This window comes from Benincasa hispida, chromosome 8, assembly GCF_009727055.1.
Source record: "Benincasa hispida cultivar B227 chromosome 8, ASM972705v1, whole genome shotgun sequence".
Lineage (NCBI taxonomy): Eukaryota > Viridiplantae > Streptophyta > Magnoliopsida > Cucurbitales > Cucurbitaceae > Benincasa > Benincasa hispida.
In genome coordinates, this window is record NC_052356.1 from 18936892 (window position 1) to 19008980 (window position 72089).

The 72089-nt window shown below is 37.2% G+C and overlaps 2 protein-coding genes across 2 annotated transcripts; both read right to left on the reverse strand.

The window, feature by feature from the left end:
• Nucleotides 1-21012: 21012 nt before the first annotated feature.
• LOC120083805 (pentatricopeptide repeat-containing protein At3g46790, chloroplastic) lies at nucleotides 21013-23403 on the reverse strand. The gene has a single exon (XM_039039685.1). The coding sequence runs from the start codon at nucleotides 23208-23210 to the stop codon at nucleotides 21249-21251; it is 1962 nt and encodes a 653-aa protein (XP_038895613.1). The 5' UTR covers nucleotides 23211-23403; the 3' UTR covers nucleotides 21013-21248.
• Nucleotides 23404-36468: 13065 nt separating this feature from the next.
• On the reverse strand, nucleotides 36469-40323 carry LOC120082619 (tropinone reductase homolog At5g06060-like). Its single transcript, XM_039037871.1, has 5 exons — nucleotides 39887-40323; nucleotides 39571-39778; nucleotides 37296-37512; nucleotides 37092-37198; nucleotides 36469-36998 (listed from the first exon to the last, which is right to left on the reverse strand). The coding sequence occupies exons 1-5, from the start codon at nucleotides 40177-40179 to the stop codon at nucleotides 36816-36818; spliced, it is 1008 nt and encodes a 335-aa protein (XP_038893799.1). The 5' UTR covers nucleotides 40180-40323; the 3' UTR covers nucleotides 36469-36815.
• Between the last annotated feature and the right edge of the window lie 31766 nt (nucleotides 40324-72089).

The following is a 72089-nucleotide window of genomic DNA, read 5'->3' on the forward strand; positions in this document are numbered from 1 at the left end:
TTCGGACCAACGAGACTTTAGCTTTCCCGGGAAGAGTCGCAGACGTGAATTGAAAAGCAAGACTTTTTGCCCAACTTGGAGGTTCTTACTGCATATGCGTTGATCATGCCAGCGTTGGTGCACTATTTATAAATTTTTGCATTTTCATATGCGTTATTCCTCCATTCTTCTAGCTCGACCAGTTGCACTTTCCACGCTTCCCCTTCTTTCTTCAAATTGAAATTCAGTTCCTTGACCGCCCACAATGCTTTATATTCTAACTCCAAAGGCAAGGGGACATACCTATAGGTGTTTTAAATGCGGTCCGGTATGCCCATAACGCATCATCAAGCTTCATTGCCCAATCCTTCCGTGAAGGTTTGACTACCTTCTCAAGTATCAATTTAATTTCCTGATTGGACACTTCAGCTTGGCCATTTGTTTGCGGGTGGTATGCAGTGACCACTTTGTGGAGGATATTGTACTTGCGCAGCAGCTCCTTTATATTGTGGTTGACAAAGTGTGATCCTTCATCACTTATGATGGCAGGGGGAGTGCCAAAACGCATGAAAATATTTTTCTTCAGGAACTGGGAGACTACTACTGCATCACTTGCGGCGCATGCAATTGCCTCTACCCACTTGGAGACATAGTCAATGGCTAATAGAATATAGTGCTTACCGTTTGAAGGAGGGAATGACCCCATGAAATCAATCCCCCATACGTTAAATTGTTCCAGCTCCAAGATAGTATTCATTGGCATTATGTTCTTCCATGAAATGTTGCTGGTGCGATGACACCGATCACATTTCATTGTGTAGTCAGCAGCATCCTTAAATAATGAAGGCCAGAAGAATCCACTTTGTAAAACTTTGGCTGCAGTACATTGTCCTCCAAAGTGTCCTCCATACGGCGAATCTGGCACTGTGATAATATGCGTTGTTGAGCAGCATCTAGGACGCATAATCGAATGATTTGGTCTACTCCTCTTTTATACAGATTCGGCTCATCCCAATAATAGTGTCTGCATTCATTATTGAGCTTTTTCTATTGATGGTAGGTTTAATCTTTAGGAAATTGTTCACAAACCAAATAATTAACGATGTGCATACCAAGGCAGTTCTTCTATGTGAAACAGCTGCTCGTCCGGGAACACGAAACTCACTTCAGATTCATTGCGGTCAACCTTAGGATTTTCTAGTCTGAACAAATGATACACAACTTGATTCTCTGTCCTCTTCCGATCAATTATCTTGATATCAAATTCTTGAAGGAGGAAAACCTATCTGATCAACCACGGCTTTGCATCCTTCTTTGTCATCAAATATTTGATTGCCGAGTGATCAGTGTGAATGAGTACCTTGGTTCCCAATAGATATGCCCGAAATTTTTCCAACGCAAAAATCACAGCCAGAAGCTCATTTTCAGTGGTGGTATAATTAAGTTGGGTAGGGTTCAGAGTTTTACTCGCATATGCGATGGGGTGCAAAATAGTTTTCTTCTTTTACGCTAATGCAACTCCCATCGCATGCCCGCTTGCATCGCACATGAGTTCGAATGGGAGTGTCCAATCCGGCGTAATCAAGACGGGTGCGGTAATCAACGCATCTTTTAAAATTTTGAATGCATTGAGGCAATTGTTGTCAAATTCAAACTTCCCGTCTACCTCTAACAACACACTCAGTAGTCTTGCTATTTTAGAAAAGTCCTTGACGAATCGTCTATAGAATCCGGCATGCCCCGAGAAGCTTCCCACAACTTTCACGTTAGTTGGAGGTGGAAGCTTTTCATTTGCGTCAATCTTTACTTTGTCCACCTCCAACTCTTCTCGGGAGACTTTGTGTCCCAACACTATTCCCTCTTTCATCATGAAGTGACATTTTTTCCAATTGAGCACCAGGTTCGTCTCTTCACATCTTTTCAGAATTTTTTTCCAAATTGGCCAAGCAGACTTCATAAGTGTTCCCATAAACGGAGAAGTCATCCATAAATATTTCTACTGAGTCCTTGAGATAATCTGAAAAGATCGCCATCATGCACCTCTAGAACGTGTTTGGCACATTGTAGAGGCCAAACGGCACGTGGCGAAAAGCAAATGTCCCATATGGGCAGGTGAATGTGGTCTTGTCTTGGTCTTCAAGAGCTATCATGATCTGATTATACCTGGCATATCCATCCAAGAAGCAATAAAAATCGTTCCCTGCTAATCTGTCCAGCATTTGATCGATGAATGACAAAGGGAAGTGATCTTCCTTTGTGGCAGCATTCAATTTGCGGTAGTCCATGCAGATGCACCATCCAGTGATGGTCCTTTGCAGTATTAATTCATTGTTCTTATTTGGGACTACTGTCATTCCTCCCTTCTTCGGCACACATTGCACGGGGCTGATCCACGTGCTATCGGCAATGGGATAGATAATGCCCGCATCCAACCACTTGATAATCTCCTTTTTGACGACCTTCTTCATCGTAGGGTTAAATCTTATACAAATTCTTTATATAGGATACCCCACTCGCATGTCTCCACATGAATAGTTAGGATCAGACCATTTGTAGCACTTTACAGCACTTGTAGCATCTACAAAGTGGGCTATATTTGTAATGTCATTAGGATAAGGTATCCCTTCTTTATCCACTACAAACCATTTAGGTCATTACTTAAGGCATGATCCACTTGTATGTCTCCACATACATGCTTAAGTTACATAAACTAACCACGGATCTTAGTTTATTGGATTGAATAAATGCTTATAAAATAACATTTATTTTAACAGTCTTCCTCAAGACGAATGTGGTGCATGCAGTACGCGGGGCGAATTCCTCTAATATCAGTGAGCATCCAGCCGATTGCTCGCACATGCTTCTTAAGAATACTCATCAACGCATTCTCTTGATCTGCGTTAAGTGTGGAGGAAATTATCACTGGCACTTTTCATTCTGCCCCAAGAATGCATACTTCAAATGTTTTGGCAGGGTTTTCAATTCAAGCATTGGTGGTTCCACGAGTGAAGGTTGCGTTATTTTCTTTCTTCTTTCGGCTCTTCTTCTTGCATTACGATCAATCCTTCTTCTTTGTTTGTTTTTGCTACGATCGCATTGTAGGCAGCTACAGATGTGTTGGCATCCTCTTCTTCACACTCTTTATCAGACTTTTCTTCTTCAATCAAATTCAGGTCATCTTCAGAATCTGGAAAGTCTTCCTCATCAGGAAAGTTCATGGCACGAATTATGTTAAATTTGAGCTTCTGTTCGTTTATGCTCAAAGTGATTTCTCTCTTTTGCACATCAATTTGAGCACGACCCGTTGATAGGAAAGGTCACCCTAAAATGATGGGCACATCTTTGCCATCTTCATAATCTAGGATGATGAAGTCAACTGGTAAAATAAATTTATCAATCGTGATCAGCACGTCCTTCACCTTACCCTCTGGATGAACCAGAGATCTGTCGGCCAGTTGGAGAGTCATGGATGTGGGCACAAGTTGCCCTACATTTAATTGTCGAAAGATTGACAACGACATCAAATTTATGTTGGCCCCCAAGTCACACAGGGCTTGCTCAATATAGAGTCCTCTTATGGAGCAAGGAATAGTGAAGCTCCCAGGATCGCTCATCTTCGGTGGGATAATAGATTTGAAAATTTGCGTTAGTGCCATCGTGACAAATTTTCCACCGCCTCTCTTCTTAGTTACCATGTCCTTTTGAAACTTGGCATAGGCAGGCATTTCATCAATCGCTTCACTAAAAGGAATATTAACATGTAATTGTTTTAGCATAGACAGGAAGTGTTGGTACCGTACCTCTTCGTTTTTCTTCTTCCTTAGCCTCTGAGGGAAGGATGGTAATTGAACTTTCACGATTCCCGTTTCATTTGACTTTGAGGTTGACGCAACCTCAGGTTCTACTGCTTCATTTTCCTTTTCTTCTTCTTGCGTTGTCGCAATCTCAGGCTCAGCTGCGATGGAAGTTGTTCTACTCTGGTCCTTTCTTCCTCCCTCCACGGTCTTTCCACTGCACAATGTCACAACCTGACATTGCTCCTTACTTGATCCCCCTGGGTTGCGTGGAAGCTCGGTTGAACTTGGCAATGCCCCTTGCGGTCTACTTTTGAGCTCATTCGCAATCTGGCCCATTTGCATTTCAAGGTTGCGGATGGACGTAGCCTAACTTTGAAGCACTGTCTCGTTTTTCTCTATGTATTGCTTTAATAGGCTTTCTAGAGAAGAAGGTTGTGGTGGTTGTTGTGAGCTACTTGCTTGGTTGCTCTGTTGACCATTACTGCATTGAAAGAATCCTTTTGGTCTTTCTTTTTGCACCACAGATTGAAAATTTTGTTTTTAATTATTCCAAGCAAAATTGGGGTGGTTTTTCCACCCGGGGTTGTAGGTGTTTGAAAAGGGTTGTTTTTTACAAAATATACAGACTGTGGATTTTGCGGGCAATCTTCCATTGCATGCCCATCACCGCAAGTCACACACCTTGCGATGTTTTGACTTATTGCGTTAATCTGCCCACCTTGCGGTGTTGGGCTGCTGATCGTCATTCCTTGAATCAAATTCATCATTGCGGTCATTTGGTTTTGCAATGAGACAATAGCACCGTTATTTGCATCAGAATCCTTGTCATTCTCCCTCCAGTCTTCATGATTCTTAGAGATGCGGTCCAAGATATTCTTCACCTCATCATAAATCTTGTCAAGCAGACTACCAGCTGTTGCTGCATTGGCAGCAGTCTGCGAAGCAGGATTCAAACTGTGGTAGAAAATTTCCATTGGCAGGCAATCTGGTAGCCCATTATGCGGACAATCTCGGACCAATCTTTTAAACCTTGCCCAAGCATCGCTGAGCGATTCGTCCATATCTTGTTCAAAATTAGTAATAAGCTTTCTTCGTCTTGCGTTCTCGGTAGGTGGAAAACATTTCTTCATAAACTTCTTCACCACTTGCTCCCAAGAAGTGATCTCTCCTAGTTCGAGCGAATAAGTCCATTTCCTAGCCTAATCACATAGAGAAAATGAGAACAAAGTTAGTCGAACTTCTTCAGCTGAGATGTTTGGAAACACAAAAGTATTACAGATTTCAATAAAACTTCGGAGATGGGCGTGCGGGTCCTCGCCACGCCTTCCTCCGAATTGACCTGCAGCCTGGATCATCTACAGCATCATCAGTTTCATTTCAAATCTACTTCCGTCTAAGGCAGACCTCATGATTCCCGGAGAGATCATAGAGGTTTGGCAATGCATAGTCTCTAATGGGCCTATTGCGATCATTTGCCAACAGAATCGGATTTTCCATGACATTGTTGTTGTTTGGTGCTTCATTCCTAGGCTGCTCCGCCATCTCTTCTTTATCGGATTGTGGTTGTTGTTGGCGGTCTCTTAGTCTTCTTCGAAATGTTCTCACAATCTCCAAGTCGTAGTTCGTCAGAGATTGAGAGTTCTGCAAAGAAATCACAAAAATTACCATTAACAACTATTTTGCCGAAGTCCCCGACAACAGCGCCAAAAACTTGATGTTTGAATTTTATGAAGTGGAAATTATGGATGATATGTGTGGTGGATTGTGTTATACAGTCAAGTTTCCCTAGAGGAATCCAAATGTAAATTCCTTTGAGTTTCTTGGTAAGTCCAGGGTCGAACACAGGGACTTGTGAAAATACTTGCGTTGGAGATTTTTATGAAAACTTACGGTAATCAGTTGAATAAATAAGTGTTGGGTTGTTGTTGCGTTAATGAAAATAATAACGAATGCGGCAGAGTTCGAAAAGAGTTGGAAAATGGGAAATACGATGAATATGCGATGAACGGGTTGAGAAGGGTTTCGGCTAACACTCCCTAGGATGTGTTTATGCCATGCGATCATGCAACATGCATACAATAGTAAACTAACTCTCGGCGTGAATGCCACGGCTTCTAAGGCTAGAACGCATGTGATAAATATGCGATAAGTCTACAGGGTTTACACATAAACCTCTATCTCTATTTATGTGATGACAACATGACATTCACACAAATATGTGACCACATAATATCATTCCTATTCCTAGGATGCATACGATGCAAGTTGACAAACAGAGCTTATCTCTAAGTCCCTATCTCTTGTTTATGCAAGCCTAATCTTGCTCTTTTGAGTCCAGATTCTAACCTAGCTCTCTCGAGACATTAGATTCTTTCTTTAGATTCTCTCTCGAGTAACTCTAAAGGGGTATTTTGTACAACATAAAATTAGACAATCGCAAGCAATGAACTTCTTAGATCATGTTAACTTAGTTCCTCTCAACCCATTCAACTAGTTTAGCTACTCATGCGTATTAAGAGAGTGAGCAGATGTAGAAATAAAACTTCCATTGAATAGATATAAGATGAAATACAGAATAATAATGCAAGTATAGTAAAGAGCCTAGAGCAATTTCTTGCTGCCAGGCGTTACACTGTTTCTACTTGTGCTCTAAAGATATTCTCGCTTTCGCAAGATTCAATCCGCTCTCTGCTCTTACGCCCCAAGGTTCTCTCTCGAGCTGCCTTGGACAATCTCTAGCGTCACCACTCTTCTCTTGCTCCGCCGTAAAATGGAAAAGAAAACTATGAACAGAGGTATGAACTTGTAATGGTGATGAGGTAATCGATTGCTTAACCCCTTCTCTGAAGAATGCACTTGGTATTTATAGGGCATCAAAGGTGAAAGGCAGCTTCTCTCTCTTGGTTGTGCAGATGGGATAGCTTTAATTTCTGACTGATGTGCTGGATAATTGTCACCGATAAAGCTGGATGTACTTTGTGACCGTTATCGGCTGTCAACTTAATTTGGATCTGACTGCCGTTAGCTTTCTGTCCCATCGATCTTAATTGTCCTTTCGTCCGGATGCGTCCACCATGTTGCAGTGATTCTTCTTGGGTGAATGTTTGCGAGCACGATCAACGCAATGTCTTGCGGTGAAGTTGCGTTTGACTAATGTATTCCTACGATCGCATTCTTTGCATTGCATTAACGCATTATTCTACACAAAAATATAAAGATCAACTTCTTTAATGCATTGGACGCATGCGACCGCAATATTATAGAATTTATGCTTAATGGACGCAATTTAACATATTTCATCAACGCAATCCAACATTGTTTAAGGATTTAGCACTATGATAACGTGCATTTCTGCCCGTTATCAAATGTAAGCAAGAATTCACTAGAGATAGGAATAATCTTACGTCAGCCAGGTTTATGCGATTACCTTGTCTTATGAGCGCATCATTCATCATTTAGGCATACTTGGGAGAGTATAAAAACCAAATCTAAGTGGAGAGCGGATTGGATCGCATAAGTAAGAATGGGGAACTTAGGAATAAGCTTTGTTTGCTATTACATAGCGTATGCACCCTACGGATAGGATATTGCATGCGTCCAGAAGTAGAATACGGTTGTATGCAGTCATCTTGTTTATGTGTGGGAGCACATGAGCAGGAATAATGACTTAGGAATAAAGCCTCTCGACATTATCGCATATACATCGCATGCGTCCTAGAGCTCAAGTGTGTGTAGCATGATCGCATAGCTTGTGTTGGCTGAGGTTGCCCTTGTGGTCAAGCTTTGGGTTGTGATGAAGATATCCTCACATTTTATCTATTTTCCATGCATTTTACTACGCGTCAACAGTTGTCATGTCTCTACCTCTCATTCATACTTCCAATGCTTTGTCTGTTTGTTAGGAGTAAGAGTAGTTATTAGATTGTACCCTCCATCATTCTTTTATTCATCTTCCGAAAACACATCACCGCATAGCATTTAGTTACAGGTCCCTGATTTGATCTTGGATCATCTGAGAAACTTGCGTTCGCGTTATACTTAGCGTGAGCACAAGAAAACTTGTGACAAGAACGCATGGTCATCGCATATAATAGTAACGCATATTTTCATTCCAACGCATGACCACTGACGCATGATAATAAACGTATAACTTAAGACATGTATCGCATATTGCGTTCACCATAATTTAGTCATCAAGTCTTTGACGGCTAATTTCATGTCATCAGCAACCATAAACACCCGATCTACACGACCGTAACACCACACGAACACTTCGTACTCGTCCTCAACGATCGCCTCGGTCGAACTTCTCCGCAACAGCGAATGGCCTCCACAGCACAACGAACGGTCTCCAGAAAACCACGACGGTGTCGAGTTGAGTCTGACACCACCAACAAGGCGACCTTGGTATTCTCGGTGTGAGAATCTAGAGGGTGGGCTCTGTTCGGACTTGGTAATGAGCAACAGAACTAGGAGGAAAAATGATCGCGTACACGACTGAGCATTGGAAATGGCTGAGACTTATTGTATAGGTCGATGCCCAAATTATTTAGATAAAGCTATGTGATCGTCTAGCAAAAGCTATGCGATCTTTTAGCTTGGTCTTCCCTAAACAGACACTTCACGATCGTGTACCTTGAGCAGTGATCATCTAGCAAAGCTATGCGATCGTTTAGTAAATAACTGCACTAAAGTATCTCAATACAACATATCGATCATATCAAATATAATCGAATTACTCTTGTCAATTTGAACATTTCAAATCAATACCAAGAACTGATCCTCAACAGAACCAAGCTACCAAGGGACCTCATGGACCTGTAGCTCCAAGCTTCAAAGTACGTGAATAACTGAATAAACTCTTTAAGTCATGGGATCCACCATCCATTAACTGCTAGGCACTCCACTAAAGACCGACAGCTGAACTCTCCTTACTACAGATATATTATGTGCCCATCTTAACCAATCAGCAGTGCGACAACCCTTCACAGATCGCTTGTAAGTACAGCTGAGCCAATAACCGTTATGCCCCTGTAGTTACATCTATCTTCTTAAGTACCATTGATCCCTCTAATAAACATAAGTCATAGTCATATTATGATTGAGTCTTCTCTTCCAAAGAGAAGCTGTGGCCACTATGTTCAAGCCCCAGAATCAACCCTTAAGGGAGCAATCTCTCTACTTATCCCTGCTTCGAAAAGAAGTTGAATTCCATCTTGTGGATGAGTTCCTAGCTCCCAGATCAGACAAGTCCCCAAAAAGTTAGGCACGTTGAGTTGGCAATCTAGCCACTCTCCACCATACTAATCAAAGGACCACCCTCAAAAGCAGGAGTTCCCAAAAACACTCAGTATTGAGGTCGTGTCACCTATGGTCGTTTAGGTGAGATGCAAGTCCTAAAAGTATCAACGGCGTTATATACAGAGTCTAGTCATATCGTGGTCTAGGTCTTATACAAACTCTTTGTATAGGACACCCCCGCTCCATGTCTCCACATGAATGGTCAGGATCTACCATCTATAGTAATTTACAACACTTACAAACCTCTACAAAGCAGGCCGTATCCGTAATATCACCAGGATCAAGTATCTCACCTTAATCCTTGTACTACAGACCGATTTAGGTTATCACTTAAGGCATGATTCACTTGTATATCACATATACATGCTTAAGTTCACATAAGATAACCAAGGAGCTTTGTTTATTGGATATGAGTGAATACCAGAATTAAATAACACTTATTTTATTCATTGAACAATGTGTATCTTTACAAAACAATGAGACACCGGGAGAATTAGGACACCAATCCCAACATGCTAAACGATCAAGAGATACGTGAAGAAAGAGTTCTTCAAAGGTATTGTTTACTCGATCCCTTATTTGTTCATTTAGAAGCATGCTATAATTTATCTATAATGTATAACTGTTTCTGTTTGATTGTAAATGTTTATGTTCTTTCACAATGGGGTTTGGAATGATCTGCTTCCGCTCACTGGTTCTCTAGATTTAAAGTTCCTTCAGACACGAAGTGCCGCATGAACCTTTCAGTGTGAACATCTTGAGAACGTGAAAATTTTAAAATCAAAACATCATATTTGATTTTAAGGTGAACAACTTCCCCCATTCACCAAAATCTCGATTCATGTAAACACTTTCCGAATGGAGGTCACTCTCAAGGTGACACGAAGTGAAACATGAATTTCGATCGTGAACTCTTAGGGACGTGAGAGTTAAAAATAATCATATCATATATGTTTATTAATCTTCGACTGAAGCGTTCTAACATATCATATACGTCATTTGATTTTTACCAAAGTGTTCCAATAGCATATCATATATGTTATTAAACTCCCACTGAAGATTCTAACGTTAAACAGGGTATACATTTCCTTAAGATTGTTCCAGAATAAAATAACCTAAGTCTAGGTGTTTATCAATTATAACGTTTATATTTAGATTTCCTACGATGTGTAGGTGATAAACCAATTTTAAAACCTCACTTCGCTCATGTATTTCTCATAAAATCGATTAATAACGTTCAATTATTCGGCCATAATCCCTAGGTTGGAGGTATTCTATAGACCGTTAACTTAAATACCCCCAGCCTTCGATAGGATTATATACCGGTTGAGTTTGTAACCCAAGTTTTATAAGTTTAACGACCTATTTTAACTATTAGAACGAATGGCTAACCTACATGGGTATACAACTATTCTTTGTTATGGATTTTAAATGTCTAACCCAATTTTATAACAACTTACAAAATTTTAGACATGCTAAACATCCACAACATACATCAAAGACATTCAATATTTAATATAACATTTATATTAAATAAAAGAAACCCTAAACATGCATACTATATATTATAACACTTTATAACATACTTTCAATGTATATAACATACTTCCTGTGGTGGAATTTTAAATCTACATAGTATACTATATACACATACAAGATTTATTTAATTATAACATACATCACATATGTAAATAATTAAACACATACTGATATGGTTTTAGTTTTGGCATTTTTAAGCAAACAAAGCCTAATTATTACAAAAAAAACCAGCAAGAAACAGCTCCAAAACTTTTTTGGACCGCTCGAATCGCTCCAAATCGGACCCAAACAGCTTGAACCAGACGTGAACTACCTAAACCAGACTAGCCAAAACATTTTTTGAAGCTGAACCAAACTGAAAAAGAAGAGAATCAGTCGAACCGGCTTAAAACTCGCTCAATCAAACGTCAAATCGAACAAGAACTCGTTTCCTCACTCGGTCAATGCTCGTCAAGCCGGTCAAACTCGTCTGGTTCAATTGAAACTCGATCCTCGACGGCTGATTGAAATAAAAACTCGCTCCTCGCTCCTCGATGATCCTCGATACTCGCTCGACTATGAGCAGCATCGTGACGCTCAAGGGTAGCGTTGCAACGCTGCCTGGACAGAAGCTCACGATCCAGATTTTTGCAACTCGACCTTCTTCACTTTTTTTTTCAATTACAACTTAATTTCAACTCTCATGACTCCATATAAATTATAGACTCTTGAGCGCACATATAAGCTCATTAATCAAGAGCCAATTACAAATTTAACTAAGGAATCAAGGAGAATTTAAATGCCAAATCTAAAAAAAAAAACATATCAGTGCACCATTTTTATATATCTCATGAAAAAAGACCCACCACACCAAAACTTAACAAAATTGAATGCTTAAATAATGCTCTGATACCAATTGTTAGATTATATCAACATGCAATAGAAGCAACAAGAATCAATAAGCATTCTAATTCATTAATTTTGGCAATAAATAAAGCATGCTCATATAATAATAAGAGGGTTTCAAGACATACCTTTGTACCTCTTGAAACTCGAATTCACTTCTTCAAATCTTCTTGTGAACTACCTCAAGATCTTCCCTACTATTCTCTTGGAGCCTTAGATTAAGTTGTGGGACTCAAAATAAACTTGAATGAAGGAAATTTGGAGAAGAAGCTCACTGATGCAACTTGATGAGCACCTTCTTCAACCTCTCAAGTTTTCAGCAAAACTCAATAAGTACATACAGTTTGCATGCTCGATTCTCAGTCCAATCTTCCCTATTTATTGCAAGACCATCATGCAAAGAAGATAGCTGCATGAAAAACGCCTCATGCTTGGAAGATTGAATCGAGAATTTGGTGGGAATTGAGTGAGCTAATTGGTTGGATAGTGGAGAAATCCAATTTTCCCATTTTCATGTTTTCAATCATTTTTCAATTTTTGTTTTATAAATTGATTTCCAAAATCAATTTTGATTTCAGAATTGAAAAAAAACTTTATTAATTTTAAAAAATTAATTTCATAAATTAATTTTCTAATAAAATTAACAAGAAGTAATTAATTAAACAATTTAATTAATTCTAATTAATTTAATATCAAATATTAAATTAATTTTAACACAAATTACACCATCATGAATCCCTATTCATGAATTTAATATTTAAATCATATTTAAATATTAATTGATTCTTTAATTCAATTTAAACACGTAATTATATCACATATAATTACTAATTCCCTTAATTCTAATTTGAACGTTTCAAATTAACTTATCACGCTACTCTAAGACTAATCCATTTACGAGCTAGGAGGGGGACCTCGCGGACCTACAGATCATAGGCTTCAATGATCCGAGATTAATTGTCTAAACTCTATACACCGAATTAACCCCCATTCGTTAACTAATGGGTCACTCCACTAAAGCTCATAGTTGCACTCTCCTCACTGTAGATATATTATGTCCACTCGATATAACCATGATTAGTAAGTTAACCCTTCATAGGTTGTTCATAATAATAGCTAGGTCAAATGTCTGTTTTACCCCCGAGATTACCTCTTTGTTCCTTAAGTCCCACTAATCCTCTAATGAACAATTGGTTTGTAATCCAATCAACAAACCAAGTCCCTCTCAAGCCAATGAGAGGGTGGGGCCCTTGTTCAAGACCCGGAGTCAACACTTAATGGAACAACCTCTCTACTATCCTTGAAAGTAGGTAGGAGTGAATTCCATCTTACACCCTATGTCTCCAGCTATCTATCCAGTCTTACCCCTGAAATGGAGGTTTATTGAGTCGACGCTGTTGAGCCAAACCTTACCTATGCACATCTAAGGATAATCCCGAATAAATAGGAGTTTATAGTTAGCTCAGGATTAAGGTCAAGTTACTTAGGTCATCACTTTGAAATAGTCAGTCTTAAACAATAAACAACGTTATAAAGTAAGAGTGACTAATTTCGTGGTCCGATCTTATACAAATCCATTGCACAGGACGCCCCCACTCCTCATGTCATAACATGTACGAATTAGGATCACATTATCTGTAGCATTTTACAATTCTTTGTAATAACTACAAAGTGAGCTGCATCCAATAGTATTACTAGAATAAGGCACCCAACCTTATTCATATACTATAGATCATTTTGACTATTTACTCGAACATGATCAACTTTTATGTCTCCACATAAAGTTCAAGTACTCATGTAATAGTCATGGATCTTTTAGTTTATTGGATTTATTTCTAAAACAAAATAAACAATTCATATATTTAATAACAACTTATTGAATTTTCAGAATAAGTTTTATTGTTTACAAACCATGAGTTTTGGGACATAAAACCCATACAGTGAAGAGAGTGCAACTATCAAGCTACAGTAGTGTGATTCAATAGTTAACTAATACTGATTAATTCGGTCTAAAGAGTTTTAGCCAATTAATCTCACATTGTTGGAGCTAATGATCTGTAGGTTCATAAGGTCTCTCTACTAGATCATAAAACATGAACATCTTGAATTAGTAAATTGAGTGAATTTGGAATGATTTCAAATTGAAGCGTTCAAATTGAATTTAGGGTTTGATTTTGGGTAGTTCAAATTCAAATTAGGGTTTGTATAATTATATTCGATATAATTAGTTAACGTTTAATTATTGAATTTAAACGAAATTGGAGAGTTCTAATATTTAAATATTAATTTAAATGTTAATTACATGAGTAGGATTCATGTTTAAAGTTTGATTCTCTACAGAATTGTGCAGGGAAGTAGAATGTCGACATGAACCCTAATTCACATTGATCATATCAAAATTGTAAATCTAAGACCAAATATTGCAGAAAACATTCAATTGAAAACCATAACATTCGTAATACAGTAATCCCACCAAACCAATGCAAAAAAAATTAAATGAAAAAATTGATAATACAATTTGGCCCTGATACCAATTGAAGGGATGAAAACCCTAAGAGAAGCCAAAACACATAACCCAAATGTATTTAAAATTGGCACTTAAAATAAAACAATTTTGCATTGGAATAAAATAGAAAAATAGATTAAGCATGTAATTCAAGAATTGCAAACATTTTGATAGTAAAATTTCTCTATTAGGAACTGGGATTGGGCACCACCACTTTAAGTCCTTCCTATAGAAATTGAGGAGATGAGAATTGTGAGTTTTGAATATAGATTAAGCATGTAATTCAAGAATTGTGAGTTTGGAATTGGGAGGAAGAGAGAAAACAAAAAAAATGCAGAGAGTTTTGAATATCGATCAATTGATTTTTTTTTTTTTTCTTTTGTTTTGATATAGAGAGAATGGGAAAGAGAGGGTGAAAGTGAGGAGATGTGGGACATCCCACGGCTCTAGTAACTCCCCTACGTGGGAAGTTGCATTTTATTTAATTAAGATAAAATAAAATTATTTAATTAAATTAAATTAAATAAATAAAAACAATAACCATTTAAATCACATTTAAATGATTCCCTCTCACATAACCTATAGTTTTAATGGACATCTAATGTGTATAAATTTTAACATATAGTTTTGATTTAATCAATTTAATTAAATTCAAAATTCAATTAAATTAAATAATTAATTAATTCTCCAATTAATTAATCATCCAATTAAATATCACATATTTAATTTAAATTTCTCATTTGAATCATATTCAAATATATTTCTATCATTTAACCTATAGTTTTAATGTGCATCCAATGCACATTATTTTTAACCTCTAGTTTTCAATATGAATCTTATTCATATTAAGATTCGCATTAAATTAATATTTGAACTCCTTTCAAATATTTCATTCTCTCATTTATTAATTTTGAATTATATCCAAAATTAATAATAAAGTCTAAAATTAAAATTTATATTAAAATGTATCAACATACATTAAAAAATTCCCAATTCTGAATTTAAACATTTCAAATTGAATTTAATGACAAATTACCTCAATACCCTTTACAAGCTAGAAAGGGGACCTAATGGACCTGCAGATCAAAAGCTCCAACGATGTGAGATTAATTAGCTAAACTCATTAACCAAATTAATCAATATTCGTTAATTGTAGGTACACTCCACTAAAGACCCACAATTGTGCTCTTCTCACTACAGATATATTTTTGTGTCCATGGATATAAACCAATAACAACAAGTTAGTCCTTCACGAGTGTTCATAACACCAGCTATGTCAAATTACCATTTTACCCCTGTGTTACCTCTACATCCTTAAGTACTAGTGCTCTTTAATGAACAACCTATTTATGGTCCAACCATTAAATAGAAACCCTCTCGAGTCAATGAGAGGGTAGAGCCCTTTGTTCAAGTCCCAGAGACACCACTTAAGGGAACATTCATTTACTCTTGAAGTCGGAAATGAGTGAAATCCATCTTGTATGATTATGTTCCCAACTACCCACTCGGTCTTATCCCCAAAATGGTAGGCATATTGAGTTGACGAACTGGCCACTCTCACCTATATAAATCAAAGGAAAATCTCTCGTGAATAGGAGTTCATAATATACTCAAGAGTAAGACTAAGTTGCCTAGGTCATCCTATTGAAATAGAAATCTAACTAGCCAACGAAATTGCATCTAGTGGTTACTATTTCATAGACCGATTTTGTGCAAACTCATTGCCTAGGATACCCTCACTCGCGTGTCTCCTACACGAACACATTAGATCACTGATAGGTACCCAACCTTACCCCTATACTATAGACCCTTTATACTGTATCTTAAACATTGATCCCCATATGTCATGTAGTTCAAGACTCATAAGAATGTTAGTTTATTGAATTTTAGGGTTAATAAGACAAAATTAAATAAAATATCAATAACACTTATTGAGGAAAACATTAATGACTATTTATTAATGACGGTCATTTAATGACATTCACTATGTACGAGTTTTTTAGGGTATAAAACCTAACAAAAGGAGCAATTCATCTACTTACCCTAAAGATGGAAATGAGTTAATTTCATCTTATATAGCTATGTTTCTAGCTCCTTACTCGGACAAATCCTCAAAATAGTATGCTTATTGAGTTGGTGATTCTAGCTACTCTCACCCATACAGATCAAATGGTTGCCCTCATAGACAGAAGTTCATAACTCACTCAAGATTGAGGTCGAGTTACCTATGTCATCCTATGAAATGTTAATCTCTTTAATCAATGGTGTTTTAAAAAGAGATTAATCATTTCGTGATTCGGTCTTATACAAACTCGTTGTATAGGATATCCCTACTCACGTGTTACCACATGAACAATTAGGATCATATCGTTTGTAATACTTTACAACTTTTGTAACAATTACAAAGTGGGTCATATCCGTAGTTTTATCAGGATAAGACACCCAAGTTTATCCATATACTACAGATCATTTAGGTTATTACTTGAACATGATCTACCTGTATGTCTACCACATACTATTCAAGTTATATAAAATAACCTTGGATTTTTCTTTAATGGATTATTGCATATATAAAATAATCAACCATTATTTTAAATAACTTATTAACTACGAGGATTTAGGACATACATCCCAACAGAGACATACGTGGGACGTGCCCATTAACTATTTTCTAGGTCAATCACATTAATTTGGACTCTGATATGAACTAATCCTCTTTTCTAGGTCCAAAATAGGTCTAGGGTACTTTTTTTGGCCCAAATCCTGTTATTTTTCGACCATATTGTTTCTCTTCTTATTTTATGTGGATTATACCTTTTGATCCAAGATCACTCCTAATAACATTCATCTAAAAAACCATTATAAATTTCTATTGATAACTGAGAGAAAAATATTTATTTTTCTAGGTTGCTTTTAAATTGTTTTAATAACAATTTAATGCTCATTGGTAAAAGTCAAAAGGTAAACATAAAAGAAGAAGAAGAAAAATTAGATAGAAATTTGATAATTGAGTCTTTTATTTTTAAGTAGGATTGATTTTTAAATTTTCTTTATACATAACGCATATAATGATTGTATAATTTTAATTTTATTTAATTATAAAAAAATCCACTCATATAACATTTTTGACCAATTTTTAACTCATTTCAAACTTTGGTTACTTCATGTGCATATTATTTAAAATTTCAGCAGATATTTGATTTTCTAACCTTAATTATTCTACATATCCCATTTAAATCTCGAATATTTAAAATTAAGATATTTAATATTCATTCTCATGAACCAACATTTGTGATTGAAACGAGTGGTCAAATTTAAGTTTTTGTTTTTTGCTTTTGATTTGGTTCAATGTGATTTCTATACTTTTAACAATGTTTTAATTTGATGATGGTATTTCCAATCTTTTTAGTTCTTATACTTTCAAAACATTTTTCTTCTTTGTATTTATAAAAAGTAACTAATGTGGTCTCTTTTTTTCTTTTTTCTCCAAAATTGCACGTTCTATAAATGATGAATTTTTTTTTAATATAAAGTTATAGCTACATTTCAAGAAATCTATTTAATATATAGGAAAATGTTCTATTTTTATTGGAAAAAATGAATAGATCGGCCAAAATATCACTTTAAAAGTATATGAACTAAAATGACGGATAATTAGCTATAGGAAGTGAAAAAGATAATTATATAAACTATCACATTAAAAATATATGAACTAAAATGATAGATAATTAACTATAGGAAGTGAAAAAGACAATTATGTCACAAAAACTTTCCCCTTTTTATTTCTTCCCTCTCATCTTCTAATCTATGTGTGTTTTAGATGGGGTTTCAAAGTAGTTTATTTATTTTTTTAATATCATTTTTAATTTTGGACAAGATTCCTTGATCTCCTAAATTTTGATGAGATTTAAAATGTATTTGGATTGACTTTCTAAGTATTTAAATATGTATCTATAAGTACAAAAAAAAAAGTATTTAAAAAAGTTTATACTTTTGAAATTTTTTGTTATAAAATGTAAATATTTTTTGGATTTTTTTTTTATTTATAAAAATTTCCCACCTAATAATCAACCTTATAAAATTATTTATAAGTTCTATGAGAAAAAATAAATTTATCATCATCTTCATATATACATCCATTTTTACAACTCACCACTTCAAACTTCATTTTTTGTCCTTAACCTGAAATTTAACCAAATGATTATTTTGAAACAATTTTAAAATTGGAAGGTTAAAATGAAACTTTGGAAGCATAATTGAAACCTTCCCTTAATGTTTGCGGACATTTTGCATATTTAAACTCATATATACATCTTTTTTTACATCTTTTTTTCTTTTTGCAATCATTCTAGTAGTTCTATTGCACATCACCTTGTTCGAGTTTGGGTTGGAGAGGACTATTGTTTTGAGTGGGTCTTCTTCTGTAGAAGATTTTTGAGTTCCGTGGTGGGTTGTCCTCCATATTGAAAGAGGATTGGAATGGTTCTGATGTTGATATTAGTTAATTTTTATGAAGTCTCTCCTTTCCAAAAAAAGAAAATAACTACCTAACAAAACTCCAAACTTTCAATTGTGTTAGACAATAAATTCAAAAAATTAAAAAATATATCAAATTGGTCAACAACACAATAAACACAATTTTAGAAGTTCTAGAACCTACCAGAGTCAAAGGCCTTCTCCCTATGACCACTTCTAAAACTGTAAATATCTATTTTTTCAAATAGATGAATTGAAATTTTAGAGACATTTATGACACAAACTTAAAAGCTCGAACCTACTCAACACAAACCTCATTTATAATTTAAAGGAAATTTTACATGAAAAGTCTTCTAGGTCATATATTTCACAGATGTCCTTTCATTTGAATTATTTTCATTAGAAACTTTTAGCTATAATTTTGGACCATTCTAACATTTTTTTACTATTAATTTAATTTTTTTTAAATTATATCTTATTTCCTTATTGAATGAAATTCGAAATTGACTTTCTTTTTTTCAAATATCTATTTTTGGTTTACTGCATTCAATATGGAATTAACCATATTTATTTTCCCTTAAATTATAGGATTTTTTTATTAATTTTTTCAACATATTTCATTTAATGATTTCTATTTTGTTTTAAATTTGAAATGGTTTAGAATTAAGGAAAAATATTATTTTCTCCATATGTTGCATTTTTCTTTGTGGCCGGTTGTGGCATTCAATCCATAATCTTCATTTTTATCATCTTTTATGTTGTATTCACTCGGCTTCTTCAAGTTTTGATCTTCTTTGTATTATTTTATGGATATAAAGTTTTCGATTTATATTCAAGATCCATCATTCAACTTTATCTATTTCATATATATATGAAGTTATTTCAAATATATTTAGAAGTATAAATTTAAGGTTGTTATATAACATATACATCATATTTTTATTTTAATTTTATTTCTATTAAGATATATATTTCACATACTTTGTCATATATACACATGTATATTTATTTTTTTCTTTTTTTACAAATTTCGAATTTAAAATATAAAATCCCCAATTTCGGTAAATATTTGTTTTCATTCATGTTTTGTTTATATATGTATATGACTTTATTTTAAATATATCCAATATTTTTTTCAAATATGTACAAAGTTTATTTCATATGTATTTATAATAAGTATAAATTTAATGTCAATTATATAATATGTACTCCATATTTTAATTTTGATCTCCTTTCTATTGAAATATATATTTCACATACTTTGTCATATACACTTGCATATTTAGTTATTTTGCAAACATATATATCTCATTTTCATCTTTATTGATTATATTAATAATGTTAATACGTGATAAATTAGAGCATAAGTATGAAAAATAAAATACAATTCATTAGTATTATCATATTATTTGAAAAAATATATATATAGAAATAAACCTCATACATATATTACGGCAATGATGTCTACTATCTATACCCCTATACATATTGTATACTCCTAAATCGCAAATGGGGCTAGGGGGAGTGAGAGAGAAGAAAAATGGGAAAGGGTTTTAAAATTAAATGGAAAAAACCACTTTGCCTGATTTTTATGTAATATTATAACCTACTAAGCTATTTATGAAACAAATGGTAGATTTAAGACATTTTAGTAATTGAACATATTTAATTAGGCTATTAGGGTAGAAAGTCCTAATTTAAAAACACCATTTGAGGTGTTCTTTTACATTGAGGGACATTCGGCCCATCAATTTTTTAAATTGGGACATCATTTTTTATATTTAAGACATCATTTTTTTTATACTTTTCATGTTTACCGAGGAACTTTACCTTTTATTTCTATATCTAACCTCACATTTACTCCGTAATTCTATTTTTCATTCTTTATGTACTTTTTACAATTATCGAAAAATTTCATCTTACAACTCTACCTCTTAAACACAAACTTACTAACTCCAACATATTAACTCCACTCCAGACTTATTGAGTCTACACTAAGTGGACCAAATGCAAGAGTTCAAAGCACAAAAAATTAGATGAATTCAGAATTTCGCTCTATCTATTGAAACTACTCGATAGGATCACACCTAACAATTATGTACATTTCATCAAGGAGGACAGGTTTTTTCTCGCTCTAATTTAGCCTACAATCGAGAGAATTACAAAGTCTTCTTCCATTACCAAGAAGAGTTGGGAATAGAAGAGACTATCCCCTATTTGCAAAGATACCAACCTACTCATTAAGAGCTAATTACTAACAGAACAGCAATCCAACTAGAAACTAACAATTAACCATCAAGAAACTCAACACAAGATTACAAGATTATCCCTATTCCTAGGACACAGACTTTTTGGTTTAATCCAATATTCAACCCAAAAGCTATGTGAGGCAATGCATGCTGCTTTAAATTACCAGGTCATCTTAAATAAGTCATACGCATACCTTAATGTTAAGTTAGTTTTAAAAAAAAAGCATGCTTTAATTTACTAGGAGGCCTTAAATAAGGCATACCTTAATGGAGTTTGCGGTTTGATCTCTCCCATATAAGGGCAAAAGAGAATATTCAATTTGACATCCTTAGATGCCTCGTCTTTTGCATTTTCTTATAAGACGTTCCAATAAAATAATAGGCCTAAAGAATCAAGTTTCAAGGTGTGTGGAAGTGTTTAACTATGTAGCTGCCCAATAGAACTGTTGAATCACCTGTTATTATCATAAATGTATTAGAAAAAGAAAAGGAATAAGACGAGGATTTGCATATATACTACCAATAATCTCCACAAGAGCAAACTCCATCCTTGAAATGGTGGAAACGATTCACATCTCGAACCATAATCTCTCGATCGGCAAACTTGGAAATGAACTTTGTGACAGAATGGCAATCTTCACATAGCCTCAAGTTCTTAGTTATTCTTATGGTGTCCCCCTTGCTTGTATTGATGAGTCCGAAAGCAACTGCAATCTTTTCGCTATGACCTAACACAATCCTTTCCTTTTCTTCCTCGTCAAGGTCATATAGCACCACTTTAGTTTGTGGGGTATATCCTCTTTGCTTCATCTCATTTGACAAATTGACTAACAGGGCATGGAGCTGCTCTCCCTGTGGGTTAAACTCATCGACAGATGTAAATGAATAGATCTTCCTTCGTACTTCGATCCAACTTCTACCAGGGACCTTTTGTAATTCACGAGAATCAAGAAGTTTTCTCACTCGCTTTACCTCATCCCACATTTCAGCTTCTGCATAAATATCAGCTAGAAGTACATAATTCCCGGCATTCGTAGGCTCAAGCTCGAAAAGTCTTTTGCTTGCTCGTTCGGCGAGCTCAACATGACAATGAATCCTACAGGCGCCAAGAAGAGAACCCCATACTTTTGGCCCTGGTTCAATACGCAGATCTTCTACAATTTTGGCTGCTTCATCCAACCGGTTAGCACGCCCAAGAAGATCAACCATACAAGCATAGTGCTCTACACTAGGCTGTATACCATGTTCCTTAACCATGGATTCAAACAACTTCTTCCCCTCTTCAACAAGCCCAGCATGGCTGCAAGCACCCAAAACACTTACAAAAGATATGTAACTAGGTGAGACTCCACGATCAATCATCTCTTCAAAAATTTCAATTGCTTTTCTTCCATATCCATGTACTCCATAACTCGAAATCAAGGAATTCCATAAGACAACATCTCTCTTATGCATACGGTCAAAAACTAGTTGGCTTAACTCAAGCTTACCACATCTTGCATACATGGTCACAAGAGCACTTATAACTGGCAAGATTGAATCAAGACCCCTCCTAAGAATGTAAGCGTGGATAAGCTTCCCTTGCTCCAGAGCAGCAAGAGCAGCACAAGCTTGGAGTACACTGACCATCGTCACGGAATTTGGCACTGAATCGTGGGTGTTGAGCATCATCTCACGAAAGAGTTCCAAAGCTTCGTATGGTTTCCCATTCTTTGCATAGCATGCAATCATAGCACTCCAAGAAACCACATTTCTCACAGGCATTTCATCAAACACTGCACTGGCATAAGAAACACACCCAAACCTTGCGTACATATCCACCAGGGTAGTCATTACATGAACATGACCTTCATACCCATGTCTCAAAATATGCGCATGAATCTCCTTACCCTTCTGGAGAAATGAAACCAAACACTCTGAAGCAACACAAGCTTTGAGCAAATAAGTATAAGTAAACCTATCAGAGGGAAGTCCCATCGTATTCATCCGGGCATACAATTCCAATACGTCGTTTCCATGACCCGCCAACGCAAGAGCTCTAAACAACGCATTCCAAACGTATATAGTTCTCTTCCGCGTTTTGTCAAACACCTTGCGCGCATAGTCTACAGAGTCCAATTCGGAAAACATATTAATAAGCTTGGTGGCCAAGAAAGGATCTTGGTCAAAACCCCCATCGACAAGGTGCTGATGGACGTCAAGGCCATCGGAAAGAGAGTTCCGGCGAGCGGCGGAGAGGATTAGAAGCTCCCACGTTTGTTGGGTAGGATTGGATTCATGGGAGAGGAGCAAAAGGGCTTGTTTGAGATTTCCCTGTTTGCACAGAGATTGAATCAACTGGTTCTTATTTGAGTTTGCGGCGGTTGAAGGGTTTAAGGACACGGAACAGACGGAGGGTTTTGAAGTGGAATGAGCGGAGCAATGGCGGCGAGACGAAGGTGGGTATTGGGTAGATTGGGGAGTCCGAAGCGCCCACATCACAGAAGAATTCGAGTGAATTATGCTTCGGTAAAAGGCTTTGAAATTCCAATCATCCCATGTGAGAATTTGAATAGAAGCTCTGTGATTTTTGAAGGATCAAGCAGTGAAGTATCTGAGTCTGATTGAGACGACGCTCTCGGGACTGCCCTTTATGAAAATCTCAAGATTTCAATTTTATGAATATTTGATAAATGTACCTATAGGAAAAATCAAATATTAGAGTTTTGTTTTATTTTGCTTCTTATATTTTAATGCTTCAGTTTTAATTACCGTATTTTTCTTTTTATTTATTTTTTTATTTTTTTATTTTTTTTTTAATAAGGAGAGTGAGAGAATCTCATCTAATCTTATAAACACTATCAATTGAGAAATATTCATTTTAACATAAATTTTTAAATTATGGTTGATTTTTCTTAACAATATTGGTCTTTATGAGCATCTCTTTTATAAATTGGGAAAAAAATATTCATGTAGGGTCATTTCTCGTATAAAAACTATTATGATTATTATGAAAAGTTGCAATAGATAGCAAGAAAATATAAGAATATTTGTAAATTTAGAAATAATTTTGTAAAATTGCAAATATAGCAAAAAAAAAAAAAATTTAAACTTAATTTCAAGTTTCCTTTTTTATTATTCCAACTTTACTATTATTTAGGTGCTAATAGATATATATTTGGTATATCAATTAGTTGACAAAATATCATTTATACAGTTTTTATATCATAACTTTAATTGTGTTATAGTGGACATTGTTTGTTTGATTATAGTGAATATTATTTTTATTTATACGTTTATTTTTATATAGAGTTATTCTCATTTGATTAGTTCAATTTTGATGGTCTAATTTATATTTTGGTGTTAGTCCCATTATGTTTTCAAATTTGATTTCAACGTTATAACTTAATTGCATTAATTTTGTCAACTAATGTACCAAATATATGTAAGGTATATCAGTTAATTTATTCTATTTTTGAAAATTTGATGATTTGATGGATATATAAGTTACATTTAATTGTATAATAGAAATATCTAATATTTCATATATCAGTTGATTGATATATCTGATTTAGCAAGAAAAAAAAAAGCATATCAATGATATTTTTTATATACCAAATATGAAATATATCATTTCGAATGATATTTAAAGTATGATATTAGTATTTCAATTGTATATTAGTATTGATTCAAATTGATTTTCTAGTAGATTTTTAGTGTATCAATAATATAACATAACTTATTCAAAATACAATACTGAAACAAGCTCTATCTTTGGTCCAAAGGGGGCATGCATTAATATATATTCATAACGTAATACATATTTTATATATATAATAAAAATAAAATATATGTAAAACGATACGATGTGAGAGGGGCAAGTGCCCTCGACCCCTTCATAGATTTGTCCCTACTGGTCTGGTTGCACCTAAGTTTTTTTTCATTGTATATTAGTAGTCATTAAAAATTTAGTTTAGTTACATCATTAGTGTATGTATCAATAGTATATCAACATTCATTTAAATCAATTTCAAGTATGATATTGGTGTATTAATAGTATATCAATACTCATTCAAAATGTAATTCAATCATGTCAGTAGTGTATACGTAATATATTAGCACTCATTCAAAATTCAATCTATAGTATATTATCAATGAGTGAATGGTTTATGAGCGCTCTTTCAAAATACATTTAAAATTAATATATCGATATTGTAAATACTCATTAAAAACTGGTTTCAAATATATCATTAGTGTATCACTAATTATATCAATATCCATTTTAAACAAAAAAAATTAAGTATAACATTGGTGTATTAATATGGCAACATTAGCTCAAAATTCATTTCAAGAGTAATATTAGTTTAATATAATCGATACTTCTTGTAAATAGATTTTTTCAAGTATATTAGTAGTCTATCAACATCGGTTCAAAATTTTAAATGTAACATTGGTGTTTCAGTAGTTTATCAACATTCATTTAGAATGGTTATCAACATCATAGATTGAACTGTTATAAGCAGATGATAATATACTAAAAAAATAATACTCTAAAACAAATGAATAAAGAATCAAATTAAGTTGACGAATAATAGTAAATGCACATAAATAAGATATTTGTACAGTAAATTTGTTATATCAATTGTATAATTTATATATTTTAAGCCCTCCTACTTTAAGTTAGATAAATTATATTAGTTGGTGTTGAATGAGAAATTTTGGAGCAACCACAAGTTGCCACGTCATTTACTAAATTAATGACGAAATTCCAAATCATTAAATTTGAGCTCAATTAGGAGTTGACATATGTCCTAAATTGAAATTGAAGACAAATTTCAATGATGCCACGTGGTTTTATCAAGACCATTGAATCAGATAAGATTGATTTGGTCCACTTTGATATTATCATTTGGGTCAAAATCCAACTAAGCCAAAAAAATAGGCTGAATTTGACCCAAATATCAAATCAAGCCTAAATCCAATTAATTAGGCTCAAAGGTTAGACCCATGGACTAACTAAACCCAAGTCCAACTAATTGGGCCCAAAAGCCAGGCCCATGGATCAACCAAGCCCAAGCCCAAGCCCACCTGTGAACTCTATAAATAGAGAAGCTCTTCTCATTTGGAGAGGTCAGCAATTCTACACTCCAAAGAGCTTGGAGGGAATTTTCCACAATCAGAAGACTCTTTGACTTCTGAAGTTGACCACGCTTGAAGATTGATGTCATTTGAAGACACAAGCATTCTGAAGGCTGAAAAAGATACAAGCATTCTGAACACGCTTGAAGATTGAAGTCCTTTAAAGATACAAGCATTATTCCAAAACTCGAAGCTTAAGAACACTCACACGCGCTGCTTCTATACATCAAGCGTACGCATTCAACCGAGAGAGAATCAGAGGATCAAGCATTAGAGATCGAACCACATCGCATCAAATTAACATCAACATTAACACCAACTTAAGTTCAACTCCACGAAACAAGTTTCTCTGGAAGCCTCGTGTGAATACTAATCCTCCAAGAAGATCAACAAGCCCAAAGGCTGATCGTCCAAGAAGATCAACAAGCTCAAAGGTCAATCATCCAAGAATATCAACAAGCCAAGACCGATTATCTAAGAAGATCAACAAGCCCAAAGGCCGATCGTCCAAGAAGATCAACAAGCCCAAAGGTCGATTGTCCAATAAGATCAACAAGCCCAAAGGCCGATCGTCCAAAAAGATCAACAAGCCCAAAGGCCGATCATCCAAGAAGATCAACAAGCCCAAAGGCCGATCATCCAAGGAAATCAACAAGCCTAAAGGCCAATCACCTAAGAAGATCACCAAGTCCAAAGGCCGATCGTTCAAGAAGATCAACCACTTAAAGATTATAATTTATTTTGAAAGCATCAAAATACTATGTATTAGAGATTGTACTCACTTTCCACAAGATTAATGCAAATACAAAATTCAAGTACCACGAAATAAATTTCTCTTGAAATCTCTTGCAAACAAATTGGCATGCCCAGTGGGACATCTCTACCTCTCATCTCTCTCTCGTCATTCAAGTCAATAAATCTACAAATGGCACCAAAGCTATAGAAGAGCGAGATCATGAAATCGTTGCTCTAAGAAATGAAATACAAACTCAAGAAACTGCTGAGTCGAGTCAATCTCCAGCTACAAAAGCCAATGACAAAGGAAAGACTGTCTTGCAGGAAGACTAGCCGCAACAATCTACCTCTGTCGCTACCCTATCAATTCAATAGCTGCATGATATAATTACAAACTCCTTAAGGGCTCAGTACGGAAGACCATCACAGTCCTCCTTTATGTATTCCAAGCTGTACACCAAAAGAATCGACAACCTGAGAATGCCAGCTAGGTATCAACCTCCAAAGTTCCAGCAGTTCGATGGAAAGGGCAATCCAAAACAACATGTTACACACTTCATTGAAACCTGCGAAAATGCAAGAACCAGAGGAGACCACGTAGCCAAGTAGTTCGTCCGTACCTTGAAAAGAAATGTTTTCGATTGGTATACTGATTTGGAGCCAGAAGTGATTGACAGTTGGGAACAACTAGAAAGAGAGTTCTTGAACCGCTTCTACAGTACAAAGTGCACCGTTAGCATGATGGAGTTGACGAACACAAAACAATGGAAAGAAGAGTCGGTCATCAACTACATCAACCGATGGAGAGCTTTGTGTCTGGATTACAAAGATAGACTCACTGAATTATCTGCAGTGGAGATGTGCACCCAGGGCATGCACTGGGAGCTTCTGTACATCCTACAAGGGATAAAACATCGTGCGTTTGAGGAGTTGGCAACACGCGCTCATGATATGGAGCTGAGCATCGCCAATAGGGGAACTAAAGATTTCCTAGTCCCTGAAGGGAGAAAATACAAGAATGAATCCAAGGACACTGAAAAGACCGTGGATAGTGCCACAAAAGAATTTATGGTCGTTCATGTGACCCTGCTGAAATTTTCCTCTAAAGGAAAACAAACAAAATTTGAAAGAAGGCACAATGAGGGCGAGAAGCGTCGTCCAACTCTTAAAGAAAGACAAGAGAAAGTTTATCCATTCCCTGACTCTGATGTGGCAGATATGTTGGAGCAACTGCTAGAGAAGCAACTTATTCAGTTGCCGGAATGCAAGCGGCTAGAACAAATAGGAAAAGTAGATGATCCTAACTACTGCAAGTATCATCGAGTCGTTAGTCACCTAGTTGAAAGGTGCTTCGTACTGAAGGAATGAATTTTGAAGTTAGCTCGTGAAAAGAAGATTGAGCTAGATTTGGATGAAGTCACTTAGACAAATCACGCTACAGTAGTGGCGACTTCAAGTGTTCCAACACTGTCTGTGTCCCATGCTCAAAGACAAAGCCTGATCCAGTTTAGAGCCTTCAAGCCTATAGTTGTTCAGTTCCAGCAAGATATTCAAATAATAAATTCCAAAAAGAAAGATGAGCTCGTTGAAGATGACCACGAAGGGTGGATAGTTGTGACTCGTCGAAAAAGAAGACAACCAAACTCCAACCGAAAAGAGTCGCGTTCCTATCGAAGCTATAGAAGAAGGAACAAGGCTCATAAAAAGAAAGACAAAAGGATGACACGGAAGCTTAAGCCTGCTAAGAAAGAATACAAGGACTTCCCTTAATTCCGATGGTCGGTAGCTTTGGCAGAATTTCTCCTAAGAAGCTTTCTCAATAATCGTCCAGAGAAAGTATTAGAAGTCATTGCATGTCACACTGTCGGCATAGTGGAAGTCGACGACAATCATATAACTGTCGAAGAAGTCACGACTCAGAAGAAATGAAGCAAAGAACTGCTGTCTTCGATTGTATTAAGCCTTCAAGTGCTCGATCTTCAGTATTTCAAAGATCGAGTATGGCCACGGTAGGAAAAGAAGACCAATGTCCAAAAACTACTTCTACTCGAACTTCAGCCTTCAAAAGGCTAAGTATATCCGCATCAAAGAAAGATCGACCTTCAGCATCTGCTTTTGATCGTCTCAAGACAACAAGCGATTAACATAAAGGAAGAATGAAAATCTTGAAGGCGACATCATTCCATGAAGAAAACAATGGCGAAAAGATTCACAGTTGTGTCCCTTCATGCATAAAGAGGAAATTTTCTATTGACATAAGTACAGAAGGTTCCTTGATAGTGAAGCAAAAACTCATAATATTGACGAATCCTACAAATGAAGAGGGTGATCAAAACCATGATGAAATAAGAGCTTCTGAAGTTTAAATGAAGAAGCTCCTCATCGCAAGAGCCTAAACTGCATGATACTCCTGGCCCGCATGAGCTTAAAATGTGAACGGCCCATAAAAAAAAAAATCTTTGTACGAACTACGTTGCGACTTGATCCCTGTCATTATAAAGGGTATGTAGGCAACTAGAGAAATTTAAGTTCAGTCGCGCATAAAAAAACATTCTTTTTGAACTACATTATGACTTCATCCCTATCATTATGAATGGTATGTAGACAGATTGAAAGAAACTTCAAGTTCAGTCCAGTTAAAAAAAAAAAAAAAAAAAACTTGAACTACATCGTGATTTGATCCCTTTCTTTAAGGGTACGAAGGCAACTTAATGAAATTTAAGTTTAGTCTATCAGAAAAGATACCATAACCACCTAAGTATGATACTACAAGATTGATGTTAATCATCCCCGTTAAAGAATGACACTTCAGATTGAAGATGTTCATCCCTCATATGGAGCTAGCATAGTAAATAAAAGGCATACCCTTGGAATGCGCTTCGTTTCCTCTTCAAAATCAAACTTGGATGCTCCTCCATCTTTAAGTTCAGAGGCTTCATCGATGCTCCGCCATCTTCAAGTTCAGAGGTTTCATTGATGCTTCGTCTTCATGCTCAAGTCTGGAGGCTTTGCAATGCCATCTTCATGCTCAAAGTCGCGAAGTCGAGCTCAATGTGAAGATTCATCGATGCTTCGTCAAACTCAATTGTGGAGGATTCGCCAATGCTTCAAGCTCAAATGCAGAGGATTCTTCGATTCTCCAAGCTCAAGTGTAGAAGATTCACCGATGCTTCATCAAATGTGGAGGATTTACTGATGCTTTGTCAAACTCAAACGCAAAGGTCTCGTCGATGCTTCTCTATCTTCAAGTTCAGTAGCTCCATTGATGCTGCTTCATCTTCAAGTTCAAGATTGGCGTGCATGACACCACTTCCATCTTCAAGTTTAAGATTGGTGGGCATGACTCCACTTCCATCTTCAAGTTCAAGGTCGACGTGCATGACCCCACTTCCATCTTTGAGTTCAAGATCGGTGTGCATGGCTCTGCTTCCATCTTCAAGTTTAAGATTGGTGTGCATGGCTCCACTTCCATCTTCAAGTTCAAGGTCGGTGTGCATGGCTCCATTGCGTCTTCAAGTTCATGGTCGGTGTGCATGGCTCCGCTCCATCTTCAAGCTCAAGATCGATGTGCATGGCCTCTGCTTCATCTTCAAGTTCATGTGCCAGTGTGCATGGCTCGGCTCCATCTTCAATGACTTCAGTCTACAAAATCATCACATTTTGCTTCATCTTCCAAAGTCTTGCGTAGTTCGCTTCATCTTCAAAGTCGTGGCGTGGCTTCGCTTCATCTCCAAACTGATGGCACAGCTTCACTTCATCTCCAAAATGTTGGTGCAGTTTCGCTTTATCTCCAAAGTCTGGCCAACTTCGCTTCATCTCCAAAGTCATGGTGCAGTTTTGTTTCCTCTCCAAAATGTTGACGCGGCTTCGTTTCATCTCCAAAGTCGTGGCACGGCTTCGTTTCATCTCCAAATTGATGGCACGGTTTCACCTCATCTTCAAACTAATGACGCGACTTCACTCCATCTCCAAAGTCATGGCGCGGTTGTTTCCTCTCCAAAATGTTGGTACAACTTCACCTCTTCTCCAAATTGTTATTGTACTTCGCTTCCTTTCCAAAATGTTGGTGTGGTTCCACTTGATATGAGAGATCAAGTTTTGTTTGCCTAGCTCTACCTCATATGCGAGGAAAACTCTGGTCCATCTAGCTCCACTTCACATGTGAGGACAAACTCTGGTTCGTTCGACTCTGCTTATATGCGAGATCGACTCCGGCCAACCTAACTCCGCTTAAAAAGCTTGTTGGCATATTCTTCCAATCTTCAAAGTTTGATGGCATATCTACCTCATCTTTAATACTCGATGGCATATTTTCCTTATCTTCAAATTTTGATCAAAGAGTAACATAATAAGGTAGACCTTTCCGAGATCCTCCCTAGGGTGATCGAATAGGAAAGTTGTAAGCCTTTGCGAGGCCTCTTCCCATGACCGATCAGGATGTACGAACGGTGCTACAAGGCAGACCTTTCCGGGATCCTCCTAGGGTGATCGAATGGGAGAGTTGTAAGCCTTTACAGGGCCCTTCCCATGACGATCAGGATGTACGAATGATACTACAAGAGGCAGATCTTTCCGGGATCCTCCCCAGGGTAATCGAATGAGAGAGTTCTAAGCCTTTGCAGGGCTCTCCCATGGCCATCAGGATGCAAGAACAACAAGGCAGAACCTTTCTGGGATCCTCCCTAGGGTGATCGAATGGGAGAGTTGTAAAGCCTTTGCAAGACCCCTCCTGACGATCAAGATGTACGAACGATGCTAATAGGCAGACCTTTTCGAGATCCTCCCTAGGATGATCGAATGGAGAGTTGTAAGCCTTTGCGGGCCCCTCCCATGACGATCAGGATGCATGAACGACACTACAAGATAGTCGATGATCGAATGAGAGAGGTTATAAGCCTTTGTGGGCCCCCTAGAATGATCATGAAGCACGAACCGGGATACAATATATAGACCATGCTAGGGTCATCTTTATGTGCACCAAAGAGTCGGTCACGCGGTTGGACATTTCTACAACAAAAAAATAGAGAAAAAATTTGTTGTTACAAAACAAAGCTTATGAGAGGAGAAACCTACCTTTCAAAATTATTGACGGGTCGGCGAGATTAAAAAACAGTTGTGCTCCCTTGAGTTGTGCTTTAACTCCTACAAAAGAGTAAGGGCTTACACAAAAAGATAGTAAAGGGGCAAGGTAGTAAAAAAAAAGTGTTGAAAAAAAAACAAACCGAAAAGGAAAAAAAGAAAAAGAAAAAAAAAACTTTGAAAAAAATAGTGAAAAAAGAAAGAATGAAAGAAAAAAAAGGAAGAAAACGTTGGAAGAAAAGAGAAAAAAAGAGAGAAATGAAAGATTAGAAGGAGATGAGGATAATGAAGGGGTTTGGGGTCTTATTTATAGAGGTTCCCTATGTTACATAATAAATTAGGAAATCCAAATTAAATAAAGATTTGATTTAAAATATTAGATTCTTATTAGATTTCCTAATTTGATTCTATTCTGATTTCAAATTAACATAAAAAAAATTAAATTAAACAAATTTCCTATCTAATTTGATTTTATTAGATTTTGTCCTTAAATTTATCTTCAATTAAGATTTAGACATATTTCAAATTTTATTCAAAATCAAATTTAAATTGTGGATAAAATCAAAAATTAAAATTTGGCCATATTCTAAATTTTATTCAAAATCAAATGGTTAAACATTGAAATTAAATTGTAAATAAAATCTCAAACTAAAATTTGGGCATATTCCAAATTTTATTCCAAATCTAAATCACCGTACTTTTATCCTCAAACCAAATTATTAAGGATAAAATCTCAAATTAAAATTTGGGCATCTCCCAAATTTTATATCAAATTCATCAAAATTTAGATTTTTATCTCTATCTCTAAATCAAGTTGTGGGAAAGATATAAAATTCATCCCAAAATTAAAATTTGGTCATATTCCAAATTCAAGTATCTTTTGAGTTTTTATCTTCAATCAAAATAAATTGCAGATAAGAAAAAAATCTCAATTGATCTTTTATTAAAATTTGGACATATCCCAAATTTTATCTTAAATCCAAATCAAATTAAATTGGCAAAGCTCAAAATTTTTCGTAAATTTGGCGATATTCCAAAATTTATCACAAATTCAAGTTAAACTTATAAACTAAATTCATAGTTTGACTAACACATTTGAGGTCAAATTCAAGAACAAATATATTTGGATCTTGATTCCGACTTTATATTTTTTGAGATTTATCCACTCATATATGTGCATAAATCTCGAAAGGGGCATTTGTTGAACGAGAAATTTTGGACTAACCACAAGTTCAGGTAAGATTAATTTGGCCCACTTTGATATAATTATTTGGGTCAAAGTCCAACTAAGCCCAAAAATAGGCTAAATTTGACCCAAATATCAAATCAGGTCGAACTCCTATTAATTGGGCCCAAAAGCTGGATCCATGAACCAACCAAGCCCAAGTCCAACTAATTGGGCCCAAAGGCCAGACCCATGATCAACCAAACCCAAGTCCACCTGTGAACTCTATAAATAGAGAAGCTCTTCTCATGTCAACAATTCTACACTTCAAAGAGCTCAAAGGAAATTCTCCACAATCAGAAGACTCCTCGACTCCTGAAGCCACGCCTGAAGACTGAATTACTTTGAAGACACAAGCATTCTGAAGGCTGAAAAAGATACAAGCATTCTTACTTGAAGACTAAAATCCTTTGAAGATACAAGCATTCTTCCAAGACTCGAAGCTTAAGAACACCCACATGCCCCGCTTCTATACATCAAGCGTACGCATTCAATCGAGAGAGAATTAGAAGATCAAGCACTAGAGATCGAACCACATCGCATCAAATTAACATCAACATCAACACCAACTTAAGTTCAACTCCATGAAACAAGTTTCTCCGGAAGCCTCGTGTGAACACTAATCCTCCAAGAAGATCAACAAACCAAGGTCGATCATCTAAGAAGATCAACAAGCTCAAAGGTCGATCCTCTAAGAAGATCAACAAGCCCAAAGGTCGATCGTCCAAGAAGATCAACAAGCCCAAAGGCCGATCGTCCAAGAAGATCAACAAGCCCAAAGGCCGATCGTCCAAGAAGATCAACAAGTCCAAGCCCAAATGCCGATTGTCCAAGAAGATCAACAAGTCAAAGCCCAAAGGCCGGTCGTCCAAGAAGATCAACAAGCTCAAGTCGTCCAAGAAGATCAACAAGCCCAAAGGTCGATCATACAAGAAGATTAAGAAGATCAACAAGCCCAAAGGCCGATCGTCCAAGAAGATCAACAAGCCCAAGACTGATCGTCCAAGAAGATTAACAAGCCCAAAGACCGATCGTCCAAGAAGATCAACAAGCCCAAAGACCGATCATCCAAGAAGATTAAGAAGATCAACAAGCCCAAAGGCTGATCGTTTAAGAAGATCAACAAGCATCCAAGAAGATCAACAAGCCCAAAGGTCAATCGTCCAAGAAGATCAACAAGCCCAAAGGCCAATTGTCCAAGAAGATCAAAGATCAACAAGCCCAAAGGCCAATCGTCCCAGAAAATCAACAAGCTCAAAGGCCGATTGTCCAAGAAAATCAACCAGCCCAAAGGCCGATCGACCAAGAAGATCAACAAACCCAAAGGTCAATCGTCTAAGAAGATCAACAAGCATCCAAGAAGATCAACAAGCCCAAAGGCTGATCGTCCAAAAAGATCAACAAGCCCAAAGGCCGATCGTCCAAAAAGATCAACAAGGCCGATCATCCAAGAAGATCAACAAGCCCAAAGGCCGATCACCCAAGGAGGTCAACAAGCCCAAAGGCCGATCATTCAAGAAGATCAACCATTACAATATTACAATTTATTTTGAAAGCATCAAATACTATATATTAGAGATTGTACTCACTCTCCACAAGATTAATGCAAATACAAAATTTAAGTTACACGAAATAAATTTCTCTTGAAATCTCGTGCTAAGTTGGGTTTTAGAGTAAAATTATTTTAGGTTAAGTGAATTTAATTTAATTAATATAGCTACAGGTAAAGGTCAAATTGAAATTTGAAAAAGAAATATAATAAATATATATAATAAATAAGTGAAAAGGAAATTCGAAATAGAATAATTTAATTAATTAAAGAGGGATTTGTTTAATATGGAAAAGACGACCTGTCTATGTGGAGAATTACTCATGTTTAACTAAGAGCCCATTTATTTCATAAGTTAAGGTGTTTGTACGTTGGATTGGATTAGGTTGAAACAATTTTTAGACTAAACTTAATTGTTAGAGTTGTAAATTCCTTCGACATAAACAACTCTTATTAAATAATGAACTCAATCTAGTCATGAAATATTCGGGTTGGATTGCTTTGGATCATTATTTAAATTTTTGTTTTAAAATAAAGTAATATATTAATATGTAAAAGAACTTGTTTAATTATTTTCACACATAGAAATAAGATTAGAAAATCAATTATATTTTAAAAACCTATTTCCATAATGTTAAACAATTATTTCAAATAATTGGTTGATAATAAATAATCTAAAAAAAAATCATGAAATTAAGTAATATTAAAATAAATATATGTATATATATAATTGTATTTGAAGTAAAAAAAATATTTTTTAATATTAAAAGTTCGAGTTAGTTTAGATTATTTTTTATAGATTCATGAACCAACCTAATCCATAAAATTTTCATTTATTTGAACCCAATACATAAAATTTTCATTTATTTGAATCCAATGCAATCCAAATAAATTCATAATTCAACCTAAACCGTGCAAATTGAGTTGGTTTAATTGGATTTTTCAGATCATCTCGAACACCCGTATCATAGGTTTTTCCATAGAATTTCAAACAAATGTTTAAAATTGACATGGACTTTTTAATACCCTCCATAATTGTGGAATCTTTATGCATGAGAGATGAACAGTAAAAATATAGTCTAATTAATTAATAAATAAATATCAATTATTCAACTATTAATTTTAATTAACTATTATGTAAATATATTATTTAGACTTAATAAATTTCAACTAATACCTTTATAATTAATATTTTATGCGATCTTTTAACTCTTTAATATAAATTATTATTCTTAAATATTATAATTAATTTAATATTTTTTGTTTTAATTAATTCAATTATGTTTAACATAAAAGTATTAATTTATTTTATTTCTATTGATTAAAAAATTAATTAATATAGCAATAAATTATTTAATTGATGACTACATTAATGTTCTCTTACATTTAATTAAGTAATTATTTAATTTTGATTTGCATATACAAAATTGATAGATTGAACACATATATTAAACTTCCAAATATTAATTATCTCAGATATTCAGATCCAAATATTTAATATTTATACCCATAAAATAATATATCTAATCCAAACGGTCTTAACTGAGTTTTCACATAAGTAAAAACGAGAAACGGAAATGAAGAGAGGTAAAACAGAAAAGGAAGGGAGAATAATCTAAAAAAAAACGAAAGGAATTGAACTCTTTAATATTGGTTTTTCCTTTCACTTTTGGTTGCTGATTGGTTGTTGGAGTCCTTTGGTTGATGAACTCGTTAATGTTGATGCTGGTTGAGGGTGAATTTATTACTAATCTTAAGTTTTATTAGTTTAAATCTTGGTTATAAGTCTCCATCTTAGGTCTTATTTCATTACTCCCATTCTTAATTTGAAATCCATAATAACCTAACTATTTTCGATTCCTTGAGATGGTGTCGTGTTTGGGCTGGATTTCACGAGTTCTAAGGTAGGAGGGTTTAGAAGGGGTGTTTATATGTTTAGTTTTCAAAACTAAAAACAAAAAACCAAACAGTTATCCAACATTGCCTAAATGGTTATCGGCCCCTAATAATTATGGAAATAAATTCAAAAGATTATGAAGAGAAAGAAATTATCCTCATGTACAATGATAGTTTACAACATAAACACATCTCTGCAAGAGAAATCACATTCGGAAGCAAGCCACAGTCATGGTTCCTATATACACTCAATGTTTCCAAACTATAGAACTCATCTTTCCTTCACATGTCATGAGCCATATACCACGAAAACAATTTTTTAAAAAAATTAAAATGGGGGAAAGAAGAGAGAGGAAGTTATGGAAGTTTCAATCGTTTGGGAGTATCATCTTTGCAAATTAAAGAAAATCGACACTTCGAACTATACGTATCAGAGAGCTGATAAGTAATGATTGATAAATAAGAGCTGTTCATTCTAATGTTATCTTGGGTCAAAGCCATTAACAGACATCCCACCATCAACACCAATGATTTGGCCAGTAATATAAGATGAAGCAGGTAGGCAAAGGAATGCAACTAAAGATGATACCTCACTTGGTTCTCCCAATCGTCGAAGCGGGGTTCGGGAATATACCTCTTCTACATATGTTTTGTTACTCAGCACCTAGAAGAGAAGATATCACAAAAGATCAGGAAGACAAACAGTATGATCGGGTTCTTCACGGGTTAAAACAGAATGGCGTTATTCAAGATTTACCTGTTCCACCATTGACGTTTTGATGTACCATGGGGCAACTGCGTTGCTCCTTATGTTGTCTTTTGCCCATTCACAAGCTAAATATTTTGTGAGTTGATTGATAGCTCCTGGAAAGAATCATTCACAAATTGCTAGGAAATATTCCAACAAGGAAAATAACTTTTGCATCCACACTATTTAGATACGACGGATAAAGTTGATCACCTTTGGTCGCTCCCTGAACGGACATAGACTTCAGAGACACCAAACTCGAGACTGAGGACATGAATACGATGCTTCCTTCGCCCGATGATTTTAAAAGGGGATAAGCAAGTTGAGATAAATGGAAGACTGCTTCGACATTGGTTTTCATAAGAAAAGAAAATTCTTCATCTGTGAATTCTGTCGTTGGCTTTCGTATATTTCTACCCACATTATTCACCTACATGATAGTAGAAATGGTGTTCATGGTCCATAAGGATTGAAAGAATATGATGCTGGAAGATGAGTTCATAGCAAATTTAAAATCAACCTCAGCCTTAGGTAAACTTCATACTACAAAAAGGGAAATAAAAACTCTATTTGCCAAAAAGCAGCAACTATCCTAATGATTAAATTTCAGCAGGAAACAAGTTACATACACATTTACAGAGTGAAGATCCACCAAAGGATTTCATTGAAGAATCTTTAAAGGCGCAATTCTTTTATTTAAGAAATAGTAAACTCGAAAATTTTTAGCTAAATGATTTACATTCTACTGAATAAAGCTACCGCTCTATTGTCTCATCTAATGTATACAAGGCTTTTGAGGCTTACACCTTAAAGCTCGCTCACCTTAAGGCTGAGACTAAAATTTTTAACCTCTTAGTCTTACTTACCCTATTTTGGATTAGAACAGATTTATGTGTCTAATATAAGAAGCTTATGCAAGATTGTACAGCTCATGTTGCCTCAAGACTTGAGCTTCATATCTTCTATAGTAAATGCTCCAAAACCGGTTTAGCCTTTGAAGACATCGGTATTACCCCTTCTAAATAGTTGATACAAATCAAAATCTCGGATACCAAATGACAAGAGAGACCATGATAAATTGGCTTAAAACCCTTTGGTGCGGATCTTAGAACACAAACATCAAAACCCTTCACACACAAAGGTTTCGACGCAAAGGATAGTTAGGATGGGATTGCCTTTGGTGGTCCAATACCAAGAAGCAAGGATAACAAGTTCCTAGTCCCGAGTTTGAAACACTCAACAAATTGGATAAGTTGTGAAACTTATATATTTTTAAAGGTATAGAATTGCACGTACATGCATGCTCTCGACAATTCGCAAAAGAAAAAATTCTCAAATTTGTTTCATCATCAAGATATCAAACCATTTTACAAGTACGAATTAGGCCTTACAAAGCCTTACATGTACGATAATGGGGCATGAGAAAAACTCTCAAAAACAAATCCCTAGAATTAGCTTTAACAATTAGCAAAGGAAAATAATAAATGTGACGAGATGCCTACTAGCTAGAACTTAAAATTTTCTCCTTGGCCTTTGAGGGTGAGTGGCTAACTTGAAGGTCTTGTATTTTACACATTAAAAATCCTAACAAGGAGTTTAACTAAAGCCTCAAAGTAAATCCCAATGAATAGTTCAAAATTTGCAAGATGTGTGGGCTTCCAAGGCTGCTTGTCTCTAGAATTTGGCCTACTTCAATTGCTCGTCTTCAAGTCCTCCTATATGTGGAAACTTTTTTAATCCCGTGTCAAATAAAAGCTTTCTTCATCCTCTGATTTGGACTTCCTTGGGCCACGTGTTTTCTAAGACTTCATGTAGCTTCCTTGACAGTTCATGGCAATGATTCATGAGAGTTGTGACAAGGTCTTACTCTTAGCCAAATAAATTTTATCAAGAATAACATTCAATGTTGTCAATTCTATAACTATTGCAATCAGTGTTTTAAAATGTCTTCCCGGTGCGTGCCTAGGCTCAAGATGCAGGTTTGGTGCCTCGTTTTGAAAATGTGAGGTTCACAAATTAAGGGGCGCCTCAAGCGCACACCTTTTGTGAAGCCCCAAGGCCCAATTATGTCTTTTTTTTAAAAAAAAAGTAACAATAGGGGTTTTTCTTCTTATTAACTACAAAATAATCAAATTTACTAAACCTAAATGCACAATTTTTTTTTGTGTTCAGGGGTCTTTTCTTGATACTTTTTCATTTCAACTATACATTCCCTTCTTTATGTAGTAATGTAGTGCGCCCCCATATACGCCTTTTTGTGCCCTATGCTTAAGTCCCATAAAATTATTGCCCTTTATTGCGCCATGAGCTTTGAAAAACACTGATTGCAATCACAACATCTAAAGAATGTTGCAGCTAGAAGGTTCCTTCCAATAATTTATTCAATTTAAGGCCAGTAGGATGAATGATTGAAAGGAAAGTAACCCAACAAAGTAAATTGGCATCATAATCTAAAGCAGATCAAAGCACAAGATAGGGTGCACCTTACAAGAATGCTGAGCTTCCCATCAAAAGTATCAGCCACAATCTCCATTAGTTCATCTCTCTGAGCTCGAACAGACACATCGCAAACTGACCCAGAAACCTCAAATTTCAAATTATTCCAATCCCTCAAACACTGTCTCAGCTCACCCTCATTCCGAGAACAAGTATGCACTCTCGCCCCAAAACCCACCAATTCCTCCACAATCGCACGCCTAAACCAAAACCCAATTCCAAATTCTCATAAAACAGAGGAATAAACAGTAAACACAACAAAGAAAAGTGAAAATCGACTCCATTCATTCATACAGATATTAATTTACCCGATTCCGCGAGTGCCACCGGTAACGAGGGCCGTCTTCCCACGAAGAGACCACCGATCGTCAACTGGGGTACTTCCATATTTGATTTTGAAGTCTGATTCAGTTTGGTTTGTAATGGGTTTCAGGCGTTTAACGAGTTTGTGAGAGGAATGTGATGGGGAAAGCCAAAAAGGTTTGAATGAGCACGAAATGGGAAATGAAGAGAATGTTGAGAGAGGGGGGTTTGTGGGTCTGTTGAAGGTAGAAGAAGAGAATGAATAGAAGGATGAAGGAGAAACAAGAGCCAATAACATTCTTAAGCACTCTTGCTCTTGGGGATGGCCTCAACAGATTGCAGGTTTTGCCACTATGCGATTACTCTTGTTGTGCTATCGATGTTTGTTTTCGCAAGTTTTCTATCGAGAATTTGAATAAGATTCTCAGATTTTAGTTGAAGTCATTCATAATAATAAGAAAATTTGGGTTGATGACCTAAAATCTGGGTTCATAATGTTGAATGATCCCATTTTTTAAAAAAATGTCAATTGACCCTATGTGACGTCATCGTGGTATGAGATTACAAAATTGCCCCTCCTTTTGTCCCCCATACGATATCCCTCCCTCTCTTCAAACATAACAGTCGTTCCAGAAGGTGTTGCTCGAAATTATCACGTGGAAGTGCCGCTCAATCTCGCTTTGCAAAATCATTGTCCATCTACTGCTGCAATCCAAGTTCTTAGGTAAGTGAATTTAAACTTGGTCGTGCATGTTGTGTTGTGTCTATTTAGGTTTCATTGAGTTGGAATCAGCCGATAAGTTCTGTGGGTTTCGGGGTTTAGTAATCGGTCACATCTGTTTTTATTTTGGGTTTCAATGTGTTCTGCGTGGGTTGAGGATGTAGAAGATATGGGCGAAAGCATAATAGGCGAGAGCGATATATGCGGGAGCGAGACAAACTAGAGCGAGATAAGCAAGAGCAATTATAGCGAGAGTTTAACATTATGTATAGTTACTGGTATTTTTCTTTAAGAACCTATTAACTGATAGATTGAATGTTCATATCATGTATAAGTAATTTAAGATGTCAAAAGCTTTGAAAATACGTAAAGTCGATAGGTTTCTCGAGCAAGTAACGAGCTTAGCCCACATTGTGAATGGTAACAAGATTGTGAAGGAGAAGCTTACCAGAGGGTAGTTAAAGATGCTCAAGAGAACAGTTTTTGGGCGAGTTATAGACATTGACCTTGTATTCAACAACCTAATTATCTACCATATGTTGTTGAGGGAAATGAAGAAGTAGAGAGCGGACTCGATTTGCTTAGGTTGGGGGAAAGGTCATCGCATTTTCGAAAGACGATTTTTTGTTGATTACTGATTTGTGACAGCCCCCTACGTGAGTTGTTTGGAGTGAGGAGTCCTCACAAGAACTTGCAATGAGGTACTTTGGCAATCAGTCGACTTCGAATGCATTCCACTTGAATTTACTAGAAGAAGAATACAAGAAATTGGAGTTTGAAAATGACGATGATGCTATTAAAATCACCCTAGTATATTACACAGAAATTGCAATGATGGGAAAGAACAAGCAAAAGAGTGTAGTCAATCATACTATATTTGAAGATGTTGAGGACGTAGATCATTACACCAGTCTAGATTGGGGTACAATTATTTGGGAGAGGAAACTCGACGCCCTCAAGACTGCATTGGATGATAAGGTTGGTATATACAAGGAGAAAGTGCGAGGAGATAAAAATTATGTTGTTAAGTACTCGCTGCGTGGATTTCCCCAAGCATTCCATGTAGATGTTCCTTAACATAAGTTTATCTTTGGTTTAACAATAACATAGCTATAAATATGTGTTGTTTCATATTTAGGTGTGAACGTATGAGATCCTATCATCGGTAGCAGGGAACGTTTCTACTCGAAAGAGCAAGGTAGTTGTGTCTCGTATATTACAGTGGTCATACTCCCACTTGATGTCATTCAAAGTACTCGAGAGAGACATTTTAAAGTCTCAAAATGTAAGTGTAATCTAGCCACAATATGTTTATTTGGTTTTTAAATAAACACTAACCATCTTCAAGGGTTGGACTGTTAATGCAGACGAAAGTCAAAGAGGGTCTTGTCATGTCTGATGCTGAGAAGGAGTTTCGAGACACCTCAGTTGATAGACAGGCCATAAGACAAGTACATTCTGACGCTGAGAGTTCGAAAAGCTCTAGTAGTTCAGAAAGTGGCAATCGTTCGAATAGGAAGGATGGTTTAGAAGGTAGGGAAGGTGATGAACAAGATAATGCCGAATGTGGAGTGAGGGACGACGAATCTGATGATGACATAAACATCCACCAGTCCACTTACACCCCCCAACAAGGATATGTTTCATGATGTGCTGGTGGGCCATGTACATCTTAAGCCTGAGGAGGAGCGTTTTGAGCCTAAGCTTTCAAGCCGCAGGGAGAGAGCCAATGTTTATCCTTTTGTATATTCGTACCTGTGAAGTATTGATAGTTCAAAGCACAATTGTCAGCCATTATGCCTCTGTTACAGTCTATGAAGGGTTCCATGGTGTTTACGAGGTCACCCACTCCACAGATAGGCCACGATGCCACTATGTCACACATCCCTCCTCTATCTCGGTCACCCACCCAACCTCTATATAGGTCACCCATCTAGCCTTCTACCTACGTCACCCATCCAGCCTCTACCCAAGTCACCTGTCTTCACCACCTACCTCGGTCACCCATTCAGCCTCTACCTAGGTCACCCACCCCACCTCTACCTCGGTCACCTACCTCACCTATACAACCTGATACATCCACCTCACCCGTTCCTCTTCCATCCACAGAGCTTGATATTTCGGCCTCACCTATCACTCTTCTATCCGCAGAGCTTGATACCACATCCTCTGTTATATCTCACCCCGATACCTCAACTGCTGCCTTTCCCACCATTCTTCCACCTCCAGATACGAGTAAAGAGGACATTGAACCTCTACCTTCTGAGAAACAATGCCTGCTAGAGCTACCGCCTATCGCACAATCTGACACCATACGTCTCGATTCACTGGTATAATCCTTATGTGATTGGAAAATCTCTTTCTTCATATTTTTTATTCAACATGTTCACCACTTTGTTATACTTTTGTAGGTTATGGTCGAGAGTCAAAAAACCACTCGTAAGAGAAAGACTGGTGTCAAGTACACACCTCCAGCCGAACCAAAGAAGAAAATAACAAAAAGAAGGTACAACTTCCTTTGGAATGTCCATCGATTAAGTACCCTTTTCCTGGAGTACCTACGACACTGTTTAAAGCAACGGTCCAATACTCCATGACACATGAGGTTCCACATGTTGTATTTACGAAAATGATGAATTGGATTGCCGACAAAAATATGAACCACGAGGTTCAAGAAAATGCATTTCAGTCATTATCCAAGTCATTTTTTCAGAATTGACTGAATCAAGCTCATGGGTTGAATGTGACGTAAGTTTACGATCCTTGTCCCTTTTTACAATTCGATACAGTGAACTCCTCTCTCCTAACATATATCTTATTCTGGATGCATGCCCTAAATATCCTGTTTTATTTCGTAAAAGATAAATTTTATAGATGACCGGACATGTGCATGAACAAGTTCACCATCCTCCCAATTGGAATAATGGTAACCATTTACTAAACTTGTGAATAGTGAAGGAAATTGAATACAAGGATTTCCATGAGCAGCAGAAGGATCATTCCAAATTACAATCGTATATGAACTTTATAATTACAATCACAAACGGAAACAAACGGTTATGCTAAAATACAGAAATTACAGCATGCTATACAAAAGATCAAGGACAAGAGCAACACACTTTTGCAGGCTCATCTTCGAGCTCCTTAATCATGAACGCTCGATCACGGCAACACAACAACCCATGAACGCTCGTCCAACACGACCACTACACTACACAAACACCGTGCACTCGAACTAAGCGATCGCCAAGGTCACGAACACCCCGAACGGCATGAACGGCCTCCACAGAACCTCGACAGTGTTGAGTTGCGTATAGGTCAATGCCCAATCGTTTAGGAAAAGCTAAGCGATCGTCTAGCAAAAGTTATACGATCGTTTAGCTCATCGCTTAACTGAGTGTATATTGCCTAAGAACACTCCATGATCGTTTAGCTACCTCCAAACTGTCGCTTAGTAAATCTTATTTACTTGACAACTACTCCGTGAGAATTTTCTGAGATTGGAAATCTCAAATCCTTTCTTTTCTCTTTTCTCTTCTAACATTTTTCCTTTTTATCTCATGGTTACCATGAAACCACCGATAACCTCACATTCAATTGGTTATTAGAGAAAAAGAGATAATTATCCAATAATTAATATTATTATAAATATAAATGATAACTAACTTATCATAATATATTTATAACCTATAGTTTTAATATTTTATCTCATGAAACATATAAACTATAGCTCTTTTTCTATTCCATGGTATTTAATGTGAATCTCATTTACATTAATCCTCCACTTGATGTATCTCATACACCATACCGATCATATCATATATAATCGAATTACCTCTGGTCAAGTTGAACATTTCAAATCAACACCAAGAACTAATCCTCAAATTGAATCCATTGAGCTACCAATAGAACCTTATAGACCTGTAGCTCGAAGCTCCAACGGTACGTGAATAACTGACTAAACTCTTTAGTCACGGGATCCACCATCCGTTAATTTCCAGACACTCTACTAAAGACCAACAATTGAACTCTCTTTACCACAAATATATTATGTGTCCATCTTAACCAATCAATAGTGCGACAACCCTTCACAGATCGCTCGTAAGTACAGCTCATCCAACAACTGTTATGCCCCTGTAGTTACATCTAACTCCTTAATTATCACTGAATCCTCTAATGAACATAAGTCATAGTCCTACTATGACTAAGTCCTTTCTTCCAAATAGAAGTTGTGGTCACTATGTTCAAGTTTCGGAATCAACCCTTAAGGGAGCAATCTTTCTACTTACCCCTACTTCGGGGAAGGAGTGAATTTCATCTTGTGTAAGTGAGTTCCCAGCTCCCAAATAAGAAAAGTCCCTAAAAAGGTAGGCATGTTGAGTTGGCAATCTGGCCACTCTCACCTATACTAATCAAAGGACTACCCTAAAAGGTAGGAGTTCCAAAAACACTCAAGATTGGGGTCGTGTCACCTATGGTCATTTAGGTGAGATGTAAGTCTCTAGTATCAACGACGTTATATACAGAGTCTAGTCATCTTGTGGTCCAGTCTTATAGGACATCCCTGCTCACATGTCTCCACATGAATGGTCAGGATCTACCATCTGTAGTAGTTTACAACACCTGCAAACGTCTACAAAGCGGGCTGTATCCGGAGTGTCACCAGGATCAGGTATCCCACCTTAATCCTTATACTACAGACCTATTTAGGTTATCACTTAAGGCATGATCCACTTGTATATCACATATACATGCTTAAGTTTACATAAGATAACCATGGAGTTTTGTTTATTGGATATGAATAAATGCCACAATGAAATAACAGTTATTTTATTCATAAAACAATGTGTATAATTACAAACAATGAGACTCCGGGAGAATTAGGACACCAATCCCAACAATCTCTCACTTATCCTAATGCTTCGAGAGAATAATGTACAATACAATATAAAACATGTACAATATATAATAAATTAGGGCATACCCCAATATCATCTCCCATTTGCCCTAGATAAGATGTCGCATGTCCCGCAGACCCAGACTCTCCAGGTGACCCTCGAACACTTTAGCCATGAGAGCCTTTGTAAATAGATCAACAACATTGTGCTCCGACGCGATCTTTGTGACGATCACATCATCACGATGCACAATCTCCCTAATCAAATGGTATTTCTGTTCTATATGCTTACCCCGACAATGACTCCGAGGCTCTTTTGAATTTTCCACAGCCCTGCTGTTATCACAATAAAGAGTGATAGGCAAATCTATATCTGGAACAACTTCCAAATCTGAAAGGAATTTCCTCAGCCAAACAACTTCCTTAGTTGCTACGTATTCGGCTTCCATAGTTTAGTCCGCTATGCATCCTTGCTTGATGCTTTGCCACACTACAGATCCTCCATTCAAGAGTGAAAACTGACCCCGATGTCGATTTGTGAGAATCTCTATCGGTCTGAAAGTCAGAGTCTGTGTATCCTGTAAGGATCAAATCCTTATCTCCATACACGAGCATGTAGTCCCTCATTCTCTAAAGATATTTAAGGATCATCTTGACCGTCGTCCAGTAATCAAATCCTGGATTGGACTGATACCGACTGACAATCCCTACTACATAGCAAATGTCGGGTCTCGTATACAACATTGCATACATTAAGCTTTCTACAGTTAAAGCATAGGGAATCTGTCTCATCTCCCCAATCTCTTGAGGTGTCTTAGGATATTGATCCTTAGACAAAACGATTCCATTCCTGAAGGGTAATAAACCCCTCTTGGAATCCTGCATTCTGTACCCGATCAACATTTGATCGATGTACAATGCCTGAGACAGGGTTAATCGTTTGTTCTTACAATTCCATTCGCCTATCACTTGTTGTCATGATCAACATTTGATGATTTTCTTGTAGACACAAGGCTCATCAACGTTTTGATCAAAGCCAAATGACTTGACCGCGGTGTCAAATCTGATGTTCCATGATCTAGATACTTGTTTCAGCCCATAAATGGACCTATTAAGCTTGCAAACTTTTTGCTCTTGATCTAGAACTATGAACCCCTCTGGTTGAGTCATATAGATGGTCACCTCAAGAATACCATTAAGAAAGGCAGTTTTGATATCCATTTCTCATATTTCATAATCATAAAATGTGGCTATGGAAAGGAATATCCTGATAGACTTGAGCATGACAACAGGCGAGAAAGTTTCCCCATAGTCAACTCCCTAAACCTGGGTATAACCCTTTGCCACGAGTCGAACCTTAAAGGTTAGCACCTTTACATCTACACCTCTCTTTCGCTTATAGATCCACTTATACCAATAGGTCTTACCCCATCTGGCGGATCAACAAACTCCTAGACGTTATTGAAGTACATAGACTCCATTTTCTGGTTCATGGCTTTAATCCATTCATTTTTATCAACATCCTCCATTGCTTTCTTAAAAGACAACGGATCCTCTACCCCATCATTCAAAATGATGTTTTGGGCTTCAGTCAAACCCATGTAGTGATCCGATGGGTTCATAACCCTCCCACTACGTCGAGGTAGTCTCAACTCTTGAGCTGGTTGACTAGATGTTCCGACCTTAAAAACTCTTGTTGATCTGTCGGCCTGTTCAACAACTCTAGTTGAACCCTCAGCAGTCTTAGTCTCACTAGAAATCTCACGCAAAACAAGCTTACTCCATGGCTTATGATCCCAGATGTGGTCTTCTTCCAAGAAGATAGGATTTGTAGAAACAAAACTTTGTTCTCACTCGGATCATAGAAGTATCCACCTATCGTTTCCTTGGGGTAGCCTACAAAGAGGTAAACCTTCGAACGTGGTTCCAACTTCTTTAGGTTAGTCACTAGAATATGTGATGGACAACCCAAATCCTAAAGTAGCATAAACTACCTTTACGGCCTCTCCATAACTCAAAAGGTGTTTGAGAAACACTTTTCGAGGGAATGTTACTCAAGATATAACATGCAGTCTCCACTGCAAATGTGAAACCCGAATCTCAATTTCTCTACTTAAGCGGGTAATTAAGAGAATTAACTAAGTATAAGTTAAATCCTATGTTGGAGAGAAGGAAATTTCTAAGTGTTGAATAGATTTTCCTTGAGTAGCCTTGAGATAAGCTTTAATTAGTGAAAATTTGGCTAAGTGTAAAGCCAAAAGAAACCATGTGTTTGGTGTTAACGCATGAGATGAGACTAAGTATAGTATGAAGCCGAAGGAAACCATGCGTGAGCTTGTAAGGTTGGACGCATGATTGGCCAAGGCATTAGCAAGAGGCATTGCCCGAGTTGCTCATGAGCAAGAGTAGAGAGAACGAGATGTTGAGCGCAAGACACTAGGCAAACAATCATGTAGCAAATGAGTGGCGAGGTAGGTGATCGTATAGAAAATGCACGATACTACACGATGAGGTAGGTGATCGTGTAGTAAATGCATGGAACTAAGCGATGCATTAGACGATCGTGAAGATGCGCGCGACGTTAAACAATGAGAAGTGACGCGCTAGACGATCGGGCTAAACGATAGGCATTAAACACTACACAATTAGTGTAAGCGCTAGACGATAAGCATGGAAGTTGGACGATAGCACTAAACAATAGCGTTATGCGTTAAATGATGCGCGGGTGCTAAGCGACAGATTACACAATGGGCGTGGGCACTAGACGATAGTCGTGCTGTGTTAGACGATGGGCGTCAGTGCTACATGATAGATGGAATACTAAGTGATGTTGGGCAATAGATGCAGGCGCTGGCCGATGACGCTAAGCGATGAGTGAATGCATTAGACGATAAGGCGGTCAGCGCTTAAATGATGGACCGACAGCTAAGCAATTGAGCTATGCGCGAGATCGTTGAGAGCAAGATCGTTTATAAACGATTGAGCTACCACGATGGGCGGCTTGGAGATAAGTGATAGATGCAAGAAACTAAGCGATGGAGCGGTGCTGAGGCTTTGTTTACGTAAGTGTGTGAGCTATCCGGTACAAATTTAACCCGAGAGGTGGAATAGACTTGAGTTAGTAGGAGCTAGACGAATTAAGTTTCATGCAAAGAGAGGCTTATGTATGAGGAAGACAACTCAAGTAGGCGTGTGGCATGAGAGTAGGTGAATGTCAAGGGAGTAGGTGGTGGAAAAACATGGTGCAAACATGCCAAAGTGGGAGGTGTCTTGCATTGAGACTTGGTAAAGATGATAAAGATTGTTTCCTTTGGCCTATAAATACCACCATAGGATGTCTCTTCAATTGACAAGTTAAATCCTCTTCAAAGAACGTAAGGAATAGTGTTAGAAGGTGGATTTAAAGGAGACCATGCTTTAGGAGTAAGATCATGCGTCGGTCATGAAGTTTCGAGAGGAGGAGATGCTGTCGGACAGTGAAGTCTGAAAGTAGCATCAAGTTGGGATGAGGATTTCTCCCAGAATACTCGTGCGTTTGGAGTGATTTCAAAGCCAATTGAAAGATCTGAGAGTCTAGTTTTCAGGGTAGGGCTTTCAGAGAAGAAGGTTTAAGGAATCAGGTTGAAGAGTGAAGAAAAGATAGAAGGGTCGAGCTGTCGGGTAAGCTTGGGTTAGTCTTGGTTTTTAGAGGATTCCGGTCAAATCACGAGAAGTTATGAGTTACGATTTTAAGGTAAGCTTCATAAGACATTTTAAAGCATGTTTGTAGAAGGAAGTATCTCGAGATAAGGCCTATAATTATGTGTAATCTGAGCTTTAAGTTGAATCTGGATCTTAGGATTCAAAAGGGAGCCTGAGGTGATCAAGGAACTTCTAAAGAGGAAGATTTCTATTCTTGCCAAGGTGAGTGGTAATTTCCTTTAAGGAATTAGGCATATATTTTAGAGAAAATTATATATGCTGATGTTATGAATGAATAAATTAGCGTGAGAATGAGATTGTATGATTGGGATGGTCAGGAGGTCCATAGACCTAGTTCCTGAGTCCCAAATGGAACCTCATGGGATGGTCAAGGGACCCAGAGGTCTAGTTCCTGAGCCAGTGGGAGGAACCTCATATGGGATGGTCAAAGGGCTGACGAGCCTAGCTTCTGAGCCCATGAACGGGGAGTTATGTGCATAGGAAACATAGGGAACAAAGGGGAAACGCAAAAGAGTAAGCATTTATAATTAATAACAGTTAACTATCTACCTTGTGTGTAGGTAGACTCATTCTAAGTAGTCATCAGTTTAACTATCTATCATGTGTGTAAATACGAGGTTTGAATATTAACCTCGTATTTATGATATGCTTGTTTTTATGAGTTGAAATAGACTCTAGAAGTTGCTTACCACTCACTGAGCTTTGTGAAGCTCATTCTATTATTTCATGTTTTTCTTCCCAGGTAGCAAAAGGTGAAAAGTTCCAGGGTGCTGCTAAGGTCGAGGTCTGCCACAAGCCACAGTCACACTTCCGGAGGGTTTTAAGAGTGGTTGTTGTAAACTTTATAGTTAAGTCTTGGAGTTGTATAAACATTACATTGTTGTAATAAAATGGGCCTACTTAATTAGTTGTTGTTATCTCCTTGACTTAAAGTTTACTGAGCGTAGTAAAGAGGTTCAGATGGGCAGTAGGTATCAGAAAAGAGTGGTATCTGCAGTCCCTTATGCCTCTCCTAAGGCTCAAGAGGTGGGCTCGAAGAATAAGTATCTGCTGCCCCGTATAGATAATCTCTTCGATCAGTTAAAGGGAGCCACGGTGTTCTCTAAGATAGATTTAAGATCCAATTAGCACTAATTGAAAGTGAAGGAAACAGATGTTCCAAAGACTGCTTTCAGGACTAAGTATGGACATTATAAGTTGCTAGTAATATCGTTTGGGTTGACGAATGCTCTTGCGGTATTTATGGACTTGATGAATAGGATATTTCATCCTTACTTGGATCAGTTTGTGATAGTTTTCATAGACAATATACTGGTATACTATAGTAGTGCAGAGAAGCACAAGGAACATCTAAGGTTAATGTTACAAATGCTAAGAGAAAAGAAGTTATATGCTAAGTTTAGTAAGTGTGATTTTTGGTTAAACCAAGTTGTATTTCTTGGGCATATAGTTTCGGCTGACGGAGTCAATGTAGATTCCCAAAAGATAGAAACGATAGTTAACTGGGAATGACCCATGAATGTAACAGAAGTATGCAGTTTTCTGGGTTTAGCAGGTTATTACAGGAGATTCGTGGAGGGTTTCTCTAAGATAGCTCTACCATTGACAAACCTGACCAGAAAAGATGAGAAGTTTGAGTGGTCGCCAGAATGTGAGCACAATTTTCAAGAGTTGAAACAGAGGTTAGTGTCAGCACCAGTGTTAATTTTACCTACGCCAGGTAAAGAGTTTGAGGTTTATTGTGATGCATCCCGACAAGGGTTGGAATGTGTTTTTATACAGGAAGGAAAGGTAGTGGCCTATACTTCTCGTTAGTTAAAGAAGCATGAATGTAACTACCCTATGCACGATTTAGAGTTAACAGCAGTTGTGTTGGCTCTAAAGTTATGGAGACATTACCTGTTTGGTGAACGTTGTCATATATTCACTGATCATAAGAATCTAAAGTATATCTTTGATCAGAAAGAGCTAAACTTGAGACAGAGAAGATGGATCGAGTTGATCAAAGATTATGACTGTACAATTGATTACCACCCAGGTAAAGCGAATGTGGTGGCTAATGCTCTAAGTCGAAAGACCAGATCAGCCAGAGCGGTTATCTGTTCAGTAAGAGGTGTACTGATACATGATTTGTATAATGCTAAAGCAACATTATCGGTTAGACAGACGGGAGGTTTGATAGCTTCATTTCAAGTATATCCTACTCTCGTAGATGATATTCTATGTGAACAATTAAAAGATTCTAATCTTCAGAAGTTAGCTGGAGAAGTAGGTAAAGGTCTGAGGACGGACTACCAGTTAAGAGCAGACAAAGTGTTATTGAAAGAAGGTAGGGTATGTGTACCTAATACCTTAGCACTTAAACAGGCTATTTTGGAAGAGGCATATAGTTCGACTTATGTTATGCATCTAGGCAGTATGAAGATGTATAGAACATTAAAGAAGTCGTACTAGTGGCCTGGTATGAAAAGAGAAATAGCAAAATATGTTGACAGATGTTTAGTGTGTCAACAAGTTAAGCCTGAACGATAGAGGCCAACAGGATTGCTTATCCACTCCCAGTACCAGAGTGGAATTGGAACATATTACGATAGATTTCCTGTTTAGTTTACCTAGGACACCAACAAGCTATGATGGTATATGGGTAATTGTGGATAGATTGACAAAGATAGCTAAGTTTTTACCTGTTAAAGTTACTTTTACCCTAGACCAGTTAGCTAAGTTGTATGTTAACAGAATTGTGAGTCAGTTTGGGGCTCCAGTTTCGATTGTATCAGACCGAGATTCCAGGTTTACATCGAAGTTTTAGCCTAGCTTACAGAAAGCTATGGGTACCAAGCTATATTTTAGTACAGCTTTTCATCCACAGACGGATGGTCAGTTTGAGTGAACGATTCACACACTAGAGGACATTCTAAGGGCATGTGTATTGTAGTTCAAGGGCAGTTGGGATACGCATCTATCGTTGATCGAATTTGCGTATAACAACAATTACCATTCGAGTATCGGAATGGCATCATATGAAGCTTTCTACGGAAGACCATGTAGAACTCTGATATGTTGGAATGAAGTCGGTGAAAGGAAATTACTAGGCCTAGAACTTGTTCAGGAGACGTTAGATAGTGTTAAGATTATAAGAAAAAATCTTAAAACAGCTTGAGAAAGGTAAAAAAGTTATGCCGACAAGCGGAGAAGAGAATTAGAATTTGAAGTTGGTGATAAAGTATTTCTTAAGTTGTCTCTATGGAAAGGAATACTCAGGTTTGGTAGGAAAGGGAAGTTAAACCTGAGGTATATTGGACCTTACGAGACAATAGAAAGAGTTGGCCCAATGGCGTACAAGTTAGAATTACCTCCAGAGTTATCTCGTATCCATGATGTGTTTCATGGCAATGCTAAGAAAGTATGTGCCAGATCCTACCCATGGGTTGCCTGAGAAACCAGTGCAATTGAAAGAGAATTTGACCTGCGAAGAGGAACCAGTGGAGATTCTTGACAAAAAGGAACAAGTATTAAGGAATAAAACAATACCATTGGTAAAGGTACTATGGAGAAACCATAGCATTGAATAAGCTACATGGAAAGCTAAAGAGCAAATGATAAACAAGTATCCGTAGTTGTTTAATTGATGAACTTGTAGCGAAATTTCAAGGACAAAATTTTCTTAAGGGGGAGGTAAATGTGAACCCTGAGCCCTCATTTCTCTACTTGAGTATGTTCCCTACTAAGACCAATGTGGTGAGTAGGTTGATACGAAAATTAATGTGTAATTGTAGAGAAAAGGGTGAGAAGTTAGAAGAAAAGTTTGATTTTGAAAGCTTGACTCTTGGGTAAAGCTTGAAAAATTGGCTAAGTATAACCGATGCATTGGAGGCTAGAAAATTGGCTAAGTGTTGTGTTGTTGGCCATGCTCAATTGAGAGGTTATTTAAGTATTGAAGGAAGCCAAAGTGTGGTCAAGAGAAAAGCTATGCGTGGAAAGGCATGTGGCAGCCAAAGTCTTGAGAGGTTAGCAAAGCATGTTGCAGCCTTAAGTGTGCGCGGACATGGGCGCTGGGCGTTGGAGTTGCGCACGTTGGGCGATCGTGTAGCAATAAGTGGGCGCTAGACAATCGTGTAGTAAATGAGTAGTGCTACACGATGAGGTAGACGATCGTCTAGTAAGTGAGCGGCGCTACACGATGAGGCAGGCGATCGTGTAAGCGGGCATTGGACGATCGTGTAGCAAATGCGCGGAGCTCAGCGATGTAGTAGGCGATCATGCAGCAATGTGCGGCGCTAGACGATGCAAAGGATCGCGTTAAACGATAGTGCTATGCATTGGACAATAGTGTTAAGCGATGGGGTGTTGAAACTACACGAAGCGCTAGACAATGACGCTGGGCGATGGTGATATGTGATGGGCGTGGGCACTAGACGATAGCCATGCTATGCTAGATGATGGGCGTCAGCGCTACACGATGGGCATCAGTGTGCTATGCGTTGAGCGAGATCGTCGGGTGACAAGCATCAGCGTGAAGTCATTAAACGATGAGCTAAACGATGGGGCGTTGAGCTAAATGATTGAACTTGTATTGATCGACATTAATCACCGATTAAAATACCAGATGTCCTTAGCACCGTATTTGACTCTATGAAAGTGGAAGGTGTCGAGCTAACATTCAATGAGAGGCGGTGGAAAGCAGTATAAATAGAGGAGGTCAAAATTCAAACAATCAGTTTGATCAATGCCTCCGTGAAAATTTAGAGTTCTTGGTGTCGTTGAAAAGCTCTGAGAGTCTACTTTTAGAGGTGACACTGCCGAAAGAAGTCCACATCGGATTAAGGTTAGAGAAGGAGAAAAAGTACCAGAGGTTCTGTTCTTGAGTGAATCTGAGCCATCTTTAAAGAATTGAGTCTCTAGGACAGACCACGAGAATTATGAAGCTAAAATTTTGAGGTAAGATTTCTGATACGATTCTTAACAAGTTTGTAGAATAAAATTTCTTGAGATGAGCTCTAGAATTCGAGTTATTAATTTTGTAAGATGAATCTGGAATTTTATGAGCAAGCAAGCAACCACTTGAGTTGAATAAGCTGACAGCTCGAAGGAAACGCTTGGATAGACCAAGGGCTAAGTTTTTCCATGCGTTGGACCTGCTGTGTAGGCTGAGGAGAGCTTGCAGTGGAGTCTTGGACGTATAAGCGGCCTTGAGGATGGCCATATGCAACTGTAAGAACACTTAGAGAGAAAAGTGTTGGTTGCATAAGTGGTGTTGCGTTTGTAAAGAGCAGTTGAAAGTTTTGCAGGAGCCAAATCTCAAAGAAATTTCCTATGTGTCTAAACCCATAGCAAGATGCATTTTTGTGAAAGTCTTCAAAAGGGAAGGCTAAACACAAAGCTTACTTAAGAGTAGTCTCAAAAGGGAGACTTATGCTAGTAGCTAATATATGCTTTTGTGTCCAAAGGATTGCCACCAGTAATAGAAGCATATCGACTCTTGAGGAATCATTCTAAAAGTTGTGAGTGACTAAATATTTACAATGTTTTAAAGAAACCATGTTTTAAAGAAAGATTATTGTCATGCTATCTAATTTTATAAAGTAATTTCCAAGCGAACCATGAGTTATGTTTTAAATGCATGCCATGTATGAAAGTTTATTGAAAAACTATTTATGTGTGTTTAATTACACAAAGCATGCGTTAGCATCTTTCAAGACATGTTTCCTATGCATTATGCTTTACATGCTTTAAAGAGAAAGTCATTGTATGACTAGTTTTATTTGAAACTCGATAGAGGGACATTTGAGAAGGTATCTAAGCAGCTCGATACTGAGGGACAAGTTTTGAGAAAGTATCTGAACAAAAGTACCTAAGGTATGACGATATTTAGTTATGGCCACGTGCACATAGGTAGTTAAGGTTAGAGATTGAGCAAAAGGGTTCTCTCTTGACTAGCAGTTGACGTTGGGATTTAACTATAGCAGGGTTATTCTCAACTAAGGAACAGTTTAATGTTTTATGATGAAAACAGCTTTATATGCTTTATGCTTGGAAAATGTTTATACTGCAATACAAGATACTGTAGAAATTTATATTTCAGTTTAATCTCTTTATTGAGACTTTTGCATGAGAATCGATTTTTTTTCTTAATTCACTCACTGGGCTAGCAAGCTCAGCCCATTTTCAAATGTTTTCCTTTCCCCCAGGTAGAGGTCAAATCCTCAGAAGGTAGCTCTACATTTGCTCTGCCACTCAAGGACAAAAGTTGTTGTAACCCGTCTGTTAGGTGGTTACTGTAAATATTGTACACATGTTACAGTTGTTTCATATAGGGATTAAGGTTTTGGGTATCGGGACTTGTGAAACTAGTAATGAAATCTATCTAAATATGTGGTGTGTGTAAACTTAATGTTTTAGCCATAGAGGCATCCGCTGTGTATGAGTTGCATGTTGGTATCAGAGTTATTTCTACAAGAGTTATTAGGCAGTAAGTGTCAACAAAAGGGTTGATAACTACTGCAATCATATCCTTGCCTAGGCTTAGAGAGTAGTTTGGGAGGGGTGTGACAGCAAAACCCCAAAATGATTCTGGAAAATGAGCATAACTCATCATAGACCAAACCATGTCCAACAAGGTTTTATTTCTCCTTTCTAATACACCATTCTGTTGAGGTGTACTTGAGGTCGAGAGTTGGGATGCAATCCCATGTTCTATCATATAGTTTTGGAATTTGAGGTCCATATACTCTCCACCACAATCAGATCGTAGTGTTTTTATCTTCTTACCTAAAAAGTTTTCAACTTCAGCCTTATACTCCTTGAACTTGTCAAGGGCTTCAGACTTACGTTGCATTAGGTAGAGATACCCGTATCTTCAATAATCATCTATGAAAGAGATGAAATATTCATACCCACCCCGAGTTCTAACATTCATCGGACCACAAAGGTCTGAATGTACAAGCTTCAAGGCTTCCTTGGCTCTATAACCTTTTCCAGAAAAAGGTTGTTTGGTCATCTTACCTTCGAGGCATGATTCACATACCAGCAAGGAGTTTTCTTCTAAACTCTTTAGAAGTCCACTTTTCACCAACTTCTCAATCCTATTGAGGTTGATATTACTTAACCTTAGATGCCAAAGATGGGCGTTTTCCTAAGGAGAAACCTTTGGTCTTTTAACTATTGTAGCCGTATTGAACATTTTAGTGTTAAACAAGGCTTTTATGACTAACGGCCTTAGTACATATAAGTTACTTTCCATTAAACCATAACCAATCTTCATTCCATTATTGAAAATAAACACTTTATTCTCAGAAAATGAGACGGTGTACCCTTGTTCAATAAGACAAGAAATCGAGATCAAGTTCCTCTTAATATGAGGAACTACGAAAACATTATGCAGTAGCAGATAATGTTTCTTGTCAACAAATAACATCAGCCTGCCTACAGCAACAGCTGAAACAACCTCACCAGTTCCGACTCGTAGAGTCATCCCTCCCTGTATCAACGTTTGCCAGGAACTGAATCCTTGGTAAGAGGAACTGACATGATTGGTAGCACCCGATTCAAGGATCCAAGCAGAACCATCATTCTCTACCAAACACGTCTCCAAGACCAATAAATCAGATTTACTATCTTTCCTCCTCTTTTGGAGAATAGTGGGATCAGTGTCAAAATAACTAACACTACTGGTTTTTTTCATCTATCCCTTTATGCTCGAAAAGTAAGAACTGGTGTTCAAACAAATATTGCAACGAGTTTATGATCTCGTGTAATGACCATGTTCTCAACCCTTTTGGCCAAAACATCAGGTATGTTCACCAAAATGTGAAGTCAAGCCAATGAATTAGCCTTCATCCACACTTGATTTGCATTGCGAAAACTTCGCGGTGCATTAAGGGTCAGGACTTGAGGACACTCCTCAACCATGACAAATTCAAGGTCGTTTGCAACGAAATACGTTTCACACGATTCTTTCCACTGTATATAATCGGTCTTATTAAAAGCACTAAACAAAAATACTAACGAGTTGCTGAAAAGAAAGACACATTGACCTATATTAGGTTTTAAGAAAATACCCGTTGTAAAACAAACAACATCCAATAAGGTTTTAGCAAAACTAATATGAACCTCGTGTGACATCTAGTTTCGCAATGACGCTTCAAAAGTTTAGGACAAAAGCTGCTGAAGGGAGGTCAATTATCTCTCCTCTAAATTGAGAAGTTCTCAACCAGTCATTAATACCAGAACAACTCTTGCTTCTATAAAGACTAGCCATCATTGATTTGGCCAAGAGATCATAACTTATTTAACAATCTTCCGTAAATGTGACCTGCCATTTTAGGCCCTAGAGATCCGCCCTAAGTAGCCAATCCAAAGGAAAAAATCCGATTGGGGCAAAATCGAAAGCGACCTTATCCATTTCTGGAGTTCACCTTGATCTTGACCAACTGCACAAAACCCATTCGAAGGGCGACACACCCAGGGCGCCACGAGGGAGTACAGAATGATCTCACGATGTGAACCAATGACAAAGACCAGAGGACGTGTTGACACACACCCTTCACCCACTTACTATAAACACTCTTTCCGTCCACCTTGATATTGACTCATGCAAACACCATCCGAAGGGGGATGCTCCCAGGGCACCACGAGGTCAAGCATGAATCTCACGATGTGAACATTCAGGGAGAAACGTGAGTGGAATCATAGACATATCGGATACATCTCTTCCTCCCACTGAGTACTTTATAACCTAGGGTTTAGTTTACTTAGAAAAAAACACGGCTAAGGATTTTAACTAAGTGAATTTTAGGTTTGTCCAAGAGTAACTTTTACCTTGGATAGTGATAACTGTTAGAAATACAAGTTATTATAGCTCAAATTAGTAAAGAGAAAGCGATTGTAAAATAGGCAATATCATGTCTAAAAGTGCCCAACTAAAAGGAATTGCGATCGCTAATGCTCATCACATAAAAACAGTTAATTTGCCTATTCTGTGCAGGTATAATGCGATGGCGCATATGAAATTACGATCCAAGGGCAAAATGCGACAACGCGCTTGAAGTTGCGATTGTAAGTCATGCGATCGTGAGAAGTTTCTCAAAAAGTGATCGTATAATGACCTCCATCAAAGCGACAGCATAATAAATCATGATGGGACATAAAGCTGATAACGGTAGATTTCGAATTCAGTTGACAAGCCGTTAAAAATCATATTGTAGCAAGTACATTGAACTTTTGGTGAATTCTAAATGGCACAACAGAGTAGGGAAATTCATGTTGCCCATCATTGCAATCATTAGTAAGAAAAGCTGCTTCACCTTGGAATTTATAAATACCCAATGCTACCAAAGAGATGGGGATACACGCATTCACGCACATATACACAGAGATGGAGAAAGAACAAGAAGGTGAGGCAAAGCCGAGAGAAATCGCTCTCGAAAGATCAAGAGACTGTCGGAAAACAATACAAAGGAGAGAAGTCCAACCCTTGCGAAAGCAAGAATCCGCAACTAGAACAGAGTTGAAGTGATAAAGAGCAGTGTAAAAGGCCACGAGAAGCTTAGCTAGCTTGTTATTTCTCAAATCCATTTGTTATTTTGTACTCAATACTTTATTTGTAGAAAATGAAAACTTCATTTCGATTTATGTTCAATCTCTCCACACCCTGCATGAGTAACTAACTTTCTGAATGGGTTGAGAAGTACTTAGCTAGCATGACTTAAGCTATGCATTTTTTACGATCATCTTGTCTTATGTATGCGTCATTCATCATTTGGAAGTACTTGAGAAAGTAGTCTAAAGATAGAATCTAGGCTTGAGAGAGTCGGATTAAGATCGCAAGAGTAAAAACTTAGAAATAAGTTCTATCTGCTGTTTTCCATACACATCGCATGCGTCCTAGAAATAAGAAATGTGGCATTATGCATCGAGAGGTGTAGTACTAATATTTGTGTATAGCATGATCGCATAACTTGTACATAATCTTGAGAAATGTTAGCTAAATCTCTTCTCAACCCCTTCACCGCATACCTATTATAACTCTACGCTTTCATCTCTCCGCGTTCAACTCCATTGCATAGGAAAATCTAAATAAAAAAACCATCTACTTCTTTTTCACCACCGCAATAGAATCAGAGAGTCTGTCACATATCTATTTAGTAGTCCCTGTGTTCGACCCTGAACTTACCAAGAAGCTAAGAAGGCTTATGCTTGGGCTTTGTTAGGAAAACTTGTATGATCATCGCATAACACACATCATCGCATACTCACGCCATCGCATGATATATCAACGCATCAGATAGTTAAACAACGTTCAATCATCATCCATTAAACTCTTTAATGGAGTCTTTGACCAAATTGTCACATGCTTGTTGAAAATCTATCTAATTCACCTTTCCAGGTAGGTTCCCAGGTAGGGGTGTTCCGTTTCCGTCTGCATAAGAACCCCAGCTTAGACAAAACCCACCTAAGACAAAAGGTCCCGTATAGATAGATTTAAAACAAATTTAATCTTTTATGCCAATCAATTTAATCCTATTAAACCGATTTTAAAAGATTAATCTAGGTTACTAAACTATTTGAACTTAGGTCTATCTCAATCCAATTTTAAAACCCTTTTAAAAAACTTGAGTTCACCCTAAGTCCACATGCAACTCTTTCTTATCGATTTTAGTTCTAATTTCCTTTATAACACTTATAAATGGAAACAACCAAATCCACAATGCTAAGCCAACACATGCAAGGCATTCATAACAATTATAAACAGCCTCAGTGTCATGCTCAATGCATTGTTCATTCATTGGTACTTCTTTTATATAACGCTTATACAAAACAGCAATGAAACAAGTATAACATGCTTTCATTCACCCTTAGACTATAACATTTATAAGAAGAGGATGATGCATGATAATACTCAGTGCATGCAAAATATAACTCTTATATTTCATGATGCATGCGCATGCTTTCATGTAATTTCTTCATGCTAGATTATACATTTATAATACATGATGCATGAATAATTGCACAACCTAAGGTGGGTTTTGAAACTATATGTCAAACACTTTTCCATATAAACACCATACATCACATGTATCATAAACAAATGTTGATGAACCGAGTAAAATTGCCTCAAAACCACCAAAATTAAAGCTAACTATTACAAAACCAAGGCGTCCCTGGTTCAAACAAGTGAACCGGGTCTTGAACCGTCCGGGCGAAGCAACGTGTCTCCAGCCATCATGTACCAAACTCCCCACGATCGTCTACACGAAAGAACAAACACTTCACTCTATCGTTTAACAACGCTCCGGGATCTAAACGATCGTTTAGCGATGATCGCATACCTTTTACTAAGCGATGAAGCCTGAGGTACGCGATCGTTTAGCACGCTCCGACAACGCCCGCCTTACGTGATCGTCTAAACGATTACGGTATGGCAAAGCACCATGGCCTATATGATCGTTTAGCTAGCACCTTCGTATCGTATACCGCGCGATCGTATAGGTAGTAACTAAGCAATGAAGCAAAGTACACAATTGCCTAGCGTGCGCCTTTTACTAAACGATGAGCATCAAATGCTTCCACAATGATCGTCTACCTCCAGCACCTACACGATTGGGCAACCAACGCTACACGATAGAGTAAACGATTTACCCCAAGTTAATAAATCATTTCGTAAATACTACACGATCGTATAGAAAATTCTACATGATCGTTTAGATAAATCCCAACGATCGTTTACCTTAGGCTACACGATATGATTAACTTTTGGTCTTCTTCCTCGTTGAGAACCACATCTCCATGCTTCAAAACTTCATCACGAACGACTCGGCTAACTCAAAATCTTTGAATTACAAACTCGATAGCATATTAATTACGTCCAAAAACACAGGGGCCCTTACAAATTAATACTTTGTAATTGAAGAAAGCTTTAACCAAAGGCAATTAAACCCGTAAACATTCATCAACTCCATCCACAAATGCATTTAATAGTTAAACAATAATGCAGAAAACCCACCAAGACTGTAAAAAGAAGTTCAAAACAGAATTGAAATTTGGAATATCAGAAAAACCTGGCTCTGATACTAATTGAAGGAACTCGAATACGAGGATTTCCATGAGCAGCGGAAGGATCATTCCAAATTACAATCATATATAATTACAATCACAAATGAAAACAAACAGTTATGCTAAAATACAGAAATTACAACATGCTGTACAAAAGATCAAGGACAAGAGCAACGCACTTTTGTAAACTCATCTTCGAGCTCCTTGATCACGAACGGTCGATCACAGCAACATAGCAACCCACGAACGCTCGTCCAACACGACCGCTATACTGCACAAACACCGCACACTCGAACTAAGCAATCGCCAAGGTCACGAACACCTCGAACATCACGAATGGCCTCCACAGAACCTCGACAATGTCGAGTTGAGTATGAAACCACCAAGAAGGCTACCTTGGTATTCTCATCGTAAGAATCCAGATGGTGGGCTCTGTTTGGACTTGGTTTGAGGCAGAAAACTGGAGAAACAACAATTGTGTAAACGATTGAGCAAGTGGAACATGGGAGAACCTATCGTATAGGTCGATGCCCAATCGTTTAGGAAAAGCTAAGTGATCGTCTAGAAAAAGCTATGCGATCGTTTAGCTCATCGCTTAGCTAAGTGTCTATCGCCTAAGAACACTCCACGATCATTTAGCTAACTTCAAACTGCCAATAAATCTTATTTACTTGACAATTACTCCGTGAGAATTTTTCGAGATTGGAAATCTCAAATCTTTTCTTTTCTCTTTTCTCTTACTAAAATTAGAAAAATATTTTTCCTTTTTATCTCACGGTTACCATGAAACCACTAATAACCTCCCACTCAATTGGTTATTAGAGAAAAATAGATAATTATCCAATAGTTAATATTATTATAAATATAAATGATAACTAACTTATCATAATATATTTATAACCTATAGTTTTAATATTTAAAACATATAAACCATAGCTCTTTTTCTATTCTATAGTACTTAATATAAATCTCATTTACATTAATCCTCCACTTGATGTATCTACACACCATACTGATCATATCATATATAATTGAATTACCTCTTGTCAATTTGAACATTTCAAATCAACACCAAGAACTGATCCTCAACTTGAATCCATTGAGCTACCAAGGGGACCTTATGAACCTGCAGCTCGAAGCTTCAATGGTACATGAATAACTGACTAAATCTTTAGTCATGGGATCCACCACCTGTTAACTGCCAGAAAATCCACTAAAGATTGACAGTTGAACTCTCCTTACCACAGATATATTATGTGTCCATCTTAACCAATCAACAGTGCGAAAACCCTTCACAGATCGCTCATAAGTACAGCTCGGCCAATAACCTTTATGCCCCTATAGTTACATCTAACTCCTTAAGTACCATTGAATCCTCTAATGAACATAAGTCATAGTCCTATTATGAATGAGTTCTCTCTTCCAAAGAAAAGTTGTGGCCACTATGTTCAAGCCCCGGAATCAGCCCTTAAGGGAGCAACTTTCTACTTACCTCTACTTCGGAGTAGGAGTGAATTCTATCTTGTGTAAGTGAGTTCCCAACTCCCATATCAGACAAGTCCCCAAAAAGGTAGGCATGTTGAGTTGGCAATCTGGCCACTCTCACCCATACTAATCAAAGAACCGCCCTCAAAGGCAGGAGTTCCCAAAACACTCAGGATTGAGGTCGTGTCACCTATGGTCGTTTAGGTGAGATGTAAGTCTCCAATATCAACAACGTTATATACAGAGTCTAGTCATCTTGTGGTCTAGTCTTATACAAACTCTTTATATAGGACACCCCTACTCACATGTCTCCACATGAATTGTCAGGATCTAACATATGTAGTAGTTTACAACACTTGCAAACCTCTACAAAACGGGCCGTATCTGGAGTGTCACAAGGATCAGGTATCCCACCTTAATCCTTATACTACAGACCTATTTAGGTTATCACTTAAGGCATGATCCATTGTATATCACATATACATGCTTAAGTTCACATAAGATAACTATGGAGCTTTGTTTATTGGATATGAGTAAATGCCAGAATGAAATAAAAGTTATGTTATTCACAAAACAATGTGTATAATTACAAACAACGAGACTTCGGGAGAATTAGGACACAAATCCCAACAATAGGACTATGTTAGTTAATTATTACGTGTTTGTAATGTTTAATTCGCTATGTAGAGTCATCTTAATGCTCGAGATGGGGTCTACAAATAGATTAAGAACAAGTCGACATTGCACACTGCCATAGTGTGGGGGGAAGAAGAAACGTATAAGGATTATGTCATAGGTAAATCTGACGTCAAGTGTTCAGATTTGGATTTTATGTATAAGGCAACAAATATCAGTAAATATTGGATGTTGATTGCATTTGACCTAAATAGAGGTCGATTAGTCGTATTCGATTCACTACCGACCATGACATCAAAGAAGAAGTTGGATTCTTGTCTTGAACCATTGACTTACACCCTACCATTGCTCTTTCACTATTATGACTTAAACGTTGGAAGCCGAGCATAGAAACTAAAGGAACCATTAAAGATCCTTGAGAAGAAGCATGGGATCGGACCAAATATCCAAAATTTACAGATCATAAATTTTACATTAAGAACATACAAATTATGCATTTAAAAGAAAATTACAACATGCATTAAAACAGATATTATAGAAAAGTAAAAGGGTTTAAGAAACCTTACCCTTGAAGAACACTTCTTCACGAAATTCCTTCTTTGAATCTTGTCACGATCAGTCTCGTACCCTCTAACTGCCAATGAGGACATCACCACGAACGTTTCCTCCGTATTCTCTGGATGAAAATCTAGGAGTTTTGCGAGCTTTGGCTGTTTTGGAAGAGAGGTTTTTTAAGAGTGTTGAAAGGAAGAGATGATAATCTACAATTCTCATAGAACTTTTTTGTGTCTCTTTTTCTTTTGAAAAACACACCAGGAAGAAGAAGAAGAAGTTCTCTCTTTTTCTTCCCACTACCACATTTTTAGAGAGAAAAGAGGGGGAGGGAGTTACATCTCCCATAAATCAATTTAATATATATTTATATGATAACAACCTTATTATATAATATATATATTAAACTATATGTTATATCAAATATAATACATAACCTATAGATTCTATATTGTATCAAATACAATATAACCTATAGGTTCTATTCTCTCAACAATGGAATTTAATATAAATCTCATTCATATTAAATTCAATTATATAAATCAAATTCATATAATTAATATTTAAATCATATTCAAAATTTATTTCCTCTCAAATAAAATTTCTATTACAATGTATCATATACATTATAGTAATTATATCATATATTAATTAGATTAAATTAATTATATCACATATGATTAGTTCCCTCAATTAATTTGAATAATTCAAATTAATCAAAAAATTGATTCTCATTAATTTTCATTAAGCTACAGACGGGACCTCATAGACCTGTAGCTTGAAGCTCCAATGGTACCTGAATAATTAATTAAACTCCTTTAATAAAATTATTAACCATCCATTAATTGTCGGGTACTCCACTAAAAAACGACAACTGCACTCTTCGCACTACAAATATATTTCTGTGTTCACTGGATATAACTAATCAACAGTATGATAACCCTTCACAAATTACTCGTAAGTACAACTGGGTAAAAATTACCATTTTACTCCTATAGTCACATCTAACTCCTTAAGTACCACTAATTCCTCTAATGAACAATAAATCATAGTCCAACTATGACTAAACTTCTTTCAGGCCAAAAGAGGGTGTGGCCACATTGTTCAAGCCCCGAAATCAGCCATTAAGGAAGCAATTTATCTACTTGCCTCGACATTGGGGAAGGAGTAAATTATTTCTTGTATAGTTGTATTTTCAGCTCCTCAATCAGATGAATCCCTAAAATGGTAGCCTTGTTGAGTCGGCGATCTGGCCACTCTCACCCATACAAATCAAAGGACTGCCTTCATAGGCAGAAGTTCACAACTCACTCAGGATTCAGGTCATGTTACTTATGGTCATCCTGGTGAAATGAAAGTCTCTATTATGAACGACGTTATATAATGAGACTAAACATTTCGTGGTCCAATCTTATACAAATTCCTTTAGTCCTTTGTATAGAATATCCCTGCTCACATGTCTTCACATGAATGATCAGGATCAAATCATTTGTAGCACTTTACAACAATTGTAACAACTAAAAACGCAGACTATACTTGTAGTGTCACCAAGATAAGGTATCCAGCCTTATCCATCTACTACAAACCATTTAGGTTATCACTTAAACATGATCCACCTGTATGTCTCTACATACATTTTTAAGCTACAAAGATAACCTTGGATGTTAATTTATTGATTTGTGGTTGATGTAACTAATTTTGAAATAAAACATCACATATTTTGTTACATAAATAAAATGTTTGTACATTACAATTACAAAATATGGGACCCTACGAGATTTAAGGCATCAACTGTGAAACCCAAATTTCGATTTTCTTACTTGCAGGTAATTAAGGGAATTAACTAAGTATAAGTTAAATCCTATGTTGAAAAGAAGGAAAATTTTAAGTGTTTGAATAGATTTTTCTTGAGTAGCTTTGAGTTGAGCCTAGTGATTGGTTAAGTATGAAGTCAAAAAGAAACCATGTGTTTCGTATTAGGAAACATTAACACATGAGGCTCTAATAAAACAAGTTTGTAGAGGAAAAAATAAATTAAGCCTTAAAGCCAAGGACATCCATGCGATGAGTTTATGAAGTTTGCCCAATCGTTGGCATGACAAGGGACATATGTTGGCCGAGGCATTGGCAAGAGGCACTGCCCAAAGGTTGCTCATGTGTTAGGATGATAAGAGACTGCGTGAGCGAGAGCGAGAGGGCTAGACAATAAACGCAAGGCGCTAGGCACTGAAACTGGGCACGCATGCTGACTAGTATGCGCAAGGCGCTGAGCGTTAGAGCATGCACGCAGGCGATCGCGTAGTTGCATGTGACGCTAAATGATAGCACTAGACGATACCGCTACATGATAGGCGATGACGCTAAACGATCAACATAAGTGTTGGACGATAGCACTACACGATAGCATTAAACGATGAGCGGACGCACTAGAAGATAAGCGTAGACGCTAGACGATGCGTCAGGCACAGGCGCTGGGCGATAGACGCAGGCGCTACACAATATGCGTGAGCACTACACGATATGCAAATCACTAGACGATGGGCGTTGCACGACAAACGCAGGCGCTACACGATGGTGTTACACGACAAGTGGACGCGCTAGACGATAAGTGTAATGCGTTAAACGATAAGCGTCAGCACTATGCGATGAGCAAGAGATACGCGATAGTGAGATCGTTAATAGCGAGATCGTTAGCAGCGAGAGGTTACTAAACGATAAAACTATGCGATGGGGCATAAGTACTATATGATAGGCATAGATACTATACGATGGGCTATGTGTTAGACAATGAGCGACAGCGAAAAGGCTGAATGATGAACGACAGTGAGAGATTACTAGACAATGAGCTAAGTGATGAGCAGAAGAGCTACACGAGGAACTAGACGATGAGCCAAGCCATGGTGGGCGCATGGTGAAGTGTCTATGCGTTGCTAAGGCTTGCAATACATAAGGCTTGTAAGGTTATTTTGTGTTGGTCTTGAGCAAGAGACTAAGGACGTTGGCAAGCAACAAGGACATGCTAGCATTAGTCATAAGGGATGCATTAGCAAGAGGCTAGGCGATGGTAAGATAAACCATGAGGCGTTGAGTTGAGACCTAGCTTGATCCAAGGGTTGTTATGTGTTAGTGATATGCTATGTGCTAGGGACATCTGAGGGCATGTAGGTGCATAGGACAAGGCTTGACTAAGTAGCATATGTGGAAGAGTGTAATGGTCATAATCCTAGTTGAGCGCATGAGCCAAGTGTGAGCCATGCGAGGGAAGAAGGATATGCGACCAAGGACTTGTAATGTTTTGAGTTTCGTATGGCTCAAATGATGCATTGATGAGAAAGCCATAGGATGATAGTGACTAACCGAGAAGAGGTTAAGCTTACGTAAGTAAGAGGTGGACAGATGAGATCTTGTGCAAATTAAGGTGGACAGCTGAGGAGGCATGCAAGAAGGGACTTATACGTTAACTAAGGAAAAGGGAGACACTTCAGTGTCATTGTGGCAAAGAGCTGCGTTGGCAAAAGGAAGAGAGGATGCCTGGACATGCAACCAAGTAGGAGGTGTCGGGCTTGAAGGGACTTTGGACGCCTATAAATAGGGCCAATGACTTCTCTTTAGATCATAACTCGAATTCTCTTTAAAGGACATTAGGAAGAGTGTATGAGAGCTGATAGGAAGGAGGCTATGTGTTGATCATGAAGGGCATGTGTTGGTAGCAAGATCATGCGTTGGTCAAGTGATTCCAAGAGAAGGAGATGTTGTCGGACAGTGAGATCATGAAGTAGCATAACCTTGGGACGAGGAAAAGATAGAATGGTTGAGCTCTCGGGTAAGCTTGGGCCAGTCTTGATGATTTGAGAATTTCGGCCAAACCACGAAGAGTCCTGAGCTAAGATTTTAAAGTAAGATTATTAAGACAATTTAAAACATGTTTATAGAAGGAAGTATCTTAAAATAAGATCTAGAAATATGAGTAATCTAAGCTTGTAGTTTAATCTAGAATTTAGGGTTAAAAAAAGAACCCGAGGAAACCTAAGGAACTTTGGAGAGGAAAGTTCCTACCCAACCAAGGTGAGTGGTCGTTCCATCGTTTGTATGCTTGATTTCTATATATATATATATATATATAGGTTGTATTTGAAATATTGGCATGATCGGGAAGTGTGTTTTGTCTGGATTTGATTGTTGTGTTGTTGTTATAATGCATGTATAATTGCATTGGGAAATGGGATCTATACTCGGGATATTATTAGCATTCTTTGTGGAAGCTTGGCTGGGATTGCCAGGGTATCTGGTTGGAATTGTCAGCATAACCACACATGTCTAACAGGAAATGTTGACATGTGAACAGTTGGTGGGTTATAGGATATTGAGCTCGTGTCCATGTTAGTTATCGCGGGTTATTCGTGGAGAGTACCTGGGGAAAATACATGATCATGCTAGGATTGTCCAGCTGACAGGTTGTTGTTTGACTGTGGAATTGTTTTCCTAAAAGTGAATTCCTGAAATCAAACCTATGTTTGTATAAAGCTGCCACTCACTGAGCTTTGAGCTCAGTTTTCTATGTTTTATTCCCTCCCCCCCCCCCCCCCCAAGTAGCGAGGTTGGGGAGTTCCAGGGTGCTGCTAAGGTCAAGGTCCCCCACGCCATAGTCACACTTCTGGTTTTTAGAGTTGTTGATGTAAACTTTGTAGTTAAGCCTGAGAGTTGTATAAACATTGTACTGTTAGTAATAAAATGAGTTAGTCAACCAATTGTGATTACATCTTGGCTTAAAGTTCACTAAGTGTAGTAAGGTAGAAATGGGCAGTAGGTATCACAAAAGGGTGGCATCTGCGGTCCTTTACGCCTCTTCTCGGGCTCAAGAGGCGGGTTCGGGCAAGGTGTGACATCAACTCCAACAGAAACATCCCATTGGAAAATATCCCGACCTACTACTACGAACGCACAGCATGAGTCACTAAATTGTGGAATATTTGCAACCAAATTCTTAGAGCATTTGATGATGGGTAGTGATCCTTCTATAATCACTCAGGAGAAGATGAGTGACTATAAGATGCAGTTGGATTGCTGTAGGAAACTCCATATTATTGATGTAATTTTACATGTGATGTATATAAAACTAATGTAATTTTACATGTGGTGTATATAAATTGTCAATGTAGTTTTACTAAGATGTTAAGTAAGAGAGAGCAAGATTAGCAAAAGTGACAACAAAAGAGAGCGAGACATTTACATAAATGATGATAAGAAGATATAAACATGTCAAGTAGAGTAACGTTACTAGATAGAGCGAGATTAACGAGATTAGCGAGAGCGATACTAAGAGAAAGCGAGACATTTATAGAACAAGTCATAAACTATAAACATGTTAAGTAAGGTTACTAGAGAGAGTGAGATATTTACAAAATGAGTCATAAAGAGATATAAACATGTTAAATAACGTTATTAGAGGGAGCGAGATTAGCGAGAGCGATACTAGGAAAGAGCGTGACATTTACAGTAGGAGTCATAAAGAGTTGTAAACATGTTAAGTTACGTTACTAGAGAGCAAGATTAGCGAGAGCGATACTAAGAGAGAGCGAGACATTTATAGAAAGAGTCATAAAGAGATATAAACATGTTAAGTAACATTACTAGAGGGAGTGAAATTAGCGAGAGCGATACTAAGGGAAAGTGTGACATTTATAGTGAGAGTCGTAAAGAGTTATAAACATGTTAAGTAACGTTACTAAAGAGAGCGAGATTAGCAAAAGTGATACTAAGAAAGAGCGAGAAATTTACAGAAAGAATCATAAAGAGATATAAACATTTGAATCATTTTGATTATGTTCAGTACATAGAGCATACTATGAGGATTAAAGTGGCACATAGAAAATCACACTCGACCGATATTTGAATCATTTCAACTATGTTCAGTAGGTCGCCTGGACGTGAGCGGTTCACTGTAGTTTTGTCGATTTTGCCCATAATTCCCACATTTACCACATTTTATTTGTCTGCGATGTTGTTCTCTCAATGGTATTCTTCGTATTCTCGTTGTCTGACCTGTACCACTCTTCTAAAAAGTGCAATATTCTTTTCCACATATCCCGAAGGTCTCTTCCATTCAGATATGTGATCGAGCGGATTTACAGGCTCTGCATAAACAACCATGAAAGATTTAATCCTATAAAATCGGCTACAAAGACTTCGGATGGGGATGTTTCTTTCCCAGGCAGCCAATTGTATGCGAACATGGGATACCGAGTGAGTCAAATTCCTTACATGTGCATTCCTTCTATGGAGGTTTATAATACCATCCAACTGATTGTCACGCACATTGACCCTGTAACAATCAATCGACTCAACTTGATATCGTCTACCCTTATCACACTCACTTGCTAATCGTTTTTCACAGTAGGTCGAGTGTAACATCGTTTGAGATGCTAGATAATTTCTCCATTCATGAAACCATGATTGGATGAGGCCTCGAACATGTTCCAAAAGAACAATATGGGTAGTTGTCGATATTCTTTGGCCAAGGAATTGAAACACTCTACACTGTTGGATGTCATGTTTTCATATCATTGTTCTGTTTGGTAAACACATGCCCACCTTTCGAGACCGATATCCTCCAAATATTTCGTTACAGCACCATCTTGAAAACTACGAAGTTGGTCTCAGTGTGCTTGGAACTCTGACATGCGGTATGCCTTAGCTGCATCCTAAAACATCCCAACAATCGTACTGTTCTTAAATTTCGAAACAATATTATTTTCTATGTGGTGCGTGCACAATCCATGAAATGCCATAGGGAAAACTGCACGAATGGCATTGCCTATAGAGAACACCTGATCAAACACGAACCACAAGTTAGGGGGTTCTCCAATGGCACACCTCAAATTCGACATAAACCATTTCCATGCTCGATTAGTTTCATTATTCACGATGGTATATCCTAGTGGGTATACTTAATTGTTACCGTCCATAGAAACGCCGACCAACATGGTCCTTTTGTATTTTCCTTTCAAATGCGATCATCAACAATTATCATAGGCCGACAACTTTCATAACATCTAATACAAGGCCTTAATGCCATAAACATGTACTTGAAATGCACATCATTTTCAAGTTTGATTTCAAACATTGTAGTTGGATTCTCCCTTTTTAACACTTCACCGTAAGCATGTAAAATGGCATACGAATCTTCTAAAGTGCCCCTAATAACAACATAAGAGGTTTCTCTTGCACGCTATGCCTAATCATAACTTATGTCTATGTCCTACTCTTTCCTCATATCCTCAATGATGTGACAAGGTTTATAAACACGTCCTATGCCTGTAAACTTGTCTTTGATTAGCTAGCCAGCTACTGTAGTTATTGCTTGTCTATTGATAACTGGTAGAAATACAAGTTATTACAGCTAAATAAGTAAAACAATGAGAGAATGCGATGGTAAAATAAGCAATATCATGTCCGAAAGTGCTAAACTAAAAGGAATTGCGATCGCAAGCGCTCATCACATAAAAGCAGTTAATTCACCTATTTTGTGCAGGTATAATGCGATGGCGTACATGAAATTGCGATCCAAAGGCACAATGCAGCAACGTGCTTGAAGATTGTGATTACAAGTCATGCGATCGTGAGAAGTTTCGAAAAAAGGTGGCTGCATAAAGACCTCGTATCAAGACAACAACATAATAAATCATGATGGGACGGAAATCTGATAACGGTCGATTCTAAATTTAATTGACAAGCCGTTAAAAGCCACACTATAGCAAGTATATTCAACTTTCAGTGACTATTAAACAGCGCAACAGAATAGGGGAATTCATGCCACCCATCATTGTAATCATTAGCAAGAAAAGCTGCTTCACCTTGAAATCTATAAACACCAAAGGCCACCAGAGAGAAAGGCAATCTTTTTTTTGTGAGTTTGTTGGTCTATTAACGCACATACTCATACATATACATAGCCAATGGAGAAGAGCAAGGTGTCGAGGAAGAAGCCAAGAGAAATCGCTCCCGGACAGATCGAGAGACTGCTGGAAAGCAACACAAAGGAGATAGGGCCAACACTTGTGAGAGCAAGAATACAAAACTAGAACAGAGTTGGAGTGATAGAGAGCAGTGTAAAAGGCCACAGGAAGCAAGACATTGCTTACCGGGCTTCTTATCTCTCAAATCC

Coding starts and splice junctions, on each gene's coding strand:
- LOC120083805 (XM_039039685.1), bottom strand. CDS start 23,210: ATGTGGGCGCTTCGGACTCCCCAATCTACCCAATACCCACCTTCGTCT.
- LOC120082619 (XM_039037871.1), bottom strand. CDS start 40,179: ATGTTATTGGCTCTTGTTTCTCCTTCATCCTTCTATTCATTCTCTTCT. Junction 37,513..39,570: donor ATGGGAAGCTCAGCATTCTT/GTAAGGTGCACC, acceptor ACTATCATGTAG/GTGAATAATGTGGGTAGAAA. Junction 37,199..37,295: donor CGTTCAGGGAGCGACCAAAG/GTGATCAACTTT, acceptor GATTCTTTCCAG/GAGCTATCAATCAACTCACA.